At 45.8% G+C, this 72,089-nt stretch overlaps 1 long non-coding RNA gene across 1 annotated transcript; it reads right to left on the minus strand.

Annotated features, from left to right (window-relative positions):
* Positions 1 to 19,617: 19,617 nt before the first annotated feature.
* LOC143274542 (uncharacterized) lies at positions 19,618 to 28,736 on the minus strand. The gene is made up of 3 exons (XR_013053190.1): positions 28,453 to 28,736; positions 24,631 to 24,865; positions 19,618 to 19,859 (listed from the first exon to the last, which is right to left on the minus strand). It is a non-coding gene; the product is annotated as an uncharacterized LOC143274542 (long non-coding RNA).
* Positions 28,737 to 72,089: the final 43,353 nt, after the last annotated feature.

Consider the following 72,089-nt stretch of genomic DNA (forward strand, 5'->3'; position numbering starts at 1 on the left):
ACTGTCATAAAGCATTGTACTCATGTATGAAGCAGACAGACATGGCGTCCATTTGTCTGTTTGGGCTTTTGCTTTTGTTTCTTTATTTTTGAGATAGGCTCACTACACATAGCCCTGGCTGTTCTGGAACTCTCTCTGTAGACCAGACTGGCCTCAAACTCACAGAGATCCGCCTGCCTCTGCCTCCCGAGTGCTAGGATTAAAGGCGTGTGCCACTACCGCCTGGCAAAAGATTTTTTTTTTAAGAAAGAAAAGATGATGCCCACAAAAGAATTTTTACTGAATAGAAAAAGATATACACTATAATATGAGAAGGCAATAAAAACTAAATGACTCTACCTGAATAAAGGCTCTATCCCCCTATAATGAAGTTGAAACATTTCAGAAAACATGTTGGGCAGTGGGTTGGAAGAGCGGAAGGAGACGTCTGACCTTCAGGTGCTTGTTTTCTGTTCAGGGATTTCTTAGGGGAAGTACATACTATGGTTGTTAGTGGTGCTCTTCTAGGAGAGAGAGGAAGCGCCAAAATCTGAGAGCAAAGTAAGTTTAGAGAGTAACAAAGGTGGGGGGCTGGATCACAGAGTCAGGAGTGAGGCAGGGGTGGGCGGGGGGAGACACACCCTTTTTCTGACTGTATTAGACTATTGTCATTTTGTGCCAGATAGGGAAACTGAGGCTCCAAGATGTTAGGAGACCTATCAGCAGAATGCTTTACACAAGCTGGGGTTCACAGCAGCATCTGACCTGTTTCTGCTCAGAGACTGAGCAATGGAGGTTAGGAACAGGTGTGTGCAGAAACAGGTGTGTACTGGAGCAGGTGTGTGCAGGAGCAGGTGTGTACTGGAGCAGGTGTGTACTGAAGCAAGTGTATGCAGGAACAGGTGTGTGCAGGAACAGGTGGTACAGGAGCAGGTGTGTACTGGAGCAGGTATGTGCAGGAACAGGTATGTGCAGAAACAGTTGTGTACAGGAGCAGGTGTGTGTAGAAACAGGTGTGTACAGGAGCAGGTGTGTAATGGAGCAGGTGTGTGCAGAAGCAGGTGTGTGCAGGAGCAGGTGTATACTGGAACAGGTGTGTACTGAATCAAGTGTATGCAGGAAAAGGTATGTGCAGAAACAGGTGTGTGCAGGAGCAGGTGTGTACTGGAGCAGGTGTGTGCAGAAGCAGGTGTGTGCAGGAGCAGGTGTGTACTGGAGCAGGTGTGTGCAGAAGCAGGTGTGTGCAGGAGCAGGTATGTGCAGGAGCAGGTGTGTACTGGAGCAAGTGTGTGTAGAAGCAGGTGTGTACTTGTAACTAAACTTTTCTTGCCTTGCCCACAGTCAGGACATATCTTTGTCACCTGCCAGTCCCACAGCCGCTCAGACCCAACTAAGTAAACACAGAGACTTATATTGCTTACAAACTGTATGGCCGTGGCAGGCTTCTTGCTAACTGTTCTTATAGCTTAAATTAATCCATTTCCACAAATCTATACCCTGCCACGCAGCTCGTGGCTTACCGGCATCTTTTCATGCTGCTTGTCAGTGGCGGCTGGCAGTGACCCTTCTGCCTTCCTCTTCTTTTATTTCTCCTCTCTGTTAGTCCCACCTATACTTCCTGCCAAGCCACAGGCCAATCAATGTTTTATTTATTGACCAATCAGAGAAACTTGACATACAGACCATCCCACAGCACAGCCAAGTGCAGACCATCTCAGACACCTGCATTCAGGCCTGTGGTCCTAATCATCCTCTATGTGAACCTGCTGGATAAAGCCACGAAGAACCCAAGAACGGGCTCCCACAGGACATACAGAACATCCCACAGCATGTACTGGAGCAGGTGTGTGCAGAAGCAGGCATGTGCAAGAGCAGGCATGTGCAGGAACAGGTGTGTGCAGGAACAAGTGTGTACAGGAACAGGTTGTGCAGGAGCAGGTATGTGCAGGAGAAGATGTGTACTGGAGCAGGTGTGTGCAGGAGCAGGTGTGTGCAGGAACAGGTGTGTGCAGGAGCAGGTGTGTACTGGAGCAGGTGTGTGCAGGAGCAGGTGTGTACTGGAGCAGGTGTGTGCAGGAGCAGGTGTGTGCAGGAGCAGGTGTGTGCAGGAGCAGGTATGTGCAGGAGAAGATGTGTACTGGAGCAGGCGTGTGCAGGAACAGGTGTGTGCAGGAACAAGTTGTGCAGGAACAGGTGTGTGCAGAAGCAGATGTGGGCAGGAACAGGTTGTGCAGGAACAGGTTGTGCAGAGTCCATGGGGATGGGATGAGTGCAAGGTTAAATTGGCTGGAAGTATACAGATGACAGTATGTTCTTCAGGGCCTGGGCACATGTGGTCTGAAGGAGAGAGCATCCCTTTCGCTGTCAACAGAGCTGAGCTCTGTCTTCTATGAGCTTCATGACTTCAAGAAATTCAAACACACACACACACACACACACACACACACACACACACACACACACACACACAAAGCTAGGACAGATATTTGCATAGAGGAAAGGTGCCAACAGGAGGTTGGGGAATGTGTGAACATGTGTGAACATGGTCAGACCACACGATACATCCCTGTGAAAAGATAACGAAACCCATCACTTGTGAAAGGAGTATATGCTTTAAAACTCTTTGGGGAAAAAAATAGTGTTTTTTTTTTAATGCTTGCTATGTGCCCAATGAGGGTCACCCACACAGCAGCTGGACCCTTTCCAAGAAACCGCTGTTATTCTCCATCTTGCTTTATTAAAGAGGCAAGAACACAGAGGAAGGAAACCTGCTCATGGCCACAGCTAAGGGACATGGGTGCTTAGATTCTGGGACCCACTTTCCTAACTCCCATATTCCCAGTGGTAATGTGGGCAGCCAGGCCTTCCTCACCGATTCTGTCAGGACTGTCAGACAAAGATTTATCTCCAGAGACAAACCAACCCAAGATCCTAACATGGAGATTATAATTAGACGGTGAGCAGCTTTGGGCCACAAGGTATTGGCCTTAGAGGGTTTTTCCCCCTTTGGATTGTCAACACTCTAAAATTAAAATGCACGCATATACATAACATCTTTCCCTAGTATACCTTAAACTCAATCTGAAAGTCTGGCTAATGCATCCCCCTAGGTGGGCAGGAGCGATTGTCTGGTAGCAGTTCCCGGTAGGCTCCACTCATCCTTGGCCTCTTTCCGCCATCTCTCATGGCTTGCACGGTGGCATTTCTGAGCCTGGGTTTGCACTCAATGTTTGCCCGACTGCTGTGGGCATGCCGGTTTGTAGACAGAGCACAGCCAAATAGCTCAAGGGTGTGTTTGTATCATTTCCCGAAGGGTCATCTTCTGTCTGCGAGCTTCGAAGGTCAGAGTGTCCTGGAGAGAGTAAACGCACATACCAGCGTAGGATCTTCCGAAGGCTGCTTCTTGCCAGCATGGCCTCAGCAGCAGCTCTGTAGTGGATGGTGTTTGGATGAGCTCTGGGGCTGGGAGGTAGCCATCCACGCTTGATTCTTTTCTTTTTGTCCTTTTGGGCACGTACCTAAGTTGAACTGTAGTTTCTTCAAGTCCTAGAGATGCCTCTCCTCTGGCTACGTACCTTTCACATCCCATTGTCCAAGATTCAGATTCAAAGATGGGAGACAAAACATTAGTGGACTGTTTCTCCAACAAAGGGACATCCAAGAATTTTCAGCGATGAATCATTATATACTGTCTGTGTATCAAGTCTATGTTTTACGGAAGTCATCAACTAGGAGGAAGCTAAACTGAAACAAGTGTTTTAAAAAGTAATTGCAAGAGAAATCATGAGTAAATGCTTTTAAGTGAAAGCGGCTATCGAAGTCCACAGTGTTGATGATACAACTGAGTGGCATTTGAGGAAGGCTACACGGAGCCTACGCTGCATCCTCTAAAGAGGGTCAGGAGATGGGGTCCCCCTTTTATTCTTTGCTTCCCCTAGAGCCTTTCCTTCCCCTGAATATCGGGAACCTTGATCAGAATGTGATGTGCTGGAGGGGTGGGAGCTTGTTTCTCTTAGGTCCATTTTGCTGTCCTTACAGGCCTCGAGGGAACAAGGCTCTCGGAGCTCAAGGCAGGCAAAGAGTGCAGTGTGGATTTGGAGAACAGGATGCAGACATGAGTAGGGTGGCCATTACAGATGACAGGAGAGAGCAGGGACAGAGGGAGCCAGCGAGGTAAACCCTCAAGGGTGGAGGCTTTTGCAGGAGTAACCCAGAATGCGCCACGTGGAAACCACTCACGTTGCAGATGGTGGCGGGGCAGTGCTCTGAAAACGCAGCGCTAGGCAGCTTTGCCCTGTGGACACTGACCTCACACAGACACAGGGTGGCGGTCATCACTGCATGTAGCCTCTTGATGGATTCAGGAGGTACAGTAAACCCAAGATGGCCAATGCATTGCCAGAATGACACTTCACAGCATGCTGCACCAACCCTTTTAAAGTCATTCTTTTATTGATTAAATTCAAGCTTTGACAATTCCATGCATGTATATAACTCATTCTGATCATTCCCATTCCCCACTCTTTTATCTCCCTCCTCCGCACAGACTCCCTCCTCCCTACAAGTTCCTTTCTGTGTCCTTATGTCTTGTTTTGTGACTCGCTGGTGTTAACTGGAGCCATCTGCATGCTCTAGGTTTGGAACAGGCCATTGGAGCATGGTGGGGTCACAGCTGGATATACAACGGAAGACAATGACTGTCACTCTAGAATCTACCAATAGTTTGGCAGGGTGGGGCACGGTGACCCCTGACTGACAGTTGACAGGCCCATTCTTGTGAAGGCCCCAGGCTGGCAGCCACAGCTGCTGTGAGGTCATGTTTTCAGTGGCGTGCCCTGAAGATGACATTTCACAGTCCTTCTCCCTGTCTTCTGGCTCTCGTAGTATTTTTGCTTCCTCTTCCACGGCATTCGCTGAGTTTTAGAGGGATTGATTAAAACGCCCTGCTTAGGGCTGAGGCCTCAGCTGTTACTCTCAGTCCTTTGAACAGCCGTGAGTCACTGTATTCACTGATGTTCACTGTGTGGGACCACGATAAAGTTTCTAATAACCTGAAGTACACCCCAAAATAACCATTGCAAGTATAGGACCCGGATGCAATTGGTTGTTACTGTCAAGTGCTCTGTTGTGTTTGAAGTTGAATGTGCTATGCTTGCCTATGATTGGCAGTAAACTAGGTTTGTCTACCGGAGCATTGCCACAAACAAGTGAGAGACACATCACATGTTAGAGTGTCTGTGATGCCACCAGATCATAGAAGTCTTTAGCTGTTTTATAATCTAGTGGGACCCATTATCGCACATTCAGTCTGTCGTCAGCTGAATCCCCACTCAAGAACACCAGGACTTAGGGTGAATAGAATAAATGAGTTTGGCCAAATTACTCCATTTCTGAAGTGTTTTGTCATCTGTATGATGTAAATAAAACTAAAATTTAACTTGAAATTTGTTGCAAAGAATAAGAGACACTGTATATTAAGTGTCATGTTTTTAGTACTTAGGAGATGGTAGTCTAGGTGATGGTGGAAGGGAAGGATGAACAAGAGGAGGAAGAGGAAGAAGAAGAGGAGGCTGGAGAGGAAAAGAAAGAGGAGGAGGATGAGAGGAAGAGGAAGAAGAGGAGGGCAGAGAGGAGGAGGAAGAGGAGAAGGATGGAGAGGAGGAGGACAGAGAGGAAGAGGATTGAATCCTATTAGACAGGGTCTTTCTTTGGAACTGATCCTGAGTTGGGGAAAGAGCTGTCATGTCACAGAGTTTTGTGTTGGGATTTTTTTCTGTGAGAATATCTTGACAGGGTGCATGGATTGCTGGCTTCATAACAGCCATGCCCTAAGGCCACCATCTTCTTTGCCTTTATTTGGTCTGTGGGTACAGGGAACATTCTGTTCTGTTGGTCATAAGTCAAGACTGTGGGGGTAGGGAGCAGCTCTGGGCACTTGGCTGCTTGCTGGGTTGGGTACCAGCCAGTGAAGAGCAGCCACAGCCCATCAGTTCACGGGCAGCAGGAGCCCTCTCCCACTTGGCTCCATGCATGAATGCATCATGAGAATTTGCCCAGGCTCGGCCCAGGGTGCAGCGGAGGGAGGGAAGGAGCATGGGAGCTCACTACCTTGAATGGAGACCATCAGAACCCTTGTCATAAAATATTGGCATGAAGGACAGAAAAGGAGAGAAAAAACTAGCATGGCTTCTCTCAGGCAGAACTCCCCATTGGAGATGGAGTCTTCTCTTTGTGGGTTTTGATTTAGCTCACAGCTATTTTTATTGACTTTTGTAATAACCATTTTTTTCCAGCTTCTATATTTGATTCACTGACATCTGTGGTCTTGCTAAGGAGGTGAGTCAGGATAAAAAGGAGGGAAAATCTTGGGAGCCCAAGAAGAGGAAAGGCCCTCATTCTGGGGTCCAGTTGACACCCCTTGCCAGCAGGGTAGCAAGATCAGAGCACAGTTAGGAACTGCGCCCCCCCCCCCCAATCTCCCTTCCCAGATGAAAACTTGCAGTTTTCTAGGAATCTCACCAGAAACCCCATTTACAGGGCAAGGACATATATTATACTCTTGTGCAGCCCTGGTGGCCTCCGTTCCAGGCCTGGTGGCTCCTGGTGTAGCCCTCGTGGCTCCTAGTTTTATTTCACCAGATTATAAATCTATCCAAGGCATCTCACTTGTCAAAAGAAAACAGGAGTGTGGTGATATTGTGTTCCCCAATATATTGTGCACCCTAACAAACTTATCTGGGGTCAGAGAACAGAACAGCCACTACATATAGAGGCCAGAAAATGGTGGCACACACACCTTTAATCCTAGCATTCCGAAGGCAGAGATCCATCCAGATCTCTGTGAGTTCAAAGCTACACTGGAAATAGCCAGGCATGGTGACACACGCCTTTAATCCCAGGAAGTGATGGCAGGAAGCAGAAAGATATACAAGGCGTGAGGACCAGGAACTAAAGTCGTTTAAGCTTTTAGGCTTTTGAGCAGCAGTTCAGCTGATGAGGACACAGAGGCTTCCAGTTTGAGGAAATGAGATCAGCTGAGGAACTGGCGAGGTAAGGTGGCTGTGGCTGGTTCTGTTTCTCTGATCTTCCAGCGTTCACCCCAATACCTGGCTCCAGGTTTGTTTTTATTAACTAGAGTTTTTAAGATTCATGCTACACAGGAGGGGCCGTTAGCAACTTTGGAGCTGTAGCTTGAGAGCCACCATGTGATCCACACGCCTGGACCGCCGCCTGGGCCTCCTCCTGAGGAGCCCTGACCCACACCTGGGTATGTCTTATTCCCTGCAACTCTCTTTTGAGAAACCCACACCCACACTCTTGGGTGTACCTTACTTCCTTCTGAGTGTCCCTGTCTCTTAACCCTCATGCTCAAGACTATTTTAAAGCATTTTTTAAAATAAATCAGTCATGGCAGACCACTATGGACAAGCCGTCCACTCAGAGCTGCTAAAATAATCCCACTAGACATTCCTAGACCGATTTTCTTGCCTTGCCCCATTTGTGTTAAAAATACAGTTTAAAAAAAAATGCACCATTTCCTCTCTGTTCCTCCTCTAGTCTGAACCCAAAGGGCCCACCAGGGCATGCTGCCTATGTCCAGGAAACTTTGAGTAAAGACATATTCTTTCATGCCAACTGTTTGCATGTGTATCTCATTACCTGATCAAAAGATGTGCCAGCAATATTTATAATGAATTGGCTGATGGATGCTGTCTGGACAGTGAAAACACCAATAAATATGACCCAGGGATTAACATTAAACTGAACAGCCTTACAGTCCCCCTGGAAACAGTACATTTATACAGTGGTGACATTTTCTCTCTTAAGACTCAGATGAGCAGGTCCAAAGCCAGCTGGAGTGTTGCCAGTGTGAGGTCTGAGATCCCTCTTTACATCCTCTTATCCCAAGGGTCCCTGCAGTGTTTGCGACAGGGAAGGCTGCTCCACTTTGGATTGGCAGGCTCAGACCACAGGGACTTGGCCACAGACCAGTTCAGGTCAGCATAGGCTGGGCTCTGGAGCTCGGTCAGGACAAGGGTGGACTTGTGACGGGTGAATCAGGTAGAGAGAGAGACATCAAGATTAGTATAAAATGGGACATTGAGACATCAAGATGAACACAGAATGGGGTACTGGGATGGTAAAGTGTGGTGATACACTCTGGACCCTAATAAACTTGCCTGAGGATCATTGGACAGAGCCAGACACTAGATTAGACATAGAGGCCAAGCAGTGGTGGCACACACCTTTAATCCTAGCACTAGGGAGGCAGAGATCCGTCTGGATCTCTGTGAGTTCAATGCCACCCTGGACTTTGTGAGATTGACTCAGTCTAGGAGAGAAACAGAGCCAGGCAGTGGTGGCACACACCTTTAATCCCAGCACTTGAGATCTGATGCCTTTGCTTGGGAAGCACACACGCCTTTAATTCCAGGAAGTGATGGCTGAGCAGAGAAAAATATATAAGGCGTGAGGAGACAGGAACTAGAGGGTTTTTCAGACTGAGGAGTTGGTGAGGTAAGAGATGGTGGCTGTGGCTTGTTCCTTTGTCTCTCTGATCTGTCAGCATTTACCCCAATATCTAGCTCTGGGTTTTTTATTATAAGACCATTTAAGATTCGTGGTACAGTAAAGTGGTTAAGGTTTGAAATTAAAGTATAAAAGAAGCCAGCTGCCAGAAAGACCAGACATTCCTTCCATCAAAGCTTCATGTCACGGAACAGAGCACCTGTGATAAGGTGTGTGTGTGTGTGTATGTGTGTGTGTGTGTGTGTGTATAAATGCTGGAAAGGTTGGTGTCATGTAAATTTTTGGTTGTGAGCCTAGCCTTTAACGGCTGAGCCATCTCTCCAGCCCGGTGTCATGTAAATAACCTTTAAAGGTCATGACCCTGGGAGGAGGGTTGGGGGTCTCTGTCCTGTCGCAGCTCCATAGCTCACACCCACTCTCTCTTTCCTAATGAACTGTCCATTCCTCTCACAATTCATGTGTCCCTGGCCCGAGTCTGTGCTAGAACACATAGACCTAGAAATGTCATCGGGAGCCCTCTCCGCTCAGATCCATACACACGACAGACTTACTTCGGGTTCACTGGGCCTGTAAGTAACTTTTTCTTCTTCCTAATGTTCCCTTTGAACATATTTATTTGAAAATAATTGGAGATTGTTGATGCAAGAACACAGCTCTCACCTCAGAGGGGGGAAAGAGATCATTTGTTCTGGAGCCCAATATGAGTAACCATGGCCCAGGAACACAGATTCAGGTTGCCCCAAATTCCATTTCCAATGGTGAATTTCATGAAGCTTTAGAACAAAGAAGATCCAAGTGAAGACACTTTTCAAATACGTCGACGGAAACACCAGTCAGGCGCCTTCAGCAACGCAGGGACCAGGCGTGGGCCTCAGATGCTGTCTGACCACACTCTCAGCCCTATGGATGGTTGAAATTAGGAATCAATTAGAACATAAGGAAGGATTTACCCAAGAGTCACAAAGGCACTAAGTCACATACGTAGCTGGGTAATGGCCAATAGGGGTCAAGATAGCCCGAGACAATTAGAACTAGATCCTGGACTTGCAACCACCTCTCCACAATCACTGAAGTTCAATCAGCCTGTGTTCAGCCTCTTTCCAGGAATTTTCCTCCACAGCTTCCTCTGTTGACCAAGCATGATATTCTGTGCATGGGGAGGTTACATTATTTTATTAAATATTATTTAATGTCCCTCACTGCTAGGAAACCTCATGCCTAGGATCTGTAGATGAGGCTCCATAGTAGCAGGTGAGCACCTTTAGGAGAGGAATGGCCAGTAAAGACATTAAGGAAGAAAGTCCTGGGTCATCTATTAAAAATCTACAAGACATTATGATCCAGATCTGATTTTTTTAAATCCTCTGTATTGTACATAGCATGGCATATAGCAAAAGTAATATGCCTAAAATTAAAATAATCAAGATCATTGTCTGTCCTAACTAAGCAAGGTAGCAGATAAAGAAAATGGGCATTTTTAAATAATAAATTTAAACATTAAAAAAACAGACTGAATATAAGTTTCACTGTGTTTGCAGTTATTTTTATTCTATGACCTATTGTATTTTCTATTTGGGGTATTTAAACAAATCTACTATCTTTTAAGTCTGGTTTTTCTTTTGGCCTCATGTGGGGTGGCTGCCTCTACTTCTTAGGAAAGGTTGAGCTTTAGCATCATTTTTATTTGTGAATATTAACTTGATCTAGTTTATTATCTTGATATTATACCAGATTTAATTTGACGGTAAATGGAAAGTTACATTATAGAAGAAATTAGATAACAATATAGTATTTAAATTTTTTCTTTTAACATAACTATCTCTTACTATGTATTAAATGTTATTAACAGTGATAGAAATAAGAGTTCCGATTTGTTAGAAATTAGAACTTTATAGGCCTTGTAGGCATAGCTGAATCTTATTTGTTTGTTTTTATCTTAACAGAAATGAAATGGGTCTCTAGTGGGAGTCACTGTGACATTGTTCAATTTATTTTTAAAAATTCCATGTAGCTATAATACAGGACACCATTAGCTATGAAGGCACAGAAGATCACAAATGTTATTAGAGATAGGTGTGTCTTGTATAATTTGCATAGGGGAGTTTGCCCTAATCTCTGCCTAGAGTAAACGGAGTTAAAGTTATTTTAAGTTTGTCAGTCTTATGAGCGTAGTGCAGGGCCTTTAGAGTACCTCAAAATTTTTAGTATCATTAGAGTAATCCAGTTGAGTGGATAAAGCGAGAAATCCACGGAGTCTGTTTAAAAGGCAAAGAATTTAAGGGGAAAACCTCACTGTACAGAACAGAATTGACACAGGTCTGGAATGCTGTTCTGGCCACCTAGATCAATATCCCATCCAAGTCTCACAAGGTAGTGAAGGAGTGATGCCTCCATGCATCTCAGGTCTTAAGGGTCACCGAGAAGCTGAGCCCCAGGGGCAGGTACTTCAAGGTCATAGGCAGGTGGAGTAGTGACCTGCTGCATCTCTAGGGGCGGTGCTTCAAGGTCATAGCTAGAACCGTTACCCATTACATCTCCCCCTTTTGTCTAAATAAGAAAGTTCTAAGCTAATATAAAACTATACACAATAGGAACAATTATCAAGTATCCTCCAGGAGAGGAGAAAGGTAATAACCTAAAGAAAAATAGAAATATAACCAGCAAGGAAAACATCAAACAAGAGACATATATTAAAATCCAGAGATGTCCAGAACATAGATAAATGACATGTTACAGAGATTACTCCAATAGCTGTCCTATCCTGAAGAATCTGAATGTAGTATTTAATATCTTCTAGCTAGGATATTATAACTGTAACTATTTAGTCTTCAATCCCATCAAAGACCTGAGAAGGAACATAATAATACCTGAGAAAATGCAAGCAAGCCATTTCCAAAAATCTTGTGAGAACAGACAGAGGCAGCTGGCAGCCTGGACAGTCATCTGAAGTTTCTCAGCACCACCAGGGCATCCACATTGGCTACAGGCCTAGAATATCCAACAGACCATTTTCAGAAGCAGGAGTTTTGAAAGACCATCTTACCCTGTCTTGGCAAGGTTCAGTAGTTGCTTTTCCTTGTGTCCTGCTCATCCGGAAAGGACAGAGTTCATACTGCCAGCAGTCAAGGCAAAGGCAATTCTTTGCCCAGTAGGCCATTTTGTGCCAAGAAGAAGACAAACTTCCAAACGGAAATGTCTCAGAAGCCCAACATTCTCTCAGGATCAGATCAGTGCTGCCAGGAGCAATTGTGTCTCATGTCAACAGAATTCTAAGCTTTCAAAACACTTAAATGCCGTATTTTCAGGTCTATGAAGTGTTTGAAGATTACCTATCCACCTAACATATGTTTTTGTAAATCTGGGCAACCTAACTAACATAGCTATAGAGATGACAAGCATGGGTGACTATAAGCCTGAATGTCTTATCTACCTAAATAGCCTAAGGACTGAGGCTTCATATTAACAAGGTAAATAGTCATAAACAGATGTACAGCATAAGGACAATGACCTCAAAATTGTGACAATACACAAAATATCTTAAACAGAAGTAGAAATGTATAGTGCAATATGTGGTATGACAACAATGTCCTTAATATGTATCAATATACAAAATATCCTAAACAGAGATGGAACATAATATAGTATGATAAATATAATTTTACATTTGTATCAATATATAAAACATTTCAAACAGGTGTAGGAATATGTATATAATATGACAATTATAGTTTTGAATTTGTATCAATATACAAATTATCTTAAATATGAATATAAAAATGGTTTACATTTGTATCAATATATAAGAATCCATAACAGTGTTAATTATCTAAGGCTGATATTTTATTAAATTAGTATATATAATAATCTACCTTAGGTGGATACATTTAATATTATCTCCTTTTTTAATAGGAAAATTTGTCTAAGAGTTTTGAGTTTAAGACATAAGTACCTGGGGGCTGGAGAGATGGCTCAGTGGTTAAGCACACTTAATGCTCTTGCAGGGGACCTGAGTTCAGTTCCCAGCGCCCACATGGTGGCTCACAACCACTTGTAACTCTAGTTCTGGGGGATCCAATGCTCTCTTCTAGTCAGATCAAGCAAAGGCACACAGAAGGCACACACATACACACACACAAATAAATAAATAAATAAATAAATAAATAAATAAATAAATAAATAAATAAATAAATAAAAGTAAACCCCTATTAGAAAGGGGGACTCACTGAACACACACACACAGAAATATACACACACTAAAAATAAAAATAAGCCCCATTAGAAAGAGGGACTCACTGAACACAGCTCATAGGAGAACCAGGAGTTTGTAAAGACACAATGGTGGCATGTGTTGTAAACACTTTATCCTCCTCCCATCAAAAAACGAATCAAAAGAGATCTGGGCTGTTCAGGGTGAAATGGCCCTAGATAAACACTGCCTGTTTTTAAAGAGAAGCCTGTTTGGAAGATGTCTGAGTGTCACACAGAGGTGCTCATGCTGTTTTTAAAGCTCCATGCCTGAGCATGATGTATCAAAGGGAAGCTAGATAGCAACGCCCAAGTCGCCTTTGTGTGTGACAGCCAGAAGGTGTGTGGCTGAAAATGGTAGCGGCATAGTTTAGACCAGTGTAAGCCATGTCCTGCGATCCATGAGTGCTGCCATAACCAAGTGTCACAGCCCAGGTTATTTACAAACAGAAGGCTAGTTCTCACAGTTCTGAAGGCTGGAGAGTCCAATTTGGTGTCTGGGAAGGGCTGCTGTCTACATCCAAGATGGCACTTACAGGGTGTTCTCAGACGGCAAGTAGGAGGGCTACTTGTCCTGTGTTGTAAGATAATCTTTTCATACACTGTGAAGATGTGTCTCTGCCAAAGCACCTTCTGATAGGTTTAATCAAGAGCTGAACGGCCAATAGCTAGGCAGGAGAGAATAGGTGGGACTTCCTGGCAGAGATAAGAACTCTGGGAAGAAGAAAGGCAGAGTTCACCAGCGAGAAGAGGAGGTGCTGCCGGCCGCAGGAATCTATCATAAGAACTCAGCTGGTTATGGCAAAGTCACTACCTGGAAGGATCAGGGAATTCCTCCAGAGGAAGCCAAATCCCAAGGAGTTTTTGGTGTTACTTGGCTTGTTATATATCAGCTGTCTTCTGTTATGAAAATCATGTGTGCCTTCATAGTTTTCCCAATTGACTTTTCCCTAAGAAGGGCTAACAATGTGGACTGATCACTCTCTGGACATACACATTCCAGGTATTTGGAGAACAGCCTCAGGAAAGGCTTTCTCTGGAATCAGATTATCTCCCTTGGCCCAGGTGGACTAACAATGATAACAGCCCACATGCAAGTCTCCTGACTTATGGTAAATTCCACAAGGAGACACTGCCTAGGAGAGGTGGACATTAAGTAATAGCTTTACACAATTTAGCTCGGACCCTCCCTTTATATACCGGGACTTCCAGGGCACATAGGGGGAGAAGAGAAAAGAGAATGGAAAAACTAGATGGGTAAGAACTTGAGAGGAATGAACTGAGATGGGGAAGAACTAGATTGAAGGGCTAAAAGAGAGGACTAGAGGAACGAGATGGAAGATGAGGAAGAGCCAGATGGGGAAGAACAAGATGAGGAAGAGCCAGATGAGAGAGAAAGAGACGAGAGAGGAGCTGATAGGGGAAAGAACTAGATAGATGAGAACCTAGAAGGGACAGAACTAGATGAAGGAATTAAGATAGAACCTAGAGGGGACAGTAGATAAATATAGAAAAATCAGGCAAGAAAGGAGCTAGACATGAGAACAGAACTGAAGCTGTGTAAAAAAGGATGTTATGCCAGAGGAATTAAAGCAAGTGGACTATAAAGCTCGGTGTGCTGAGATTCTATTTCCTGAAAATAGTCCTCGCCATACTTTCTTTGGGCCCTCTGTCTCTGAGACACCGACCCCTGCTGAGCATGTGGCCTTCCTTTTTTTTTTTTTTTTTTTGGTTTTTCGAGACAGGGTTTCTCTGCGTAGTTTTGCGCCTTTCCTGGAGCTCACTTGGTAGCCCAGGCTGGCCTCGAACTCACAGCGATCCGCCTGGCTCTGCCTCCCGCGTGCTGGGATTAAAGGCGTGCGCCACCACCGCCCGGCTGTGGCCTTCCTTTTTTAATTGCCTCCTGAAACACTGCAAACACGCAGAGGTGCATCCAAGCCATAGCCAACTAAACACAAGGACTCATGCAGAGTCTGCATATCCAGACCCCTTCCTTCAGGAATGGCTAGCCTGGGGACTCCAGACTCCTGCTCTCCTTTCTACTACTTCCCATCAGCACAAGGGTAACCTGGGCAAAAGCAGGCAAAACAGGCCTATAGAAAAAGATAAAAGTCTTAATGATTTCAACAAAGCTTGTTGACCAGATTCCCATTGGCTTGCTTTGGGCTATATGACCGTCCTTAAGCTGGGCCATGTGGTCATCCTTAAGCCCTGTAAGAAGACTGTATGCTGCCTGTGTGGTAAGGTGCAGCCCCCCACCCCCAGCCTGGATGATCATAGAATGTCCACTGCAGTTGACAAACCGTGAGGCCGCACTGAAGTCAACCCTTCGCTCATTGGTTGCTTTCTGGTACATGCAAGGGGCATGGATGCTGTTTCCATCGCTGTGGGTTACAGAACAGATTCCACTAACCGTCAGGTCAGTGAGGAGTTTTTGGCAGGTCCTAAAAAGTGGAAAACAAATGGGGCCTCTTTAAGTGCATCTTTCCCAAATGATCATCAGGGACCAAACCAATGAAGAATGGTATTCACACTTACAAACACTCAGAAATTCCACCCACCAGGCAGCCCTCCCAATGCAAGCCTGGGAAAGTGCTGGGTTCCTGCTTACTCTGGGCTCGCCTGGTGCTTTTAATAATGAAGCAGTTCTGGCCAGTTCTTCTGGCCAGACTTCAATGATGCGTGCTGCATTCTGTCTCTCAAATTCCATTTCAATTTCCTGTGGAATTCCTTCACCCCCTTTCCTTTTATCTTTTTTAATTTTTAAAATTCCTTCCTCCCACCCCCACCTAAATCTACTTCTTGGCTATTTATAAGATCTGTGAGCCACCCAGAGGTGGATGAGTGTTTCAGACAGACAAACAGCCTGGTTTTGTCCTCAGTAGCTCTTCCTCACTTGAATGTGGAATGAAATGCACCCAGATCCAGAGTTTAGCTCCAGGGCCCATCCTCTAGAGGACGGCAGTAGTTGTTAGAATGCTTTGCAACAAGCAAACAAATGGGAAATTCACCAACTCAAACCGGCTCAGCTGTTGCAGGAATTTGTTGGCTTGTGTAACTCAAATGTCTAGAGTCGATAAGGCTTCAGGTATGGTTTGATCAAACTTCAGCACCGTGTGGCTTCTCTCCATAGGGGCAGGGATTTTCATCTTCTTTACAGGATGTACTAGGTACTTGTACTAGCATCTAGAAAAAATATTTTTGAATGAATACAATTATGTCTGCCCATCTCTGTGGGTTGATTTGGTCTCAAGCAGTACAGAGCAGTGATGAGGTAAGGTAAGTGGGGGGGGGATGTCGTCCCTCTCCCCTCCCCCACAGCTCCAATGGGCATCCACTGGCTTTATGTGGATATCCAGTGGCTTTATGTGGACATCCACTGGCTTTACATGGGAATCCACTGGCTTTACATAGGCATCCACTGGCTTTACTATCCAGTTAAATCCTTACCAAGTGAGCCAAGACCAAAACCTCTGTAACTTTAAAAGATAAAGTTGGTGTTAGTGTCTGTCTTTAGATATCCTTCCACTATCCCATACAGTGCTTCCAGACACCTTGACGATTCCACAAATGAGCAGCTTCTTCCCAGCCAGCAGGACCATGGGCTAAAGTCAACTGCTAGTCCTGCTACTCTGTGGATTTTCAAACTGAGAGCAAAACCCTTTCAAACTGTAACTGCTACCAGTCGGTGACCGAGGAGCCCACGCCAACCTGACCTTCTTTAAGAGAGTCCTGTGTGCTGCTCTGTGTTTAAGGAACATCAAGGTCACCCAAGGTCATACTCCAGCCCCACTCTCATGCTGATGGGCTCTTCCAATGCCAGCTGTTTGAATTCCAGTCCCTTCTGTCCACAGAGCACCCCAAATCTTCACATCACCTTTTCATAGACAGAAAGATGTGCCCAATGAAGAACTAGTGGGGTATCTGGCTATTTATTTCAAATGTTTAATTTTTTCTCCTTTTATTAAAAAAAAAAACACTGCATGTCTTTGGGATGAACCTCTCAGTGGAGAAACTGGTAGATTGTGGAAGAGGGAAATAGTCCCGAGGACTCTGCCAGGCCTGGACATACTCCTGAAGATTGACTGATGAATGAGCCCAAGGTTTGGAGGAAGCATGGGCAGAGTATGACAGGCTACAAAGCACAACAAGCAATCCCCAGTTTCCCTGATGGGGTGCAATGGTAGCCGGGCCAGTGGCTGCAGAACCCAGGCAAGGGCTGCTAAGGCGATGTATACCCATACCGTGTTTCCTAACTTTCTGTGAACCTGCACGAGACAGACAACAGCAGTCACTGGATGCTTAGTTTCTCTCCTTGTGCAGCCCCATAATCAACCATATCCTTCCACTTAAGTGGGGAGCTATGATGGACAAGAGGTGGGGGGCAGATATCTACTCAACCTTTTCTGTTTGTTTTGTGAGACAAGAACTCTGTAGCCTAGACTAGACCTGACTTTTTCTCCTTCCATAGGCTCCTGGGGGCTGAGTTTGTAGGCACATGTCATCACACATGGCTTGAGGATCTTGGGGACCCATTGGCAGAAGCTGACTGCTGGTGGGAGACAGGCAGCGTTTCCATGAAGGGTCTCCACAAGACACACAAGGCAGGCTTAATGTTTGCCTGAGAAACCAAGCCAGGATAGAAACATTGTTCTGTAGGAGACAAAGGAAGCTACAGGATCTTGGGGTCAACCAAGCAGGAAACAGAGCAGTATCAGTCTCACATTCAGAACTATAAGTTCAATCTGTGAATTGCTCTACATGGCTTCACCCCACAAGATAGGTCTGCCTTTCCATGTTGCCAACTCTTAGCATCCTCCTTTCCTCTCATACCACTCCCGAAGATCTGCAGACCTTCCTCACACCCCTGTCCTCTCTGGCATGGCTTGTGCAGCTGTATGACGATGCTACATGCTCACCTGAGCTCTGTCCTCCACCACCATACCTTCCTGCCCTCTGAGACCCACCTGCAGACACAGTGGGAACTGTCGTCCCAAGCACCACTAAGAGGTTAGGAAACTCCATGGATGGGGCCAGGCCAGCTCTGTCCACAAAAAGGAAGTGGTTGTTGTGCAATGCTAACTGGCTTCCTGGGTGTCTCTGCAGTGTCTATGGCCCTGGTCCAGGACTGGCTGCAGCCATTCATCTGTTCACAGCCCAGAATGCCTAGATCTACAGGGACCTCACCTCTCTGTCTCTCTGTCTCTGTCTCTCTGTCTCCCTCTCTGCCTTCTGTGAACATTGGATATGGAAGCAATTATATTAGGTTGCAGTAATTAGTTTTATATAACTATAGCTGGGGACATGGGAATCAATGCCATACCTAGTTCACGTGCTCTCTTTCTCCCCATCTCTCTCTCCCAACAGGACTGGAAAATGCTGAATCCTTGGGGGGCGGGGGTCAGCACATTTTTTTTAGAGCTGACAGCCACCCCTGAATGCTGCAGTGTAGAAGTAACGAAGGCACAAGTGTAAGGAAACTTCTAATTGAATCCAGCACGGAGCAAGCTGAGCTGAACACAGAGCACAACCAGCTGAAATCCCACGTGTTGGCTTCTCACCCTCCTGGACGGCCAGCACAAGAAAATATTTCTGGGCTGTGTCTCAGGCAGCCTGTACTATCCACGTGGCCAAAAGAGAACAAGAATGGCCCGTTTCCTGAGTAGAGGCACTGGGTTATCATGGATCCAAGATTGCCTTTGATAAAGCTGTTGTTGGGTTGACTAAAGGGCAGGCATAGGGGGAAAAAAAGAAAAAAGAAAGAACCCTGAGAAACAGAGGTGTTTGGCTGGGAGCTCTCTGCTTCGGTTCACGTCCATTACCAGTTTGTGTGTGTCAGCTCCGGTTGGCTGGAGGTGGGCAGCCCCTCCCCCGTCGCTCCAGGCAAGCTCTATCAATCCCCTACTTGGTCTTGTACATCCCTCGATGCGCAGATTCCCATGTGAGGCAGAGGGGGAGCACATCTTCCTTTCAGAATTCCTGGTTGGTGATTCATAGCATGATTATCCAGCTGCTCTGTCTCTTGGGGCCATCCCTGGGGACAGCCCCACCCCCACCCCCACTTCCCTGCCGCCCCCATGTTTGGTCCTTGGTGCTGTACGACTTTTCCTGGCTGGGGATGGAAATTGCTGAGTGGCCCACAACAGATCTGAACCTGAGATGACCAAAGGAATCCTGGGTATGTGCACCACTGGGGCCCTTCAGCCAGCTGCTGCTGGAGCTGTTGAGCGCAGGCTGGCTTGACTCCGATCCCCTTGGGTCATTTCCACAGCATTTCACATGCCTTGCGCCTCCCGCGTCACCAAACAATGCTCTTTAGTGGTTAAGGGTCTCCTCCTGGCACGCCAAGACTGTGGATGCCTCCTTTCCAGTCCCAGCTGCTGTGTCCCTTTGGAGACCCCGGCAGGTTTGTGCAGTGACACTGCCCTCGCGCCCGCCCGATCCCTCTGGGTTCCTCTTGGTTAAAGGCATGCAGCCGCATTGCTGCTTAATGCGTGGGCAGTGCTCTGCCTCTGCCCGTAGGAGGCGGTGGCCTGGCTCAGAGAACGGGGCCACCACGTGTGCAGCCCAGCTCTGCCCCGGAGCCGCCTCGGAAGCCCGCACCAGAGCTGCAGGGAAGCCCCTGGGTGTCTGCAGAGCAGGTGGCCTCCATCTGAACACCCAGCCCTGTCAGCTGTTGAGAGCCCTAGTTGGAAGAAGCATTCCAGGGACATTCCTTCTGTCTGGAGCAGGGACTTGGCCTGAACCTTGAACCAAAAAAACCAGAACAAGCTGCACCAATTTGCCCCACCTCAAAACAAATGCCTTTTTTTTTCTTTCTTTTCTTTTCTTTTTTTTTAAATATCGCTGAGAACAAAACCTGAGTTCTGGGGTTGTCATGCTTTGTTTTCCTACTGGGGAACAGTTAGGGAACAAGACTAAACTGGATCTTCTGACTGACTGAGGGGAGGAAGAGGGCCTCCCACGGGCCTTAGGTGTATTCAGTTACCTCCCATGCAGGCCGACACTAGCAGGCAGGACGAGGTCTGCAGAGATTGCGTGAGGGTGTCTGCAGGCTGGAGAGGCCGAGGTGACTGGGGAGGTCCTGGGGATGGTGTGGAGGGAGCCTGTGTGGAGGGAGAAATGGGTGGTGTTAGAAGCCTCCTGGCAGCCACAGGAGAGGGTGCGGAAGCCCCCAGATGAAACTGGCCCACGACACACCCTTCTTCTTTAAGAAAAGTGGTTGCTTCTTCTGTGTCACATGACCTTTTCACCCTGACATGCACAATGGCACCGAAGAAAACACCTTCCCACAATGCCACTCCTGACTCCAGGGACTTTTACCGCTCTGTGTATTCATCTCTTTCATGTCACTGGTGGTGTTTTTCTGTCTGCTTAGCAACCGCACCTGAATCGACTGATATTTTACCTATGTCTTCTCCCTGTGGCCCGAAGTCAGCACCCTGAGACCCAGACCGCAGCCTGGCAGGATTTCCACCCTGCTGGGGCCAGCTGCCAAGTGTTTTTTTAATCTAAGCTGTTCTGTTTAGCAATAAAGACTTGGGAGTCAGATGTTGGGGTGAAAACCTGCTAGATCAGAGAAGCTGAGAAGCAACCAGCTGACCTTCGTTTCTGGCCTGAGACCCAGCAAGAGATGCGTCTCTCCACTTGTCCCAAACCAAAAAGACATGAACCTCTAAGTCCCTCCCTCTCCTTACTGTGTCAATTGCTGGGTCCTCCATACTCTCTATGACTAATTATTGTCAACTAGTCATTGGCTCTGCCCCCTGATCCAGGGTTAATTTTATTAACACAGACTCAGCGTTTCACTGTGTGATCAAATATCCCAAAAGCACACTGTGAAAAGAAATACCTGATAGAAACTTACAGGAGGAATGACTTGTCTGAGCTCACAGTTTCAGAAGGATTTCAGTCCAGCAAGGCAGTTAGGCAGACTGGCAGGCTCAGCCCTGTCTTTGGTCAGGTGGGAGGAAGGGGGCCTGTGGTATCAGCTTGTTCACATGATATAGACCAAAAGCAGAGGCAGAAGGCCAGAGGCAGAAGGCCAGAGGCAGAGGTGAGCGCGCATGTCAAAGGCTATCCCCAGGCCAGCTACTTCTACCAGCCAGGTCCCACCTTCTATAGGTCCCACAGTTTCCACAACAGCACCAAGAGCAGAGCAAGCAAGGTTCATTACTGCTCTAAGAAGATGCCTCCCTAGAAATACTGTCAGATTCTTCTAGAAGCTTGAGTGTTGCTGGAGAATTTCTCTCCAGCTCCCACCAAGTCCCGCCAAGTCCTGCCAGTCCCGGAGCCCACTTATAAAATAAACACACAGACTCTTACATTATTTAAACTGCTTGGCCATTAGCTCAGGCCTATCATTGTCTAGCTCTTACTCTTATATTCAGCCCATTTCTATTAATCTTTACTTTGCCACGTGGCTCGTGGCTTACTGGTACTTTACATCTTCCTTGTCCTGGCGGAGGCTCCAGGAGGTCTCTCTTTCCTTCCTCCTTCCTCAATTCTCCTCTCTCCTTGTCCCGCCTATACTTCCTGCCTGGTCACTGGCCAATCAGTGCTTTATTTATATAGAGCGATATCCACAGCACTTGAGTCTGGAGACTGACTGAATTTGCTTCCTGACCGCCTTCACTTCCTCTGGATCCCCCCAGCTAGCCTGGGATCTGAACCAGTCTACCCAATACACACAACCTCAGCTGAGGCTGCCGGGGAAACTGTGTTTGCTTACCGTCATAATGGACCCAAAGCCAGTCCACAGAAAGGCCTTCTTGGCTCTGTTACCCTACACAGGTTGCTCAGCCTCTCTGAGTCCCGACACCCTTCTGTACTGAATGAAGTTAGTGCTCTCCTTCAGAAGGGTCATTGGGAATGAATGGGCCACGGTAACTCAAAACTCACGACCTTGCCTGGCACAGGGTCCCTTTTCTTCATCTGAAGACAGCAATTGCATGATGGGTGTGGGGGAGCTAGTGTCACAAGTCACATTTGGCTGAGTTCAATCAGGGTTCTGTAAAAAGGTTAAATTTAGTTCAGATGTAAATTTAGCGAATAAATGTGGTTTGGGGTCCAATCCCCGCCCCCTTTCTGTTTAATGGCTTGGTTCAGTCTCTGTCTCCCAGAGCAATCATCCACACAGCACTAATTAAGACATCTATGGAGCTCCCCAAAGCGAAATTCCAAAACCCAGATGCCTGCCAAAGCATTCTGGAACTTATCACATGTTTCTTTCATATGCTCGGTACCACTCAGTACAGCGCTGGCCCTTCACGGCAGTGGGCAGCCTGAGCATGGAGTGCCCCACCAGATGTATTCCCAGTGCCACGCCACTAACTCTGAGCCCCTCCCCAGTTTCTCGGTTCCTAAGGAGAAAAAGCCTAAGATTTAATCATTTTTTACCATGAGGAAAAGGCTTCGGAAAAATAAAGTTAAATAAAAAATAAACACGCTTCCCAGGACGACGGCCACCCTGCTAACCGCTGAGGTTAAGCTGACTCGGACTGGGGCATGAAGGAGAAAAGAGACAGCGGATAGGCACATGTGAAAAGTGATGGCTGAGGGGAAATGGGGCAGTGCACACAGGCAGGAGATGTCTGCTGTTACGATTCGAATCTGCGACATCCTCAGGCTCGCATCCAGCTTCTCAAGACTGTGGAGTCTGGAGAAGGGGAGGCCTGGCAGACAGAGGTGTGTCAGTAGATGGTCAGCCTATGAAGGTCAGACCTGTGTCTCTGGTTTGCTAGCTCTGCTTCCTAGTCCGCTGGCATGTTAACAAGTCCCTGTCCCATGTGTCTGCCACCGGGGACAGAGCACCTCTGTTCTGCCGTCCCACCATGGTGGACAAAAAGCTTTCTGAAAGCGTGAGCCCGGACACCTCTCCCCACCTCAGTTGTTTCTGTATTAGGTTTCAGTTGTTAGGTATTTTGTCACCTTGATGAAAGAAGGCTTCAAGGGATTCTGGAATGTTTTATAAAACCAATCTTCATAACAAAATGATGTATGGTGCCTGTGTCATAAGAATCAGGTACTTGAGAGGTTGCCAGATATGTGTGTTTGTAAGTTTGAAGTACCTTATTGGAAAGCTCTGTTTTGAAAGGACTTGGGGAAGAGAAAGAGGCTGAACTTAAAAAAAAAAAAAAAAAGATTGTGTCCTGTAAGTCTTTGCTAGCACAGGGAGCTTGTTCTATGTCATGGGATCATGGGTATTGAAATATGCCATGGATTTGAGTGGATGACTGAGTATACCACTGAGATAAAAGTTGTAACTGCTTTCCCCCACTTAAGGAGCTTACACATTTAACCCATGGACATCATATTGCCACAGGTGAAATCCAGCTGCTTGCCAGAGCATTCTGGAACGTGAAGTGTTAGACCCTGGTCAAGTTTTGGGACCCCTGCACTTCTTTGGGGGTGATAGTTTTTATTCACTCTTTCCAGCTTACTTCTCAAGATTGTCCCCAGGGGAGAAAAGTGTTTGTGCAGTGCTGTGCATTGTCTTTTTGTATGCTGTAACTATGTGTTACTCCCATTGACTAATAAATAATGCCTGCATAGGCCTATGGCAGGGAGCCAGGCAGGAAGATCCAAGAGAGATAGGAAAAGGAGAAAGGAGAGGCAGAGAAGAGACACCAGCCTGCCACCCAAGAACAACATGCCAGCACACCATAGAACATGTGGCAAAACATAGATTAATAGAAATGGGTGAATTAAAGTTATCAGAGCTAACTAGCAAGAAGCCAGAGCCATTAGGCCATTCAGTTTGTAAATAATATAAGCCTCTGTGTGCTTACTTGCTCGAGCGACTGCAGGATGGGCGGGACACAGGAAAACTTCTGACTACAGTGTATTTGCTGCCCACAGGCCGACTCTCTTTTGCAATCCATAGCCAACATAAAGCTCCCAGGTTCTAGAAGAACTCCATGTCACAAAAGTGGCCCTTCACACTTAGCCTTGTTTGTGAGGGTCATGTGAGTGTTCTCAGAACCTGGACCCAGGGTCCTCCATGGACTTCTGGTGATGGTCTGTGGGAACCAGGGTGGGGCAGGGTAGTGAGTTCATGTCCAGTGGCATAGGTGAGCTCTAATTCATATCCAAGGTGGTCAAGGACTAGGGGAGCACTATTTATGGAGCCTTGAACCCCTTCATTATGAGACAGTGCCATTCAGATGTCTTTTTTGGGTATGTGTTGAGGTATGTAATTAGCTTGCCCTTGGCTTTGAGCTTTCAGAACACAGAGAGGCTCGTGCATGAGGATCTCACACATCTAGCTGCCCTGTCTGATTATGGGAAAAGTGACAGGGTGACCTTAGCTAGTCTTTCCATACTTGTCCCAGACAAAACCAAGGGGTCCAAGTTCAGGTGACACTCAGAAGCCGGGAACATACTTCTTTGAAAGGACTGTCTTTTTAGTCTTCTATGAGTGGTGATGTGCCTGCTTCAAATGTTACTGAATAAATAGAAGAGCGCTCTGTGGTTAAAGCTGCAATGGTCAGAATGACAAAACAAAGACAGTCAGTGCTGTATGACTCAGGTTACAGAGGGGGTATATCCACAAGTCCTCATGGCTGTGAATAAATGATCAATAAGTTAATAAGTGGGAAGAAGAGGCCTAACTCCTAAAGAGAAAAATTCCAAGAATTCCTGTAGCTACCCACTTTAAAGGGGGTGAAATGTCACTCCCCTGTTCCTCAGATGTGAGTTATAGGGTTAGGTGACTTCATTGTGGTGTGAATGTCACATTGAAGGTTTATTTAAAAAAACCTAGGTGGTCTAGCCTATTAACAGACAACACACTTAAGCTACACAGTATACACCCTTGTGCAGGTAGGTTGTTGACAGAATGCCATTGTGTGACATGTGACTCCATTCAATACAGACCTCTCCATTCAAACATTCATTCGTGAATGAATTCACATCTTTCCTCAGAGGCTTCACACAGGTTCTGGGATGTCAACTTTCACAATCTCTTTGGGAGCTCTATGTGGGGAAGCTCCTGGCCATGAGTCTTCTTTTGGTCGGGGTCACATGAAGTGCGTGGTACCCAGGACCACAGGATACTATAGGGCTATGCTGTCCAAAGTGGTGGCCCTGCGAAGCCACTGAGAACTTGGTGCTGAAAGCAGAAAAAACACAGCAGATGTAGATACTCAGTGTTGCTCCTCACTAGTCCTTTATGCTGATCGTGTTGAATGGACAGTGTTTGAATATGCAGGACTAAATAAATACATTACTGAGTTTAAGTTACCCTACTTATTTTTCTTGTTGTTTCTTCTCATCCTCCTCCTTCTCCTTACACTGTTTTGGTTTATTGAGACAGGGTCTCTTGTAGCCGAGGATGGCCTCAAACTCATTATAAAGCTGAAGATGACTTGAGTTCTTAAGCCAGTTTGCCTAGTTTATGTGGTGCTAGAAACCAACCCCAGGCTTTGAGGATGCTAGAGCACATATGTCTTTCTATTTTAAAATATGGCTAAGGGCTGGGGTCATAGCCCAGTGGTAGAATGACTGCCCAGTATGCCCGAAGCCCCAAGTTCAATTACAAGTACTACAAAAACAAAGCAAATGATGTGGGATGCAATGAAGGCAGAGTGAAAAGATCATTTCATAGCTACATTGAAACAATCAGAAAGATGTCAAATAAATCACTAAACAATGTACCTTGGAGTCTTGTAAAAATGTGAGTAAGCCAAACTAAAAGTCAGTGAGTGGAAAGAAACAATGCAGGGCAAGAATTAATGAAATGAAAATAAAAAAACAATGTAAAGAATCAATGAAACCAAGAGTTGCGTCTTTGACCCAATAAGCAAGATTGACAAAACTTTAGTGAAATGAGCCAAAAGAAAGAGAAGATGCAAATAAACAAAATTGGAGGTGAAAAATGAGTCATCACAACAGATATCAATGAAATTCAGAAAATCATTAGGATTACTTTGCAACTAAAACTAGATGAAGACACGAGAAAGAAATTATAGATCAATATCCTTGATGAACACGGTTGCAAATGTTTTCAATAAAATACTTGTGTGGTGATATATTGTATACCCTAATAAAATTTACCTGAAGATCAGAGCCACTAGATTAAACATAGAGGTCAGGCAGTGATGGCACACAACTTTAATCCCAGCACTCAGGAGGCAGAGATCTGTCTGGATCTCTGTGAGTTCAAAGCCACCCTGAACTAAATTGACTCATTCTAGGAGAAAAAACAGAGCCAGGCAGTGGTGGCACACACTTTTAATCCTAGTACTGGGAAGCACACATGCCTTCAATCCTAGGAAGTAATGGCTGGGCAGAGAAAGGTATATATGGCATGAGGAGACAGGAACTACAGGCTTTTCAGCTGAGGAATCCCTTTCAGCTAAAGACCTTTCGGCTAGAAAGCCTTTTCAGGATGAGGAGTTGGTGAGAGAGTTGGTAAGAGGTGGTGGCTGTGGCTTGTTCCTTTGTCTCCCTGATCGTCAGGTAAATTTTAATAGGGTACACAATATATTACCACATACTTGCAAGTCAAATTCAAGGACACATCAAAAAGTTCATTTACTGGATCAAGTTAGCTTCATTCTAGAGATGTAGGGATGGTTCAAAATATGCAAATCAGGAAATGTAATATATCACATAAACTAAGCCAAAGATAGAATCACATGACTATTTCAGCAGCTGCCAAAAGGCTTTTGACAAAAATCCAACGCCACGTACAATAAAAGCCCTGAAGAGACTAGGAATAGAAGGGAAATTATCTCAACATAAAGTCTATATAGGACAAACCTGTAGCCAGCATCACACTAAATGGAAATATGGAAATACTTTGAGTATTTCCATTTAGGTCAAGAAGAAGATAAAGTGTATGCTTCCTCCACTCTTCTTCACTATGGTATTTGCAACCTCAGCTAGAGTAATAAAGCAAGAGAAGGAAATAAAAGGAACATGAACAGGAAAGGAGGACGGACACACACACACACACACACACACACACACACGTAATCTGTGTGTGTGTGTGTGTGTGTGTGTGTGTGTGTGTGTGTGTTTGTGTGTGTGTGTGTGTGTGTTGGACAGAGAACAGCCTTGAGTTGAGACAGAATCTTTCATTAGCCTACAACTTACCAACTAGGCTGGGCTGGTTGGCCAGCAAGTCCTAGGGATCTGCTTATCTCTACATCCCCAGCGCTGGAAACAAGGGTATCACCATGCCCTCCCTGCCATTCTTTTTAACATGGATTCAGGAGATCAAACTCAAGTTCTCTTGCAAGACAAACATTTTATCAACTGATCTGTCTCTTTAGCCCATCCCAGAAAATTCTTAGATTTGATAAACACCTTGAGCAAAGTGTCAGGATACAAAATTAACACAAAACATCAGTAGCTTTCTTACATATAAGAACAAACATGCTGAGAAAGAAATCAGGGAAACAACCTTATTGACAATTCCCTTAAAATTCCCTTAGAATAAACCCATGGAGTAAGTGAAAGATCTCTACAATGGACACGATACAACACCGAGGAAAGAAATCAAAGATCTTCAATCAGAAGATGGGAAGCCCCCACAGTCATGGACTGGATGAATTACCACTGTGAGAACATCCATCCTCCTAGAAGTGGTCTGCAGATTCACTCCCCACCCAAATCCCAATGCAGTTCATAAAAGAAGAGGAAGGATAAAAAAGGAGAGCATAGGGTGTGGATGGGCAGTGTGAGCACACAGTGTATAACATAGGGTGTGGATGGGCAGTGTGAGCACAGAGTGTGTAATAGGGTGTGGATGGGCAGTGTGAGCACACAGTGTATAACATATGGTGTGGATGGGCAGTGTGAGCACACAGTGTATAACATATGGTGTGGATGGGCAGTGTGAGCACACAGTGTGTAATAGGGTGTGGATGGGCAGTGTGAGCACACAGTGTGTACACCATGTGAGAGCATCCTCTTGTAACTCAGTGCTAGATCCAGTCAGTATAAGCAATCAAAGAATTTTAAATAATATGGCTGTGGGACTTTCGAGATTACAGTCATATGTATCAGGATTCCTAGAGGATTGGTCCCTAGAGGACCCCCAGCAGATAGTGAAATCCATGGTCACTTAAGTCCTTCATATAAAATGGCACTCTATGTGATTCCTGCACACCTTCCTGTCTGCTTTGCCATCTCTAGATTACACAGTGTCAAGTGACCTGTGAATGTAACTCCAATAGTTGCTAGGTCTGTTGGGGAATAATGACCCAGAAGTCCATACACCCTTGGTATGTTTAAAAACGATTTTCCTTCTGAGAGTGATAGAGTCCACACATGTGGGGTCTGTGGGGCAGAGGGGCAAACAAGGCTGCTGTCTAGGAAAGTGATGTGGGTGAGCATACATTTTGGGAAATGCTCCATAGTGACTCCCTCCCGGAAAGCAGGAAGACTCAGGAACACACTGGATATGAGCTCTGAAGGACGGGAGTCTGTCTGTGCAAGCCCTGGATGTGACCTGGATGGGGAGGACGAACAGAGGTACTTCTCGTCACTCAGTCCTGCCTGCTGTTTGGCGCCCGGGCAAACTGTTGCAATCCTCAGTGAGGCTTCCTCTCACCTAGCTCAGAGTCACCATCTGCCAGTTGATCTGGGTCACATCATGATGAAAGCCACAGCTGGTATCCCCTCCATTCCACAAATCTCACACCCTGTAGATTCCACCAAGCTCAAATGGAAAATATTTCCTAAACATACCAAACGTGTATGAACTTCCTCTTGGCTCTCCTACTGCTTAAGCTCTGCCGTATAGCAGCTATCTCCACTGCGTCTGCATGTTGTTAGACGTAGTTTTCTTCATAGAGCCTTCTTTTTTTCTGCCTGAAATTCATCTTGAGCATCTAGCTGGGTCCTGAGAGGAAACAAGGCACTGGAAATGTCTGCTTTGAGGGTTTTAATAAAGGTCTGCTTAAAAGGGGGGAACCAGCTACAATCCACAGCCCCAGAGAGGCTAAAAGGAGAGCCCAAAGAGGAACAGGGACACGTGGATTTCCCTGAGAAGGGGAAATAGAAGAGATCTACAGCATAGACTGGGGGCCAGCGGGGATGGGAACTTGAGGGATTGGGTTGGGGGTACTGGAGCGGGAGAGTAATGAAAGAGACGTCTTGACGCGGGGAGGGGCACATTTTGGGGTCAGATAAAAACCTTGTAAAAGGGAAACTCCCAGAAATCTACAAGAATGACCTCAACTAAGACTACTAGCAATAGTGGATACATAGCTTGAACTGGCCAACTCCTGTAATCAGATTGGTGACTATCCTAATTATCATCAGAGAGACTTCATCCAGTGACTGATGGAAACAGATGCAGAGATCCACAGCCAAGCACTGGGCTGAGCTCCGGGAATCCTGTTGAAGAGAGGGAGGAAGGATTGTACGAGCCAGTGGGTCAAGGTCATCACAAGAGAACCCACAGAAACAACTAACCTGGGCTCATAGGAGCTCACAGACTGTGGACTGACAGCTAGGGAGCTGAATGGGACTGACCTAGGCCCTCTACATATGTGTGACAGTTGTGTGACTTGATCTACTTGCAGGACTCCTACTGGTGGGAGCAGGGCCTGTCCCTAATGCTTTGGCTGACTTCCAGGAACCTACTCCTCATACTGGGTTGCCTTGCCCAACCTTAATACAAGGGGAGGAATTTAGTCCGACCTCAACTTGATAATCATGCTTTGTTGACACCCATGGGAGGCCTGCCCCTTTCTGAACAGAAACAGAGGAAGAGTGCATTAAGAGGGTGCAACGGGGAGAGAATGGAGGAGAGGAGGGAGGGGAAGCTGTGGTTGAGATGTAAAATGTCTATATTTAATTAATAAAAACGGGAGGGGGAACCAGGGTTTAGAGAGCAGTAGGGAGACATGAGACTCTGGTTGTGGCCCCTAGTGAGAGCCAACACTGGCCCTGGAATTAAAGACACAAACAGAGTGCCAGGCAGTCATCAGTTCCTGTAGCTGGAGAATTTCTCTCCAGCTCCCACCAAGACCCGCCAAGTCCTGCCAGTCCCGGAGCCCACTTATAAAATAAACATACAGACTCTTATATTATTTAAACTGCTTGGCCATTAGCTCCGGCCTATCATTGTCTAGCTCTTACTCTTATATTTAGCCCATTTTTATTAATCTATACTTTGCCACGTGGCTTGTGGCTTACTGGTCCCTTACATCTTTCTTGTCCTGGCGGTGGCTGCAGGCAGTCTCTCCCTTCCCTTCCTGTTCCCTCAATTTCCCTCTCTGTTAGTCCTGCCTATACTTCCTGTCTGGCTATTGGCCAATCAGTGTTTTATTTATATAGAGTGATATCCACAGCAAGTTCCCAGGAAGCAGAGCTGGACAGAGAAGGAAGGAACCAGCCTCTGCCCTGGAGGCACAACCCACCTGTCCTAATCCTGAGGGGAAGGAGATAAGGAAAACTAACACTCCTCACTCCTGGCTTGGGAACCCCTGCTAGGCCTCCCAGGGACCAAGTCTTCTAGAAGTCAGAGGTCAAGCAGTCCATTGACCTAACCTATCCATTGCCAGTCTCCTCCAATTGAATATCAAAACCGCAAGGCCAGGGGTAGTGTGGCCTTGCTCACCCCACAGGCGCTGAGTCTTTCCTGAAGAGGTGAACGGGTACAGAAGCAGCAGCGACTGCTGTGGCTTGTACAGGCTTCGGGTGTGTTCCCGTGCACCGGAAGTTTATTCCTCCACGTGGCCATGCTGGGAAGTAGTGGGACGGACGTTTGGGGAGTGGAGCTTAGTGGGAGGTGGTTAGGAATGCTGTCCCTAGTGGGGAGTCACACAGTTGTTTCAGGAGCCTTGTTAATTCCCAGAGGAGAATCCGTGTTCTTGACTCCCTCTCTCACCATGTGGCTTCTCTCTTACATTTTCTATTTATAAAGTTATAATGTAACCAAGAAGAGCCACGTTAAGAGACCGAACAAGCGGGACTACCAAACTTGAACTTTCTGCTTCCAAAATTGCATGTTCAATAAACAATTTTTTTTCCTTGTTCAGTCCTGGATGTTTTGTTATAGCAATGAAAAATGGACCAAGACAGTTGTTTATGTTTTTTTTTTAAAAAAAAAAAAAAAACAAAAGCAGCTTTGGCTATTTAAGCCTTCAATGACAGGAGTCCTGTTCCCCTTTTATTTTTCAGTGAACATTTAATGGCATTGTGCGCACACACACACCTACACACACACACACACACACACACACACACACACACCATATGAGTATGGGTCAGTGAATTTCCACAAACTGAACACAACCATGTAAGGAGTACCCAGACCAAAGCAGAGACCTTTGTGGCACCTGAGAAGCCCCTGCACTTCTTGTTGGTCACGGCCCTCATGGCCACTCTCTTGGGGTGTATTATGAGTTAGTTTCTCTGGCTTTGAACTTTGTACCTGTAGAATAATGCACTGTATGCAATTTTGTGTTTAAATTCTTTAACTCCAAGGTGGTCCAAGGTGGTGTGTGAAGTGTAAGGTAGTGTTGCTGTATTTTTAAAGCAGTATAGTATTCAAATGTTTTAACATGCAGAGAGTTATCCACTCTATTCACATGCACATGTGTGTGTTTTATAGGGGAGGAAACTCAGGGTTTTGCACACAATAAGCAGTTGATATTCCATTGAGCCCCATCCCAAGCCTGTCTATTCTGCTCTGATGGGCACAGGCATGGACATGAGTATGGACAAAGCCAGTTTTATTTATTCCTAGATGTCTTCCTCAATAGTTTCAAGTTTTCACTAGATTCATTCACACATACAAAAAAAAAATCTACAGGTCCAGTGTTGTGTTCACTAGGTTTATTCCAAATGGTATGTTTGTGTTAATAAAAATGATGACCCTGGCTTTTAGATTATTATGAACAATGTGCTTCTGGATATATTTCTGTAGGAGGCTTTTGGGGACATATATGTGTATATAGATATGTGCATTGAAATGGCATTTCCATTGCATAAAATAAATATTTAGCTTTGGCAGTGTGAGTTTTCTGAAACAGTTGTATTCCCAAGGCAGCCGGCAAGAGCTCCAACTGTGCCATGTCTCTATATCTGTTATCCAGTTTTCCATTGCCGTGTGGGTGCTGGTGTCCCATTGTGCTGCATTCCTCTGGTGACTAAAAAGGTTGTCACCTCTTCAAACTGGCACACAGGAAAGATGGCAGGAAGTATGGCGTGGACATGTGCACTCTCCTGGGACTCTCAGATTTGGAAGTGGCAGTTCAACTTGCTCATCGACATCCGAACACTGATGTGGACATCAGCCACTTGTATCTGATCCTAGGGAAGAGGCTAGAGGCAGAGGTGGACATCCAGGAGTCAGCAGCCTATCGAAAGCCTCAAGGACAGATGAGGTCATGTGAAGAGTGTGTCAAAGAGAAAAGGCTGTGAGGACCCAGCAGGAGAACTCTGGGGAGAGAAAGACCCAGCAAAGAGCACCAGGGTGAGGAGCAACCAGGGAAGCAGGAGGGACAACTAGATAGAGGAGGATGAAGAAGGAAGAGGAAGGAGACTGATGCAGTCTCCTTTGTGGAAACAGAAAAGCATGAGGGTCAATAGAAGTCCAATGTACCCATTATCAGAGTCAGTATGAATGGATTAAGTAAAGGCTATGGTTATCGAACTAGATTACAAAACAAAATAACAGGTTTTGAGTGATGGTGTAAATTAGCTGTAAGAATACAGGATAAATTAAAATTAAAAGATGAGAAAAGATATGCCATGCCAAACATTGTCCCCCAAAGCAAGCTGCTAAAGTCGACCAAAAGCCAGGTAGACTCAGGACGAAAGGCCCCTTAAGATGATGTCTTCAAAATGAAGACATCCAACAAGACATCTCCAAGAAGACGGCCAATTATCAATGTATGTGTGCATAAAAACCAGTTTCAAAATATGTTAAACAAAAACCGACAACTAGAAAGAAATGGAGGCATGTCCACTTGCAACGGGAGACTTTATCATATGCATCTCAAGAAAGCATATAAATGTGGAGGTGGGGGACTCAGGAAATGCATCTAAGATCTGCACAGCACAGAAGACAAATGTGATACCATCCTGTCACCAAACAGTGTGCACACAAGGATTTCTATTCTCTCCAGATATGTGTGGAACATTTATGCTGGCCAGAAGAGAAGTCAAAACAAATTTCAAAAGATTGATATTACTCAGAATCTGTTCTCTGACCACAGAAGAATGAAGCTGGAAATCAATGACGAAAGAACTAGAAATTCCGAAAATGCCTGAAAATTAAGCAATATACTTTTAAATAGGTCAAAGAAAAAAATTCTCAGTGGAAACTGAAAAATATCTTTAAATGATAGTGAAAATTTGACATCAAAATATGGGAATGTGATTAAGTCTCTGTTTAAAGAAAATTTATAGTCTTAAATTTTTAGATATTTTAAAATATCTAAAAGAACAAAGCAGGAAAAAACAGCAGGAAGTCCATCTAAAGCAACTAGAGAAAAAATGATAAAGGTGAAGTTAGTGAAATATAAATATTTTAAGAAAGCCAGCCTGCCTTAAATATCTCTTAAAAAGTTTAAGAAAGTCAACCCTTATACAAGAATTGGTTCTCTCACGTTAGATTTGAGGAAGGCATGGGCACCTGGCACTGTCAATGCACTGAGAATCCCATCCTTGGAGGTTATGGGTTCTGGCAGGGGAACTCACTACTGCCATTTAGCTGAACTGATTCGAGTCCAGCCTGTATCTAAATACTGGTGTTTATAGTCACAGACAAACGCTGCTCTCAGCCTCAGAGAAGCTTCTCTTTGCAGGAGATGATAGTGACTGCAGACCGGTGGCTTCTCAAGATGCTGAGAATAAGTGACAGACAGCCAAGTAGCACCCCTTCTAACCATCAGGAAATGTCAAGGAAGAAGGAATGGAAAGAGTGTTAGAGCCGGAAGAAAGAGAGAGACTGAGTCCCACTCTCTTCAGGGCATAGCACCAACACTGCAATCAGGGATGCTCAGCAGTTGAGTTGGCTGTACTGGGTCCATGCAAAGTAGGGGCTGTTAACTGTCAATCACAAGATCAGGTCAGGACTCATGGGGCCCATCCTTCTGCCAGATTCTGGGAGAGGGGCAGCCATTGCTGTCAGTTGTGTGCCGAGGAGCCCACGAGGCTCCAGTGGACAGTTCCCAACCTGTGGCCACACAGATGAGCATGGTTAAAATCCGTCACAAAACAGAAAGGTATGAATGCAGGAAAGGGGCCTGTAGGGGGGAGGGGGAATGAAAGGGGTGGGAGGAAGATACAAGAAAGTGAGGAGGGAGGTGGAAACAGAATCAACTACATACATGCATGAAATCGTCAAAGAACAAATAAAGGATAGTGCAAAGGGGAAATACTCGGGAGTCTGATAAGGAGGGAGAATGGGGGAGGGAGAGAAGAAGGGCAGGAGAAAGGGAGGGGCAAATTGGCCAATCAAAATGAAAAAGAGGATATCAGACCATATTCTGCAAATGTTGAAAGATAATTATAGCATATTATGAACAATTTACTGTTCAAAGGTTTAAAATTTATAAAAGCTGACATAAGAAGAAATAGAAAACCTTGAAATAGTCTTATACCTGTTAATGATGTTGTAGTTAACAATATCCACACAAAACAATCTCCAGGCACAGGGTACTTTCTCCCAAGTGAATTGTCCCCAACTTTTTTTTGGGGGGGGGCGGTGATAACACCATTTTATATAATCATTTGTATACATTAGGAAAGAGAAAATATTTGCTCACTTTTTAAAAATGAAGTGATTGTAACTGACACCAAAAACTAATCTACACAGGAAAGAAAATTACAAATTACCCCGTCTCATGGACACAGAGGCAAAAATAACAAACTAGCTATTTGGATTCAGTGAAAATGTAAAAGGACAATGACTCGTGAGCAATTGGATCTGTTCCAGGAATGAAACAGTAGCTTCACATCAAAAATCACTGCAGTCCATCATGTTGCCAGAATGAAGGAGAAGACCATTGCTTCACCTAAGCTGACGCAGAAGCCATTTTAATGAGAGTCAATAGACATTCATGATTCCTAAAAGTGCCCTTTATAGATGGGCAAGCCTGGCAGCCAGTCTGTAATCTAAGCTCCTGGGAAGGGTAACAGAGTCCCTGGAACAAAGCTGGCTAGACATACTCACCAATCAGTGAGGTCTGGACTCAAGTGAGAGACCCTGCCTCAACACAGAAGATGGAGAGCTGTCAGGGAAGACACCTGATGTCAAACTCTGTCACACACACACACACACACACACACACACACACACACACACACACACACAGAGAGAGAGAGAGAGAGAGAGAGAGAGAGAGAGAGAGAGAGAGAGAAAGAGAGATACACGCATGTGCAAAAACTACTCTATTAGTAATAGAAAAAAATGTCCTTAATTAGATAGTGTTTTAATTTTTAAAAAGAAACCTCATCAAGTAGTATACATAATAGTAAAATATTGAAAATTTTCTTCCTAAGAAGTGGGTATGGGCAAAGTTGTCTATCTTCACACTTCTAGGTATTGTGCTGTATGTTTTAAACAGTGTAGAAAGGTTAGCAAATAAAGTTAACATTTTCAAAAGAAGGAAAATCATTACTATCTGCAAAAAATAAAAAAAGAAGGAAAAAAGCCTTTGCCCATGGTAAACATGGAGTCTGCAGACAAACTATTATCATCTGTATAAAAATTCCAAAGGTCACTGAATAGACCACCTGTACATAAAAATATGCATAACAGCAAAAAGCACAAAGTGAACAAAGCTTTGGAAGAATATTGTTTACATTTGTATAAAATTATAAAATTCATGAGAGAAACAAAGGCCTAAATATATGGAGGATCATACCATATCCATGGATTAGAAGACTCAGGGTTGTTGTTTCTAATTTTATTAATTTGGATGTTCTCTTTCTTTTGTTAATTTGTTGAGGTGTTGATCTTATTTTTTTTTAAGAAGTCTTTTGATTGGTTCTATGTGTTGTTATTTTAGTCTCTGTTTTATCAATTTCTGGCTCAATATTTATTATATTTTGTCACCTACTACTTCAGGGTTTGGGTTGTTTTCAGCTTTATAATGACATCAGGTGCATCATTAAGTTGTTTGAGATCATTATTTTTTTCTCTGTGTGGCCCTGGCTGTCCTAGAACTCACTTTGTAAGCCAGGCTGGCCTCAAACTCAGAGATCTGCCTGTCTCTGCCTTAATGCTCTGTTGAGTGCTGGGATTAAAGGCATGTACCACCACACTTGGCTTCCTCCCAGTTTTCTTAACACAAGCTCTTATCACTGTAAGCTTTCTTCTTAGAAGTGTCTTGGCTGTTTCCCAAATGTTCTGATTATTTTCATTTGATTCCAGGGGTTTTAAATTCCCTTCCTGATTTCTTCAATGAAGAAGCCTATATTGTTCAGTCTCCAAGCTTTCACACAGTTTTTGGAGTTTTTTTATTGCTATGTCAATAGCATAAGATACAAAAGTTTGCTTAAATTCTTTTGGTTTGGGTCAGACTTGCTTTGTGGCCTAGAATATGGGGTATTTGAGAGATGGTTGTCTGAAGGTGCTGAGAAGAATGTGTAGTCTACTTTTGGATGGAATAATCTGTAGATATCGGTTAAATCCATTTGACTTATGGTGTATGGTTTAACTCTGAGACCTACTTGCTGGTTTTCAGTTTGGATAATCCATCTAAAGTGACAGCAGGTGTTGACGTCACCCACTATTTGTTTATCAGGATATATCTGACTTTTTGTGCTCATTGACATTTGGCTATTGAAATTTGGAGCCCCAACATTCGATGGATGTTTTAGATAGTTATATCCACATTCGCTGGATATTTTAGATTATTATATCCACATTCAGTAGCTATATAAGATTGTTATATCCTCTTGATGAATTCTTCCATTTAGTGACATGTGCTGGTCTTTCTTATCTCTTCTGATTGATTTTTGCTTGAATTCTCCATTATCAAATACCAGAATATCCATATCAGCTTTCCTTTTGCTTCTATTTGCCTGATAGATGACCTTCCTTCCTTTGACTTTCTGATAGTGTCTTCGTGAGTAAAGTGCATTTCTTGGAGTACCTATTATTTTGAACTACTCACCAGTCTGAACTTCCTTATTGACGAGTTTAGGCCACTCATATTTAATGTAATTTTGAGAGGAGTTTGCCCATCCTCATCATCTTGCTGATTGTTTTTCTGGCTGGCTGGATTGGCTTTGTTTGGTTCATTGCATTGAGCATGATGAATTCCTTCTTCCCTCACCTGGTTGGAATGTTCTCCCACTGACTATGTCCTTCCCTGTGGTCTCACGACTGAGACTGTTCACCTTCCCCTGATGCAGTGTTCCTGTAAGTATCTTCTGCAATGCTGGCATGGTCACTGAACTGCCTTAGTTTCTGCTTATCTTGAAATGTCCTTATCTCTCCATCAATTTTAAACCCTCAGCTGGGGTCACTTACCTCAGGATCTGAAATATCTCTTCCTTGGCTTTACTGGTTTTCAAGGTTGCTGGCAAGAGATTTGTGTGGAGGTCAGAGGACAACTTGCAAGAGCTGGTTGTCTCCTATCACCATGTGGGTTCATGGGACCAGCCTGGGGCTGTCAGGCTTGGAAGCATCTCGCCGGCTGCTGGAATTACTCCCCATAGGTGTGTGGCCTTCTTCCACATTCCCCAGGTATCCTTGTATGATCTGTGTTCTTCAGAAAGTTCTGCCTCTTTTTCTGTCTTTGGAATAGATTCTAATTTCTTTTTTCCTTGTTCTGATTCCCTTCACAAGGTTACAAGAAGGAAGCCTCTGACCCATCATTGTATGCAGAAACTGTCCCAAGAGACCAGAAGGGGCATCTGCTTCCCCTGGGCTGTAGTTACAGGTGGTTGTGAGCGGCCCTGTGTGGGTGCTGGGAATCGAACTCTGGTTTTCTGCAAGAGCAATGCACGCTCTTAATTGTGAGCTATTTTCCCAACCCCCATTTCTTTTTTTTTTTTTTCTTTTTTTTTTTTTTCTTTTTTTTTATTTTTTATTTTTTATTTTTTTTTCCCCATCACAGGCAATTTATTTTGTTCTATTCATTCACAGTTAATACAGAAAATACTTGGAAACATTTCCATATAATGTTTGACACAGAAATCATCAAATAGAAGTATACAATGTTGACAGGAGGCAGTACATTTATAATTTATAACCCCAAATGTATTTATAAATTAGAAATGGAAAGATCTACAAATGAAATTATGAAGGTTCACCAAAGTCATTTAATCTGTCAGTTTCTCATTCATTTTTATGTCTTAATAATATTCTATTGTATGAATAAGCCACATTTTATTTCTCTCCAGTATTTGATAGCTATTTGAGTTGTTTTAACTTTTATACTATTAGCAACACACTGCTGTAAACCTTCATGTACATGTTTCATAGGTGCACATTTTCAGTAGTTTGAGGTTATATTCCTAAGGGTAGAATTGTTGAGTAACAGAGTAACAATGTTTTGCATTTTGACCAACCACCAGACTGTTTTGCCAAAGTGGCACACCATTTTACAATCTCACCAAATCCTTGTTTTTAAGGCTCTGATTTTTGTACAAAAGCATTCAATCATTCTGTCAGACCAAACCAGGAAAAGTAAGCTATAGTTCAGAGCTGTTCTATTCCATTTACTATGCAAAGCCAATCTTGGCGTTTGCAACTCTCAGCCCTTTTGAGTATTCTTGCAGTGTTCACCTTTTCCTCCACCACTTTTTTTTTCTTCTTTTTTTCTGGTTTATTTCTATCTATTACAAATGTATAAAAAATCCTCCATCAACCCTGCTGATAGCAGCAGAACCTTGAGAAATATACCTTTGGTTTGCCTCAGAAAAGGAACACATATTGCACTGTAAAGTTTATAAAATTGGTGCAAAACATTGTAATAATGTTACAATACCAGTTTTAAGAGTTCAGTGACTAATGGGGAGCCGATGGGATACATGCAGAACTGTGAAAGCGATCTCACTTAGCCAGCTGTACACGTAGACTGTAAATCTACATTCAGATCATTTCTGAACTAAGACTATCATCTCAGTTTATCTGTTGAGGTCAACCAGGAAACCCTAGAATATACCTTGAGTTTTGCAAAAAAACAAAATAGGGGGAGGAGTTTCTTCAGCATTTCAGTCCACGAGTAACAGTATCCTAACAGGTAAAGTGTTCTCTCACTGTCAACATAGAATGAACGGCTGCTGGAGGTCAACTTGGGCTTTAATTTGCATTAGCACTTACATGCATAGTAGTCCAAGTTGTTGACCTCATGACTTTAAAAAGTAACTCTAAAAAAGTAAAATGGCCCTTCTTGGAAGACTAAAGAAAGACATCCAGCCACAGTTGTAAAAAGTCTCATCAAAACAATATACCCTTTTATGAATTACGCCTCAAAAAAAAAAAAAGTAGCCCCAAATAAGAAGCAGCTCTGAAAAAGAAAATATAACTTAAGATATTTGAAAAAAACAAGGTGAATACAGGTTCAAAAGTAATTAAGATATATTTTCTTAAGGCTATCTAGAATTAGGCTTTAAAGAATTCTACCATTTCAAGTTTACCACTAGTTACTAGATACCTATTTACAAACAAGATGTTCACCTTTTTTGTTCCTTTATCAAGAGAAAAATCTACCTTCAGACTCTGAGGGTGGTGATGGGGAGGGACTAGAAAACAAGATTCAAACAATCCCATGCAAATATCACATTTTTCAAATGGAAGAACTCCAAACTGCACTAGAAGTTCCAATCACTAAGACACTTTCCATTGAAATGATTTAAGTACAACTACATGGCACCAAGGTTTAGGCCTAATATAGGCCTGACAACCAAGTCCTTGTTTTCTGGAAGAAAGGCCTCAAAAGTCCCACTCAATTCCATATAACAATACTTCAAAGATCAATTAGGTTTTCCTTTCCTTAATATTTTTGTTTTTGACTTCTAATCCTAAAGACTAGATTAAAACTTAGCTCATTTCCCAGAAGGCATTGCTTCCCTTTGCTCTATGAAAGAGTCCACCAAGACCTCTTCCTCAAAACCATCTAGCCCCCAGCCTCCAGCCTTTGCTTGTGATGCATCTTTCTCAACATCCTGAAAAGGTAATGTAGGTAAAATATGCTCATAAACATTAAAACTAGTTGTTAGAAAGACGTAACTAGCTTTATAATTTAAGTTTTAAAGCATAAATACTTGCAGCTTAATCTGCCCTGACAATGATTGTCGAAGCCTAGAATTCAACATTTACAAATTCTCATTCACACACACAAAACACACTATTATCACACAACTTGTGTCTTGAGAGAATCTTCTGCTTTTTAAATCTTTGGCCTCCCAGTCAATCCCAAGTTCAACCAACTTTTCCGAGTTCTGGTAGTTACCTGGACCACTGAGGCATTGCCATGAGACTTCTTCTCTTTTGAAACATCCTTTTTCTCTAGATATTAGGATATCTACACCAGCTTGTTTCTTCTGTGGTGTATGTTGGTGTGGGATTATCTATTGCTTGATTTTTCATGGATGTGTTTAGATTCTTTGGGTTGAATTTTCCCTTCTAGTGCTTTCTGTAGGGCTGGGTTTGTAGACAGGTATTGATTAAATCTGGTTTTATCCTGGAATATTTTGTTTACTCCGCCTATGGTGATTAAGAGTTTTGCTGGGTATAATAGTCTGGGTTGGCATCCATGGTCTCTTAGTGTCTGCATGAGATTTGTCCATGATCTTCTAGCTTTCATAGTCTCTATTGAGTAGTCTGGTGTTATTCTGATGGGTTTACCTTTATATGTTACTTGGTCTTTTTCCTTTGCGGCTCTTAATATTTTTTCTTTGTTCTGTGTGTTTAGTGTTTTGATTATTATGTGGCGAGGGGACCTTTTTTTTGGATCCAGCCTATTCGGTGTTCTGTAAGCTTCTTGTATCTTCATATGTATTTCTTTCTTTAGGTTAGGAAAGTTTTCTTCTATGATTTTGTTGAATATATTTTCTGTGCCTTTGAGTTGGTATTCTTCTCCTTCTTCTATCCCTATTATTCTTAGGTTTGGTCTTTTCATTGTGTCCCAAATTTCCTGGACGTTTTGTGTTATGACTTTTTTGTCTTTAGTGTTTTCTTTGACTGACGAATCTATTTTCTCTATCATATCTTCAGTGTCAGAGATTCTCTGTTCCATCTCTTGCAATCGTTTGGTTATGCTCGTTTCTGTAGTTCCTGTTCGTTTAGTCAGGATTTCTATTTCCAGCATTCCCTCAGCATGTGTTTTCTTTATTGTCTCAAATTCATTTTTCAGATCTTGGAATGTTTCTTTCATCTGTTTAATTGCTTTTTCTTGGCTTGATTTGATTTCTTCCCATTTTTTGTTCGTTTTTTCTTCCATTTCTTTAAGGGAGTTTCTCATTTCCTCTTTAAGGGAAGTTTTTATTTCCTCTTTAATAGAGTTTTTCATTTCCTCTTTAAGGAAAGTTTTTATTTCCTCTTTAAGGTAGTTTTTCATTTCCTCTTTAAGGAAAGTTTTTATTTCCTCAATGAGGGAATGTTTTATTTCTTCTTTAAGGGCCTCTATCATCTTCTTAAAGTCATTTTTAGGGTTGATCTCTTCTGTTTCTTCTGTCATGGTATGTTTAGGTCTTGCAGGTGTAGAATCACTAGGTTCTGATGTTGCCATATAGGTCTTTATGTTGTTGCCTGTATTTTTGCACTGGCGTCTACTCATCTTTTCCTCTGTGCAGTGCAGGTGGTGTCTGTGTCTGAGAGTGCCTCTCTTGTTCTAATTTTTAGTCTTGGTTTAGTAGGGGTTCTTGGTTAAATTGGTGCTATTGGGCTATTTCTTCAGGGACAGCTGATTTCAGTCGGTGAATTATATACTTATGATTCTCGTGATCTGCTTTGGTGACTGGGTAGCGCCTTCTTCTGTGTTCCCAGGTCACGTTTTGTTCATTTGTTAACTCCTCTGCTGATCTTGTTTCTTCAGACTTCAAACTGTAGGCATCTGAATCCTCTCCCAGATGGGTGTCAGCTGAGCAGGGTAGTCTCACCAACACCTCCAAGTTGTTGGGTTTCACAGGATCAGCAGTTGGACCCTGGGTTGTCCCCAGACGTAGTGTCCAGACTCGCCCTGGTTCCGACCCACGGAGATAGCCTCTTCCCCAGGTGTTGGGGCTAGGGGCGTCCCCGCTCCAAGCTCTGTCTGCCCCTCTCCGTCCCCGGGCCTGTTCACCCCTGTGGCCCGCCACCACAGGCCCACCTGCGTCCACTTGTCTCCACCGCTGGGCCTGTATGTCCCTGTCAGCTGCCACTGGGTCTGTCTGCCTCTGCGGGCAGCCAATGGGCCTGTATGTCTCTGACGGCTGCCGCCGTGGGCCTACCCACCTCTGCTTGTCACTGCTGCCGGGCCCATCCACCCCTGCGAACTGCCACCGGGCCTGTATGTCTCTGCTGGTTGTCGCTGGGCCTGTATGTCCCTGTCGGCCGCTGCCACCGGGCCCTCCACCTCCGCAAGTTGCAAGTTGCCGACCTGCGTCCGCCTGTCTCCACTGCGTGGCCCGTTCACCTCTGTGGGCCGCCGCCAGGCCTGAATGTCTCTGTCGGCCGCCGCCGCCAGTCCTGTCCACCTCCGTCTGTTTATCTCTGCCGCAGGGCCTGTCCACCTCTGTGGGCCGCCGCTGGGCCTGAATGTCTCTGCCAGCTGCCGCTGGGCCTAAATGTCCCTGTCAGCCACTGCCGCCGGACCTGTCTCCCCATTTCTTAATGTACTTTTTTTCTCTGTGTTTTCACATGAAATGGCTTCTGTTGTGACATCTTTATTATCTGATCTTCTCTCCAGCCAGGAATCCCATCCACTGCATTTCTCATTTGGGGCTTTAGGGATTGTTTGTTTGTTTTTATAAGTGTTTGTTGTCTCTTTTACATCGTCCATGATTTTGACTCAACATTTTTTAAAATATTGAACTATAGTTATATTAGCTGATTTTTAAGTATTAACTCTGAAGTCTGTGCACTTGTACAAGTCTCATTTCTCTGCTCTTCTGTATAGTTGGTGATTTTTAAGTTGAAGCCAAATTCTATTGGTTTTACTTTCCTCATTGTTAGATACTTCTGCACTCCTATCAATATTTTGAACTTTATTCTGGGACCAAATTATTTGGACATAGTCTAATTATTTGGACATAGTCTAATGCCTGGAGGTCTTGCTTTTAAGTGTTAGATTTATACTAGAATAGAACAACATTTGTCCATAATCGATTCTTCTGAATCTACAGTAAGACCCTTCTTAGTACACTAGCCAATGCTGTATACTATGTGAGTTTTCTATTCTGACTGATAGTTGCAGTTCTCTAATCCTTCCGCGTGAGTCTTTCTTTAGCCATGTAGAGCTTCTTCACACACACTCACCCACTATCAGTATCCTGCTGGGACACCAAAGGCCCCTCTGCCAGTCTCTGGGATTCTGTACACCTCTCTCTGATATTATATCATGTTTTGCAAACTCTAGCCCCCTGTAGCTCCCCTGACTCCCCACTTTACCTCCTCAACTGGGGGTCTGCCTGGTTCCTCTCTTTGTACCTGAACATGCTACTGAGGCAACAAGCTGAGCAAGTCACAGAGCTCATCTGCTGCCTTCCCATCCTGGAAGGCTGGCCACTGTCTGTGTAAGCTGCCTGCAGGAGCGGCCACAGGGGTGGGGTGGGGCAGGCTTTCAAGCCGCCTGCCGTGGTTTGAATGTTTGTGTCCCTCCAATGTTCATTTGGGCACTTAATCCTCAGTGCAATAGCATTATGATCATGATCATGTCTGAAGGGCTCCATCTTCATGAATGAGATTAATGTCCTTGTAAAATAGTCTGAGGGAGCCTGTTTAGCCTGTGGTGCCCAGATCTCAAGACCCCCAAACAAGACCACCACAGAGCTGATAGTCAATGCAAGCACACAGAGGTTTTTAATAACAAAGCAAGCCCCGGCTCTGTCTGGGTCCAACACTCGACACAGCAGGTGGAGAAGGATGGTCCTGAGCACTCACTTCAAGGGGCTTATATAGGAAAGGTTTACATGCAGAGGGTTACATATCTTGGGATTGGATGGGGGGCTGGGATGAGGTAGTTCTTTGAAGTTACTGGCTGAACTATAAGCATGTGGCTACTGATGGCTAAAGGATTCAGGGTATCTGCAGAGACATAAATTTTTCACTCCCTATGTCCTGCTTTTGCCGAGCCCAGGATATATACATTCAGATTTATTGTTCCAGTCCTATTTTCCCATAAGTTCATAATTTCTGGTCAGTTGAGTCCATTACTCCCCATATCCTGTTTTATCAAGTCCAGGATACATAGATTTATTGTTCCAGCCTTATCTTCCCATGAGTTCAACTTCTGGTCAGTTCTAAAACAACTGGTCAGCAAATACCTTTAGAGGAAGAGGGGGGACGGGAGCGTCTCTCAAGATAACTACTGATGTCTCCCTTTCAAGCCTTTTCTGTGCCCCTACAGCATGAGGACTCAGGGTGTGTCCCTCTGCCTCATGAAGAGGAAACAAGGGACACCTTCACACATGCTTTCACTAGACACCAAGTCTACTGGCACTTCTGTCTTGGGCTTTTCCGGTTCTGGAACTGTGAGAGCAAGCTTCCGTGTATAAATTACCTAGTCTAAGGCATTACGTGACACAGTAGCAACTAACTTCCAAAGCCTGGAGACCATCGTTGGAAGCCTTCTGTCCAGGACGGCATTATTTCCGGTAGGAAGGAACACAGGTCTGTATAGCACTCCTTCTCTGGGGTCCTGTTACAGAGCCCCCAGTGGTGAGAATTTGAGTTTACAGCACCCAAAACCTTTGAAATGTAAGCAAGCAGTATGCCCCGGGTTAATGGAGTTTCCTTTAACTACCTGCTATAATCGCTTTCTTCAAAGCAATTTTTAAAGCTCTTTCAAGGTACAGTGATTGAGGCCTGAAGGAGATATGGTTCCAGACCAGTGAACACTCAAAAGCATTTTTATTATGAGAAATTGATTTCTGGCATTACAGCTTATTTTCTGTGAGTTGAAGCAGGTTAAGTGTTTAAAGGTCCAGGGACCAGTCTTCTTCCTAGCCCCCTTCCCCCAATCTTACTGCTCCAACGCCATTTGTGATATCTTTAAGAAGTTTCTCACCACTGAATCAGCTGTAAAATCAGTCTGGTGGATAAGAAAGAGCTTGTCCTCTGTCGCCTCCACCAGTCCGCTCGCATTGCCCTCCAAAGAAGTAATGGCTTAGGCACCAGATTCCTCCTCGGGTAGGAAGGCTGGGAAGTGTCTTAGTTAACATTCCTATTGCTGTGAAGAGACACCATGACCATGGCAACTCTATAAAGGAAGACATTTAATTGGGGTGGCTTACAGTTTTAGAAGTTTAGTCCATTATCACCATGGTGTGACATGGTGGCGTGCAGGCAGACATGGTGCCGGAGAAGGAGCTGAGAGTCCTACATCTTGATCCAGAGGCAACAGGAAGCAAACTGAGACACTGGGCATATCTTGAGCAAAGGAAACCTCATAGCCCACCCCCACTTCACCTTCCTCTGTCGTGTTTTCTCCACCCAGAGCTCTGTGCCTTCCGCCCTGCACAGGCAGCGCCATCTGTCTTTCTTTTTCATCATCCTCTTCCTCACACTGCAGCCCCAGAGGCTAGCACAGTGATTGGCAGCTTACAGGCACTTAGTAAACAAACGTGGGGTGAATTAAAATACACAATCAACTGGATGAGTGAACTTTAGAAGAGATAACTTCCACATAGGGCATGTCCCAACATGAATAATACTCATCCAGTCACAGCGATCTAGATGTACATTCATCTATTGGATTCTGTCTATCAACAAGCAAAAGAAACCAATGTTAGGTGTGAAAGGAAGACAGATGGGCAGAAAGGAAGAGTGTCAGAGTTCAAACTTGCAAAGGATGAGGTTAACAAAATGAAAACTGATGGAGCAGGAGACTGAGGTCTAGGCGAGTTATTTACAGCTGGGAAGGTGGATGGATGAGACGGATATAGAGTCGGGCAGGATGGTGCATGCCTTTAATCCCAGCACTCGGGGGGCAGAGACAGGCAGATCTCTGTGAGTTCAAGGGCATCCTGTTCTGTACAGAGTTCCAGGTCAGCCAGAGTTACACAGTGAGACCCTGACTCAGGGACTGGAGATATGGCTCAGAGGTTAAGAGTATTGGCTGCTCTTCCAGAGGTCCTGAGTTCAAATCCCAGCAACCACATGGTGGCTCACAACCATCTATAATGAGATGCGGTGCCCTCTTCTACTGTGCAGGCAGAAAACTATATACGTAATAAATAAATAAAATCTTAAAAAAAACTTTAAAGGTGTCATACAATAAATTGTAACATTCCAGTTACATTTAAAAAACAAACACAGAAACAGCTAGAAACAACACTCAACATCAGAGTTTGGAAAGCATAGGAAGAGCAAAGGGTGGTAGACTTGAGTTCCGTATTAATCCTTAATGAGAGACTCAAGAAATGTTATATAAAGAGAGGGTAACAGCCGGGCGGTGGTGGCACACGCCTTTAATCCCAGCACTTGGGAGGCAGAGCCAGGCGGATCTCTGTGAGTTCGAGGCCAGCCTGGACTACCAAGTAAGTTTCAGGAAAGGCACAAAGCTACACAGAGAAACCCTGTCTTGAAAAAACCAAAAAGAGAGAGAGAGACAGAGAGACAGACAGAGAGACAGAGACAGAGAGATGGTAACAAAGGCAACAGATGTTTGAACAGTGGAGGTCATAGCTAAGCAAGTTTAAATAAAGACGGTAACGATAACTCTATTGGCGTACAGGCTGCCGCTTTCTTCCATTCTGTGGCAAAGTACCCTGGGTTTTGGCTTCTTTTTCTCTGTTCCATTTCCTTGATCCTCTATCCAACAAAGTCCAAAGCCCACTTTCTCTTTCCAGGGTCTTGTGTACTGTGAACTCTCTATGTAATGAGGATGACGTTTAATTGTTGCTCTTCTGCCTCCATTTTCGCAGCAGGTCCCACCATGCCTGTTCCTGCAGGTCTCTCCTGAGCACCCGCCACGCTCTGGAACGGCTTTGGTCAAGTTCACCTACAGTCTCTGTGCCGCCACCCCACAGACTCACTCTGCTGTTTCTTTCTCCTTCAAAGGCCTCGGACTCCTGGTTTTAGCACTTCATTGATCCCACCCCCCTTTCCAGGCTCGTGAAGAATGTCCCATGAGCTGTTTCTCCTTTCAGTTTAACTCATGGTTTGGGTTTCTCCTTTCCCTTCAGAGCTGTAATGCTATTTATAGCTCGTCTCCTGGACTCAGGGCTTCTACAGACAGCTGCTTACCTGATATTTCTCCTCAGTATATCAAAAGCTGACGCTCCAGTTTTCTGCCTGGTCCTCTTCCCAGGGCCATTATCACCTCCATAAATGCATCTTCATCCTTTCACCGATGCAGACCAGACCATCATTCTTGACTCCTCTTTTTTTTCCAAACTCGCTAATGCCCTGACTCTAAATTCTGGTAGCCATACTTGTGTGTCCAATTTGACCAATTTTCTCCATCCCTATCACTCTCATCTATGTCAATACATTTAAGGTCACCAAAGATCCTCTTCCCCTGGCACCCTCGCATTCGGATAATCTCTTCTCAGACCAGGTCTGAACTGGTCTGCAGTGCCGCAAAGTATAGAAAAAAATGCTGGGCACTATAACCCACCCCTTCTGCTTTTTTAGACCCGGAGTTGTTACTCACTCTGAGGGAAGGCAGCCACCTTGTGAGGACACTCAGGCATCTCGGGAGACAGATCTCCAAGAAACTGAGGCATCCTGATGTCACCCAGCACCAACCTGCCAGCGAGTGGTGCAACCCTGGGAAAGCCTTCAGATGACATCTAGATGGGCAGCATCCTGCTTCAAGACTCAGGAAAGACTCAAGCCATTAAGCCACTGCCCAGTTTATAACCCACAGAAACTCAGAAGACAGAAATATTCACACAGTTTAAACAGCCTACTGTTGGGAAAATTTGACCCAGCAGCAGACACTGTTACTGATGGTTCTCCACTCATCTTCCTGTGGTTTGTTTTGTATTCAACATCCAAAGTGAGACTCTCAGAACTTAAGACGGTGGGAGTCAGAAGAGTGTACGGTGTGGGATCGTCAGGAGATTAGATGTTGTAGGTGGACGCCATGAACTTGAAGCATGGCTATGGGGCAATCCTAAGAGAAACACAACAAAATGAAACTGAAGAAAAATCAACAGAGCACAGCACCAGAATGCTGAACAGCTTCAACTGGAGTCACTGGAAGAGGAGAGACAAGGAGGGCTTGGGAACGTGGTGGCCGCTTTGGTTTTTCTTCGAAGAACTATACAAACCTGCAGATCTGAACATGAAGCACAGAGAAAACTACACCAAGCTACTTAATTTGCTTAATAGCTGTTAAAAAGAGAAAACAAACCAACAGAAGCCAGATCTGATGGAATAGGCCTGTAAGCTCTGCTATCCGGCCGATGAGGTAGGCAGATCATAAGTTCAAGACCTTCCTGATGACGTGGTGAGTTTGAGGCCAGCCAGAGTAATTCTGTGATCCCCCATCTCACAATAAAAACAGAAAAAGTTGCCCGGTGATAGTGGTGCATAGCTTTAATCCCAGCACCCAGGAGGCAGAGGCAGGTGGATCTCTGTGAGCTCGAGGCCAGCCTGGTCTGTGGAGCTAGTTCCAGGACAGCTAGAGCTACACAGAGAAACCCTGTCTCGAAAAATAAAACAACAAAACAAACAAAAACAGTTGCAGCTGTTACTCAGTGACTCAGTAGTGGAGCTCTTGTCTAGAGCATGGAAGATGCTGGGTTCAATTCCCAGTGTAGAAAAAAAAAGTCAGAACAAGAAATGTTACATAGAGTAATATTTCTCTACGTACCAAATATTACCAATGAGAAAATAAGCTAAAGGATTTCCCAGGCATTCAAAATGTGAAAGAATCAATTACAAGCAAATCTACGCTGTAAAAAAGGTGTGAAAGCAGTGAGTGGCACAAGATGGAAATGTAGATCAGCTGAAAAGACCCGAGTGCCATTGGCTGTGGAAACTGTGTGAGAAGAAAGACCACTTTCCTTACTCAGAGAATCTCTTTAGAGGCGGGTGGGTTTTAAGAGGTTGTTTGGTTTACGGCACACAGAAGGATAGAACTGTTGACTCTTTTAATGCAGAGGCCAAGACAGAAGAAATGGAGTACACTGTCTTAAAGCTGTATCATATACCATAAAATCATTTTAAACTAGACTGGAATGGATTTACTGCAAATGCTAAATAAAATTATTTTAATCTTAGGGATAACAAATATACTACGGCAATACAGAAAAAAGGATCATAAAGCTTATTAATTTGAAGAAAGACAGGGAAAGAAGAAAATGAGAAGAAAGAATGGATGAGAAAAATAAGCAAGATTTTAAAACTCGATCACATTAAAAACTCTGCCAGATCAATGAAGTATAAATGTCTAAGCACTCACACCCAAAGCTGTGATGAATGCTCGCAACAGGTTAAAGCAAGAACAGCGCTGGATGAAAGGAAACCTGAAAGGCCAGCTTAACACAGTAAACAGATTTCAGAGAGGATAACAGCCCCCAAAATGGGACAGGTCACTTCCTAATGATACAAGTGCTGCCCATTGGTCAGAGGGACGTAAGAATCTTGACTGTTCATGAAAAGCTGGAAGAAGATACACAAGGCAAAAACAGGGATGCAGAGCATGGAGCAGATGTACCATGCCAGCCAGAGAACTGAGCACCTCTGCAGTGAGGGATGGACATATTTCCAAATTTCCAAAAATTAAAAAGTGGAAAATTATGGAGTGAATTCCCTAACATCAATAGGATTGTTAGTAATTGATATCAAAAAGACACATAGGAGAGCCATAAATATTTTTGTTAAGGATATTCTTTCAAATAACTCATGAAGTAAAGGAGTGTTTGCAATATTGAAAATGTTCTGACAAGGGGAAAAATGTAAGAAATTTGTGGGAAGCAGCTGAAGCAGTTTTAGAGGAAAATCATAACACTAAAGTGTGGATCTTTAAAAAGCAAGAAAGGTTAGTGGGGTGTGCGGGTACACACCTACAAGCTCAAGATTCTGGGGCCAGGGCAGGAACCCTGCATGTTTGAGGCCAGAGTGGGCTGCCAAAGACTGGGCATACAGCTTATAGCTTAGCGTAGAGCACATTTGCAGCATATTTGAGGCTTGATTCTCAGCACTGTGACAATAAGTCGATTGAAAGATCGATGGCCCGTGTTTCCACCTTCAGACGCTAGCAAATGCACACAAACACACATCACACAAAAGGAATGAGAGCAGGTCGGAATCCTTCTTGCTCCTCTGGCATTTCTCATTATTGCAAACCTTGTGCTCATTCCCAAGGGGAATTCATTGTCTCTTTGCAGACCGAATACTGTGGCTTTTTTTCCAAATCACCTGTTTTTCTTTCTTTCTTACCTCCCTCCTTTTTCTTTCTTTCTTTCTTTCTTTCTTTCTTTCTTTCTTTCTTTCTTTCTTTCTTTCTTTCTTTCTTTCTTTCTTTCTTTCTTTCTTTCTTTCTTCCTTCCTTCCTTCCTTCCTTCCTTCCTTCCTTCCTTCCTTCCTCTCTCTCTCTCTCTCTCTCTCTCTCTCTCTCTCTCTCTCTCTCTCTCTCTCTTTCTTTCTTTCTCCCAGCTAACTAGACAGGAACCCTGAGGCCAGGATGTCCAGCTGTGGGAAGCACATGGTATCCCTTCTGTCACTCTTTCTCTGTCAAAGTCCAGTCAGATTCAGCCAGAGGAGGCAACTGTGTTTCTCTGTGTAGCCCTGACTGCCCTGGACCTTACTCTGTAGACCAGGCCGGCCTCGAACTCACAGAGATCCACCTGCCTCTGCCTCCCTAGTGCTGAAAGTAAAGGCGTGCACCACCACCTCCTGGCAGATTTGGGAGGTTTTAAGTCAGAATGCCAGATGTTGGCTTTCAGTTGATCTCTCCTGGCTTCATCCACGAGCTCAGAAACTCATAAATGACATCTACCTGAGACTTTAAACAAGCCTGGTCTTTAGTGATTGCCCTCAAAAGTGTCCCTATCAGAACTTTAATTTCCATTTAACACAGCTGGTCACTAGTTCACTCATTCACTAAGACACTAAATGTGTTTCTCCTGTGTGCTGGTCACAAGCAAAGTGCGAAGTGTGCATATCCAGCTCCTTATTGGACCAATCTAATTCTTTACATGAAGATCTAAGGGGGAAGGGAGCTTAGTTGAAGCTGCAGGCTAGAGAGTGGAAAAAGGAGTGGATACAGCTCTCCTTTGCCAAATTTGGAGTTCTCTCTCTCCCCATCAGTCACTTCTCCACATCCTGCATGGGATCAGAACCACTGTTTCGGGCTTTTGCCTGGTTCTTTTGGCACCTGGTCTCACACTGACAAGGACCATCCCTGACCCACAGGCCCTGTTGCAGAGAATTCTCTGCTTTGTGCACACAAATGGGAATTTATAAAACTTACCACAAACCCTGGCTAGCACCCTGTCTCTCCACTGGAGTGCCGGTATCCGGAGCAGCAAAGAGCCATGCTGACCACGTCCGGCTCTGCACCTCCTGCCAGGGACCCTGGCCACTACCTCTGAAGGCAGCGCCCTGCTCATCTAGTTCAATGTTCTCATGAACATTTCCCCACCAAACCTTTCTGCCCACCTCCGTGTGCTGTTTGCGCTGTGGACAATACACGCTGTACTTTTCTGGTGCCCAAAGCCCGGGTGGGAGCTCTTGCCTGTTTGAAGTGGGTAGGAACGCTTGGACCACTTCTCCTCAAAGCCTGTTTGTGTTGGCCTGGGAAAATGACTCAGGATATTTTCTGATGGAGACCTCAGAACTTGAAATTCCGAGCCACACAGGCATAGTTAGCGCAGGCCCATGTGTCTTGTTGTTTCTGAACCCTTGACAACATCAGGAGCAGCTGCCGTGCCAAGCAGGGATGCTTTATGATGTGCTGACACCTCCAGGAGGTACCGCGGGGAGTGCTGGGTGCCTGCTCAAGAGGACCCAAGTTTACGACGTTCCCCTCTGCCCGGGAATGCAGCTGCCCATGTGCTTGCTGGCCAGGGCAGAAAGGGACGCCGAGAGTCACCTTTACTCAGGGCCTGGCCCACCCAGACCCCGTTCCTCGAGGTTTGGCCTCCAAAGGAAAGAGCAGATCTTCTGGCAGTACACACTGCTCTCCCGTGTTGCCGCTGCCAAGAGAGAAGGTCCGGTTCACTTGCTATTGAAGAACCATGAGCTTGGGCATAGACAGAGCCAATGTGAGGTGTGGTTACCCTTCAGGCTCTGTTGCTTTTGAGCTCTGTGGTCTGGACAAACCACCTTGATTTTCTTTACACTTGAACTAATAACATTTGGCGATCCAAGAGCTGGTTGATCATGAACTTAAGTTACTCTAGGCAGTGGACTAAGCTCTTTGTGTGGAGAATTTTATTAAGTGTTCTCAGGAAACCCATGACAGGGACTAGAGAGATGGCTCAGTGGTTAAGAGCTCTTGCTGCTCCTTCAAAGGCCCGGGTTCAGTTCCCAGCCCCCACACTGTGGCTCACAACCATCCTTAGCTCTAGCTCCAGGGGATCCCAGTCCCTCTTCTGGCCCTCTGTGGGCATCAAGAATGTGTGTGGTGTACATATTTACATGCAGGCAAGGTAGTCGTACACATAAAATGAAAACACATAAATCTCTTTGAAAAAGGAAAAGAAGTTCATGGCATAGAGTTGATTTAGAGAAGAGGAAAAGAGACAGTAAGGAACTGGAACACTGGCCCCAGGCGAGGCTTTGGGCAAGGTCAAAACCCAGCAGACTGCAGGACTAACACGACGCGACAGTCTTAGAATTGCACTGCTCTGGTGCTGCTGGTGCTAGGCGCCCGGCAAAGGCTCGAAGCACAGCTACAGTCTCACTAGCTACCTTGCCGTATGCTTATTTTCAAAACACAGGAGATGGATAAGCTGAGCAGAGCCCTGGGACATCAGGTCAGATCTGGTAGCAGAGCAGTGGACTCAGCTCCAGCCTCAAACTCATGCCGACAAGTGGGCTGCCCTCAGGCTTTCCACACTACTCGACAGAGTTCATTCTCTTAAACTTACAGAGCAGCTTGCAGGATCTGAGTGGCAGGAGGGTGAGGCATCTCCATGAGATATTCTTGGATGAGTTAACATGTCTGTGGGAGCCTTAGCTTTTTTATCCACAGAATGGAGTAATGAGGGTTCTCATTCTCCAGAGCAGTTGTGAGGCTCCATGAAGCATAAACAGCACTTCACAACAGGCTTATTGTCCTTTTCCAGAGCCCATGGGTAGAGGTGAGGGTAAGGATGGAAACCAGACCTTCATTATGAAAATACCTTAGGAAACAAAAGGACAGAACCCCACACAGTATAACACAACTGTATTTTGCACCAGCTGGATCTCCTTGGTCTTGGTGTTCTTCTCTGTGTATCTATTTTGAAACTTCCTTTGACATAGCCTCAGCTTTTCTTGAATGAAACAAGCAGTCCTATCCCCACCCCTCCTCCTGGGAAATATGAGAGATGCTAAGGATGCTGCCGGTGCCCCACTTCTTAGAAAGGCAGAGTGCTACACCCTCAACAGCACAGGCTGTCCTGTACTCCAAGTGTTCTTGTTGGAGTTTGCTGTGTGTTATGTTTAAGGCACATAATAAGTTATGTTGTTTTTTTTTTTTTTACTGGAGCCTTAAAAATATCCTTAAATTACCACAGAGTCTATTGAAATGACTATCTAAACAGTAAAATTCTTCCTGTATCATATGTAATGGAAATGAGTTGCTTGCAGAAGTTTCTGAAAAACAATAATTTTATGGGAGCTGAATTCTGTCTTCAGGGCTGTATCGTGGAGAATTCCACCCAAATAGGGAGCAGAAATATACTGCCCATGGATGGCAGACACTGTGTTTGACTGATTGCAGTCACCATGTCCTTCTTCCTTGATGCCAACACCCTGATTTTGTTCAGAGAGGCAATACACTCAATTTCTGGTGATGTAACACTTTCCCAAGATGTCTTTGCAATAAGTGTGCTCACATGACACACTTTAGACACTATATACATGAGAGAGCTTTGGGAATTTTCACCCTGATTTCTACCCTGAGCATAGACATAATGGATGGATCCATAGCTGACATCTTGTGAAGAAGAGGGAAAGGGAGAGAATCTTGACTCTATTGATCTTCTAAACTAGCTAGTTTCAGCTATATGCTAATGTGAGGAAAACTTCCTCCCATAGGGATAAGAGTATAGTAGAGGTTGGGTTGACCAGATAGCTAAATTCTTTAGTGTAGGTAATATGGACTAAGGGTCATGTGAGTCAAGTAGAAACCTTCAGATGTGATCATTCCTCCCTCACTCTGGACCATTTCTGTTCCAAGGGGGTAAAATTCTTGTTTTAGCTGGACTTTACAATTACTAGCAGCCTAAAGATTTACCAACCAAAAAAATAGAGTGCCAAGAGAATTTTTGAAACTTGGGTTTTAAAAAAAGATGAAAACTGAAGGGTAAATGGAGAGGGCTGGATTGTCCTCTTTGACCACAGTCTTTCACACTTTTTAGTTAGCACTTGGCTAAGCAGCCTCTTGTAGAGTAGGGGAGCATGCCTGGAAAGTGCAGGTCATAGAGTTTAAATGTGGCATATATAAGAAGGAAGAACTGGGAGAGAGTCCTCATGTCAGAAACTCATGGCCTTTAGGGAAGGGTGATCTCTGAGATAGCATGAGATCCACGTTTTTCCCCTGCTCCTGGTTCCCACTCAGCTTTGACAAGTTGCTACCATTTTCTGTGCCTTGGTTAAGCCATACCTTTGACTTCAAAGTTTTCAGCTTCTTCTGTCAGCTCTTCCTGTTCACTACCATGCCTCTGACCTTGGGTGTACTGTGAACCCCAAATCTCTACCCCAACATTCTCTCCAGGCCTTACCCCCTTGAATACATTCTTGCTCCACAAGGCTAAGAGCTTGGCATGGTTCATTTAAGACAGTGTAGAGCTTACCTGTCAGATTCCTTTGGGGGCAGGATTCATTTAACTTAGCCACCTCACCCCCAGAATTCGGTATGGTACATGAATGACAGCAATCAGGCCTTGAAATTCCAATCTAGTGCTTTTCATTACGTGCCTTGAAACACTAGTGTCCTGGGATAATCTCGGGAAATTTACATCAAAGATTCCATGGCCATATTGGTGTGGAGAATTCCAGACTGTGGGAGGTTAAACAGATCTCCAATGCCAGATTTCAGAAGCTTAACCACCGGAAGGAAGATTGAGACCGAGTGTACAGATTTGACCACAGGCACACTTTCTTGTGGGGAACCAGCGGAAACTAAAGGGTCAAAGACTGCCTTTTTGAAAACCCCAAATCAAACAACTACTTTATTAAAAAAAAAAAAAAAAAAAAAAAAAAAAAAAAAAGGTAATCCGGGCTGGAGAGATGGCTCAGAGGTTAAGAACAGTGGCTGTTCTTCCAGAGGTCCTGAGTTCAATTCCCAGCACCCACATGGTGGCTCACAACCATCTGTAATGAGATCTGGCTCCCTCTTCTGGTGTGCAGGGACATATGCAAACAGAACACTGTGTACGTAATAAATAAATAAATGAATCTTTAAAAAAAAAAAAAAAAAAGGTAATCCAAGGCCTTTCTTTAAAATCTCCCAGCTGGTTGGATGTACAGATGAGGCCCTAGCTAGACCAACTGTGAACTGTGATTAAAAAGACGACGATGATCCAGTCGGTCAAGAAGACCTGAGTTCAGTTCTGGAACTTCCAAAACTCTGAGTCATAAGCAAGCATTCTAGCCTTTCTCAGCTGCAGGCCTCATCTTGAAACTGTGGCTAAAGATGCCTATCTTTCTCTATGCTTGTGATGCCTGTAGGCTCTAACATGTATCAAAGACAATAAATAAATGGTCGCTATGGAAACCGACAATTCTCCAAGCTCCTTGGCATGTGAGGAAAGACCCTGCAGGTAGTAGACGTAACCACTGAAGGAAAATTAGTATTACACGCCTAAGATGTGTAGTGATATGAGCAGAAGAGACTTCCTGGGAGACAGAACCCTCCAGCACACATTACGGAGCCTCGGCAAGGAAACCACAGCTATATCCAGCTGTGTCTCCCGATGGTCAGACCACCTGTCTGCAGTTAAACCTCCTTAAAGATGTGTCCCCACTATCTTCAGAAGCCCAGGCACCAGGGAACATTCCCATTTGCTACATGTGCACAGCGATGGGGGGGGGGCTGTATCCTCAAAAGGTGTGTGCCGTGGTTCTGACCTCCTGTCCTATAGGCTTCCCAAGAGGATCAAAGGTGGAGATCTTCTGATCTACAGTGATTTGGGAGGATAAAGGACCACTTTACTCCCGTGAATACACCACCCACATCATGAATACTAACAAAAACTTAAATCTTCACAAAATCTCAAAGAACCACTAACTCTCTTTGGATCAGCCCACCCTAATGTCCCTTTGTGGAGTACTATCGTTGATTTCTTCCACTAAATAAACTTTTGCTTGAACCATTTTGGTCTCTTAGCTGAATTATTTCCTTCAAGAAGAAGAAAACTGAATAGAAATCTTCATCCAGGAACATTACCACTAAAATAGTGGCTTGGTTTCCATTCTGGAATCTTCCTTCCTGTGGCTGGGGACTGATGCATGAACTAACATTCAGTTCTCAAAGGCAGCCTCCATTTCTGTCCTGATGGCCATCTGTCTGAGATCATCATCCCCTGACTGAGTAGAGTGCAGCTGGGCCTTCACATTCCGCTCTTCATCCTTGGTGGTTCTGAGCCTTTTCATCTGGGGGCTTTGTCCTACTTCTCTCTCTGTCACCATCTCAACGCCATTGGCTCTACAGTTCCTGGCACCTTGATGGGGGTGGGAGGTCCCCCTTCTCTGTGGATGTCTTTTCTCTCCTTTGTTAGACTAACTATCTCATATCAAATGTCCTGATTTTTTTTTTTTATTTGTTTGTTTTTGTTTTTCGAGACAGGGTTTCTCTGTGTAGCTTTGCGCCTTTCCTGGAACTCACTTGGTAGCCCAGGCTGGCCTCGAACTCTGCCTCCCGAGTGCTGGGATTAAAGGCGTGCACCACCACCGCCCGGCTTAAATGTCCTGATCTTAAGAGAAGCCTTCCCCTAGGGCTGGAGAGAGGACTGAGCAGTTAAGAATGTATACTGCTCTTACAGAGGGAACCCAAATTCAGTTCCTAGAACCCATATTGGATAGCTCGCAGATGCCTGGAACTCCAGCTCCAGAGGATCTGACTTCCTCTCCTAGCCTCTGTAGGCATTTCATTCATGTGCACAAACCAAAACACACACACACACACACACACACACACAAAAAAAAAAAAAAAAAAAAAAATCTTAAAAAAGAGTCACTTTGCTCCAACTGCCACTGTGACTGGTCATTTATTCACTGTTGCCGATGCATATGACCCCCTTTGCTTTTTCATCCATCATCTACTGTTAGCAACAATATGTTTTTGTAATTGAAAAATGTCTCTCTCCCCTTCTAGGTGTTCAGCTTCATGAGGGTCACTTAGTTGACACTGTGTCCTTAGGACCCATGTGGGGAAATAGATGGCCATGAACTGTTAGGTAAAGGGGTGGCTGTATGATGAATTGTTTAGACATCTCTAGTTTGTTTTGGAAGCTTGTGAACACCACACTTTTCTGAATGGGATTGTTTCTTCATGGTCCTGGAAGCAGAGGCCTGGGAGATTTGCCAATCTGCTGCTTTCCAGAGAGGCTGATGTTTAATACTGTGTGCACAGCCAGGCAGAGAAGCCCTGCAGGAGACCTCACCATCCCACATTCCACAGAGGGCACCAAGAGACCCCGGGGGGGGGGGGGGGGAGGGGGGGAATGCTTCCAGCCTTCAGCAGCACTTCCAGAACACCAGTACATGCCATCTCTGAACATGTGCATTCTGGAGCAGCTCGGCCGTTGGCTCTTCTCAAGCTGCTGCGACTCTCACGTTGGATCTGGAGCTGCTTCTTCCAACCAAATCAGCGCCGAGGGACCCCAGCACAGACGTTCACCATGTCTAGGACTCCTCGCCCTGTTCACCACACCTTCCCTCTGGCTTGGATTTCTCCTGCACTTCTTCTTCTACATCTTGAAGTGTGAAGGGAGCACAGTCAGTCGTCTCAATTAAGTTCCTCTCTGGTGTTTTGTTTGTTTATTTGTTTTTGAGAGTGGGGTAAAAGTTAATCAACACAATCCAGGGGGTGGTCAGTATACCCACAACATGGTCAAGCTACCACCTCCATCTAATTTCAAATGTTTCCCTTGTTCCAAAAGAAAGCTTCCCGCTCTTTACGCCGTGCTGTGGTTTGAATTGGGGCTTCTTGCTCTTTCTGAAATTCGCGCTGAAATACGATTAGCGTTATGGTTGTGTTGGGAGCTGGGGTAGGAGTGAAGAGGTCATTGAGAGAGAGGAATGCCTTTCTTGTGGGAGTGGGTTTGTTCTCGTGATAGCCCATCATAAAGCAAACCTGATCCCTGTGTCCTGGATCTTCTGCACTCCCCTTTCTTCTAGCATAAGCCCCTCACCAGATGTGGCCCTCTGATAGATGCATCCAGCCCCTAGAACCGCGAGTAAATAAACTCTCCTTTGTGAATGATCTGGTCTCTGGTGTCATGTATAACAACAGAAAAGGACTAAGGTAGGCAGTCACCCACACTGCTACCCCCTGGGTCCCATCAGCCCTTGCTCTTCTGTCTTTCTCTACAGATTTGATAATCTGGATATTTTAGGGAATCACATGATATGTAACCTTTTGCGTCTGGCTTCTTCCATCTCAAATAGTGTTTCAAGTTTCCTCCATACTGTAGCATTCATTTTGAGTTTGATGGATTGACTGGTTTAAAAATGTGGGTCTGCTGAAGCTGGGAACACCGAGGTTCCTCTGACATGTGCAGGGAGAAATGTCCTGGGTCTCTGCAGAGTACCCAATGGACGGCAAAGCCCCCACCCAGAAAGCCAACATGCTGTGGACCAACACTACGTTCCAGAGGCCCTGGGACCTGGGCACAGGCTGCTTCTCCCCAGAGACGCTCTCCCAGAATAGGCAGGGGTGTCAGTGAGTATGAAAATAGCCTTGGCAAAGAGCCCCATGCCAGAGAGAGCCACAAAACACAAGCGCCAAGGTACATGGAGGCAGGGAGGGGGCCCTAAATTAAGTCTTGGGCTTTGAGCTCTATTGACCTGGGTCTGGCTGACCTGCCACTTCTGGCCCTTTGGATGCGTAACTCTGGCTTGGCAGGTGATGGGTGAGAAGGGCCTTGGAAAGGGCAAGGTAAAGATGCCGCCAAAGAAAAGGAGGTGTGATTGCCTGCTCCTCGGTGCAGCGTCTAAGCCGGAGATCAACTGAAAGGGCAGAAGCGGAGAAGCAAATGGGTGGATTTCAGATTCCAGAACTTAGAAGTGACGTTTGGCCGTTTGCCTCAAGGGATGGGCTCCGTCGAGGCAATGTGTTCATTGATTATTGACAACAGAGGTGATCAGAGCCAGGAGAGGGTGTCAAGCTAGATGGACATCACTGTCAAACCACTGTCAGCCCAGCCCAGCTTTCCTCTCTTCAGAGGAGAGATGTGATGTTCTAAAGTCTCCCCGGTGTGGCCATGGTGCTTTGGGCAGTTGTGGGAGGATTGGAGTTAGGCAGTTGCAGAATCTCTGTGACGCCTGTTCTTTTGGTGGCTTGGGAATGGCTCATCTGGTTAGGTGTTTGCTGAACAACAACAAAGACCTGAGTTCAATCCCCAGAACAGATGTTATAAAAAAAAAAAAATCTGGGTGTGATGATACAACACGTGTAATCTCAGTATCAGGGAAGACAGGTGGATCTGGAACTTGCTGACCAAGCAGCCTAGCTGAGTAGGTGATCCAGGCCAGCAAGAGACTATCTCAGGACAAACAAACAGTAAACAACCAAGGCTGACTTCCTGCCTCCACAAGCACACACACACACACACACACACACACACACACACACACACACACGCGCGCGCGCGTGCGCGTGCGTGTTCTTTTCTTCCTTCTTCCTAATACAAATATGAACAAAGAAACAGATCTTTGTCTGAACCCATCAAGCGTCCCCAGCAGTGACAGAGTGGCAGCCCTGAGGATGAGATGATGTAAGGGAAAGCAAAGGACTAGGACACATGAATGCCTTGTGGTGGAGAAGAAGACTTCATGACTTCCTAGCTCATGTCATCTGAAGCTGCTTCTGCCATCTTTGGGGAGTCTCACCTATAGCCATGATTGATAAATGCCACTCTATCCAGAGCCTTCTAGCTTGGCAGTGATGTGCCATGGCAAAATGATGTACCTGTAAGTCTTGTCCTCTCTTTGCCACCCTATGGTGTGGACTGCCTTTACACTCTCATTTGAGTACTGTAACGTGGCATCTGGTGGAGACTCGCTTTCTCGGGGGCTGTGCTAAGATTTTTGCATTGAAATTCTCCCTTTTCATAACCCTGAGAAACAGTTTATGTGAGCGTCCTAACAGGTGGACGAGAGAAGCTAACCTCGGGGAGAGAACACGCTTGCCCAAGGTTTCAGGAGAATAAGGACAGGGCTTCTGCCAGGAGTCAGGCTCATGGGTCACTACTCGGAATCTCATGCTCTTTGCAAATCGGGCATGGGAGGAGCATTTGCACTGAGAACCTACAAGGAACTCAGACAAGTCAGCAGAAAGAAAATAATCAAGGGGCTGAAGATAAGGTTCAGCAGTTAAGAGCACCAGCTGTTCTTTAGAGGACCCGAGTTCCAATCCCAGCACCCACATGGCAGCTCACACCTGTCTGTAACTCCAGTTCCAGGGTTTCTGATACCCTCACACAGATATACATGTAGGCAAAATGTTAATGCACATAAAAATAAAATTTAGAAAAAAGAAAAGAATCAAGCTGATTAAATATGGGCAGAGGACCTAAATAGACATTTCTCTGAGGAAAATATACAAATAGCCAACAGACTGCTGGGCACCAGTAATCATCATGAGAATTCAAGTTAGAGTTGCAATGAGGTGTCACTCACAACTATAACAATCACACACACACACACACACACACACACACACACACACACACACACACATCAGCAGCAGAGAAGATGTGGAGGAAAAGGAAAGGATGTAAATCAATATAGCCATTCTGGGAAATCATGGGAGTGCCTCAGAAAATTAAAAATAAGCCTGCCATGTGAACCAGAAGCCCTACCCTTATAATGCACCCAAAGAAAAATCAGTATGGAGAAGAGGCCCACACACACCCATGTTCATGCAGCACTCAAGGCAGGAACCTGGAGACACACTGTAAAGCAGAGGCCATGGAGGGATGCTGCTCCTGCTCTGACAGTTTGAATAGACTTGCCCTCCCATATACTACTTGCCCAGGAATGGCGCTTACACACAGTGGACTGGGCCCTCCCATATCAGTCAATCATCAGTCAAGAAAATGTCTCCACAGCCTTGCTTACAGGCCAATACTAGGGAGGCAATTCCTCGACTGGCATTCCCGATACGATAGCCTCTATCAAGTTGACAAAATGCGAACTTGCGCAGCTCAATACACATAGGAGCATGCACTGCTGAAATCCAGCCTGTCTTTATCACCCAGGAACTGCCGACATTCAACAGTCACTCCTTTTCATTTTCACATGTTTTAGACTGAAGGGCATAGGAAAGCAAGCGCAAGTGTGTGTGCATGCATGCGTGCGTGTTGGAGCAGCAATTAATCGGTAACAAGACTGAAGAATACAAGAAGTGCTCTGTAACACGTGCAGCTCAAAGAATGATTAACTTTGTTTTTAAGTCCTTTAGGTGACTCGACATCTGCATTTAGCTCTTGACAAAAGGGAAGGACTCACCCAGGTAAAAGACAGAGCAAGAGAGCAGAGTCCCGGCAGAGCTTGGCTAGTTCAATAAGTGGGTTCAGAGCCAGAATGTGACCCCTGGTGCCCCTTGTGTTTGGCCCTTTCTCCCACGTTCTAGCCAGTTCACCCAAACAGTCTCCAAGTGCTCCAGGCCGTGCATCAGCCCAAGAGCCTTGGGAGGGAAACACATGGGCGAACGAACCCAGAAGCCAGGCAAGGACTTATGGGAGGGAGTGGAGAATATGGAGATTTTTAGAGATTCCGGACCTCCAAGGGCTGCATAGTCTGCTCCGCGAGCCTGCCAGGGTGACCGCGCACATCTCCAACGTTTCAGTGGCCCCACGCCATGGAATTGAGGGTGGAGAAGGTTCTTGGCAAAAAACACCATGGTCTGGTACATCTCATAATTTCCCTCCGAGGCCTCCCTGGGTGTGCTGTCTGTCACAGGCAAAGATGTCCATGGGGTCCCCATCGGCACAGCCTGCCTATGACTTGTTTTCCCAAAAGTGCGGCTGGGATTGCTCAGCGCCGTCTGCACTGTTTCACGGGCCACCCCGCCCGCCATCTGTTTATAGGCTGTCAGACAGCTGGCTACGGCCAGGGGGACACTGTGTGACTATAGAATGTACAACAGCCACAGGCTCCAATGAGAGGGACCCTGGGGCTTTTACCTCACTTGCCCCGGGATCCCAGTTGAACATCCCAAATAAGCTTGGCCCAGGGGGACAGCCACGCCTGTGACGCCACTGATGTGGTGAGGATCGGTGGCTTCATCTTGCGACAGGCCTGCAGGTGAAGTTATCTGTCTGTTTTGATGATTGAAGAGGCGGAGGTTCCAAGCTGTGTTGTTGTAAAATGGCCAAGGGTCACAGCCAAGTGACAGCTGGCAAGGAAGTTTCCATCCCTCTGATTCCAGAAGCACAGGGTCCTCCAGCAGAAAAGAGCCTCCTCCTCCCTCCCTGGGGCTCAAGGCCCTTTGGGGTCCTCTACGGACCTATCTATCTGGCCTGGGGTCCTGCCTTCCCTCATGCCCAGAGCACATGTGCTGTCTCCATGTGGCCTCTCCGGCTTCCAGGTCATGACTTCTGCCTTCTCCCCACCCAGTTCTTGGAGCCTTTTGCAGGGACAGGACTGTTGTCTGGCAGAGTCAGCAAAGACGCCATCTTGGCATTTCCAGGGCCTAGGACTACAGAACTGATGAGGACACTTTTTGGTTGTTGTTCAGTGTCCCTTAGCTGAGTTTAGATCACACTCTCGCCTGATCCTGTTTCTCTAACACCATCCACTCATCATCCAACCTGTTAGGAAAAAACATTCAAGGTTGTTCCTCTGGCTGTTCACGTCCTTCTGAAGCCCCTGGGACCACAGTTCTTGTTATTAAGGTGCCTGCTCACTACTCGAGTCCCAGATGCCCCAGGGTGCAATGTAGAGTCCTCTAACCCTGACACTCTGCCCTCCACCACTGTGGGGGAAGACGTTGAGGTAGGCACCTTGCTTCAGATGTGTTTGCGGACAGGGACCGTCTACATGTACGCAGTATTTGCATCGACGGGATCGAGCCACACTTCTGATGGCCTCTGCCTGTCCCCTCTCTGCTGGCCTTAAGCTAGTCTGTTTCCTTGCCTGCTCTGTGTCCAGGAGGCCAGTCCCCTCAGGTGGCAGCACCCCTGTGCCTATGGTTTCAGGAGGTGGAAGGGCAGGAAGGGAAAAGGGCCAAACCGTTGGGTGTTTCTTCTCAGGGCTGGCTCAGCGTCACCTCCCCAAAGAACCCTGACCTGCTTGAGGACATAAGCCTTTCCTGGCTGGCCCTTCTCTAACTCGGTTCTTGCTACAACCTAGTAATGTTGTCCCCTTCCTGGTCCTTGAGGTCTAAGTGTGACAGTTCCTGGTTGTCACCATCTCATGGTACTTCACAGGCCCTGTTTCTTTCCTGTCAGTGTCCTGGTACCCTGCCTGTCTACACCTGACAAGGTCGTTATGCCTTTCTGCACTTTTGAGGGTGCCTTTGGCTTGCTCCAAGAAGCCAAACTGTCCAGGGACATCTCTGTCCCTCAGCGCTGCCATCAGCATCTCTTAATATTGGTACTATGGATCTGTGCCCGGAGTGCAAGGTGGCCTCAGGAGGATTGTCAGCCAGGGTTAGAGCGACAAGAGGCTAATGCTGGGGTGGTAAGGGCTGCAGCGGGTGGGAGAGGGAGGCAAGGACAGGCTGACCTGCTCACCCCCAGGAGTGCGCCTACACTTCGCAAAGGCTGCTGGTCCCTGGTCCCACGGTAGACTGCAACCATTTGTGCCTGTGTCCCGTTGCCACGCTCTCAGAACCTCACTACTACAGACAATGCTGTGCAGACCTTCTCCCTTCCTCTTTGTCCTCACAGAGGAAGCTCCTAGTGTGGAAGGCAGAGCACAGTCCATGGATTTGCAATTGATTGACTCAGTGCTGAGGGAGTCAAATGGCCCCAGGCCATCCAGGCAGGGAGCATCCCATTTGCCCTCTGAGGATCTAAGGAGAACGCAGAGAGGGCTCAGCTTGGACTGAGTGCTTCCTGGAACTGCAGCCTTCTCACGGGCCTTCTTGTTTTATTGAAATTGGCAATAACAGGGTGTGCCCACCATCACCTCCCATGCCCACCTTTACCATCTTTCTCCCAAAGAACCTTGGAAGATGTACAAGAATGTTGCATCAAATGCCAGGGAGAATTTTTAAGGTTTGATCCAAGACAAAAGCCTGAAAGCCATTACTCCTTCCTCCTTCCTGGTGACTCTGTTTGAGGGAGAAAACATTGAGAGAGCACATACTCTGGCTAGGTTTAGGCTGGCACCAGGGGAACAGGAAATAGTTGGACGCCGCCCTCACCCGAGGTGCTTGGAGTCTCCTGGGGGGCGGGAAGGAGAAAGGGGCTTCCAGGTCTGTGAAGGGACCTGTCCGTTCAGAACCCCCTGGAAGAATTTCAGGACCTCAAGCTCTCTGAGCCTCCCTGGGACTCTGTTCAACAGGTCTGGGTAGGATCTGAGACTCTAGAGTATTCGAAGCCCCTCAGAGAGATTGTCCCCCAGGGCTGGAGCCGTAACAGGTGTTTATCCCAGCCTCTAGCATGACCCCGGAGCAACGGAAGGGGTCAAGTCTGCAAGGCCCAGGGCTGGACTTGGCGTTCTGCCTGGTCCACAGTGTGGGCTTGTACTGTGAAGGGCTGGAGTGGGGGCTTAGCCAGAAAATCAAGAACTCTGATCAAATCCAGCTTTCTTCTTTGCTGTGATTTGAATGTGCCCCTAAAAGTCACACAATTGAGTTTCCTTGGTGGTGGATTAAGAGGGTGGTTTTATTTGGAGATGGGACCTGGGAGGTGACCGAGGTTAAACGAGACCGTAAGGAAGAGGACCTAATCTGGTGGGGCGGTGGCTTTATGAGATGACTAGGAGGGGCTGGCTGGGACATCCTGTTACCACTTGGTGCCCTGCTCTGCCTGGGGACTTTGTGGGGCATCCCCACCAGCAAAAGGGACCTCAGTGTGTACAGCTTCCCCATCCTGATCGGGAGGCTGCCAGGCCTTCCGAACAGAAAGCTTCATCAACCCACCCTATAGCTGTCTCCATCTGGGATGATGAGTCATGGACACAAAAAACAGACTGAGGCCGTCTCCTTTTGAAGACCTCTGACTCGCTGCAAGGCGGGGTGGGCAGATGGGGCAGGTATTCTCCAGTTGTGTGCAGTCCTCTGCCTTCCCAGGAGTCTCTCTCCCCTAACAGTTTCCATCACCTGACACCAGTGTGTTTGCGACGCCTTTTGCTTACAGACCTGCAGGACAACAAAATACTTCCTTTTACCCACAGTTAAATAGAAGGCAGACAGAGAAGTCTGTTGTTTGTAATAAGGGAGCATGTCATTTAATCGATGGGTTGATCAGCCTGTCATTTTTGTGTCCAGTCTGGTTTCCACACACCAGCACTCAGGGCACAGAGGATAGATAGGGTGCCTGCCGGACCTGGATGCACCAAGTCCTTTCTGTCACTAATTCATTGTGTAAATTCTGGTTTTCAACTAAGGAACATCTTACCTTCCTACCACAAGGACAGTCGCGTCCCCACACATTGTTGATTGCCAATCAGTGGTGGAAAGAACACTGATCCCTAGTGTGATGTCAGGGTGCTGCTAATCTGCAATATCCCGGGCCACCCCCGAGGGCAGACAGTTCCTGCTGTCAATGTCAGTGATACTGAGCTGAAGAACCAAGAGGGTTGTCACTTCAGCTCTGCCATCTACACAACATCCTTAGTGGACGAACACACACACACACACACACACACACACACACACACACACACACACGATTTCAATCTGCAGGGCTGGCAAAGCCATAGGAACAGGTATGTTCTTGAAGGGTTAGTAGAATAGGAGGCCGAGAAAGGGCATTGAAGTCTTGGGAGTGGAAGAAAGAGCAGAGCGCAGAGCCAGATCACAGGAATGGGTCCCGGGCTCGGGTAGAAGCCTAGAATGCCTAGGTGTCTGATGTAATCTAAAGCCTGGGGAGGTTAGGCTCCAACTATTTTGAGAGGTATTCTCACTGTATACAGTAGAGTGGAGATGAGTGTGACTGTTCATAACTGTCACAACCCTGTGTCCTTTCAAGGCATGGCAAGCTTGCCAAGCCCTACTCAGGTACAGGCAGGGCTGACCAAGTGACTCACTTTAGTCATGGAGTATCGAATGAGCAGACAATGAGCAGTCACTGTGGGGTGGAAGTGTCACAAGTCAGTGCATATCCTGTCATTCTGTCCCTTCTGACACACGGACCCCATGTCTATCTGAGCCACATGAACAAACTGAGACTTGCCAATCCATGGCATATATGAACATAAAATAACCTCTGCTGTAAGATGCTGTGGGACTATTTGTCACCACAGCAGAACCTGGTTGTCCTGACTGATGTAGATGGAAATCACTAGCGGCATTAGTGCAGATAGTACAAGGGGACATTGAATTGTATCCTCTCCCTTTGGAAAACACTCTTCTCTTTCTTCATTATCCAGATTGCCCCAGGGAATCTGTGTGAAGCTAGAGTGATTTCACCCCTCGCCCAGGAGGTCCTGTGCCGAGTAGGAACAGGCCCAAGTTTCTGTAGTTAGCTAAAAATTCACAGGGTAATTTAGAAACTGAATTTAATTTTAGGGTTGCCTTCTATTTATGGAAAAATGATTATAGTTTTCCATTTGTGGGAGTGATACAAAATGTAAAAAAAAATTGTAACTAAAGAAAGAGTCATTTTGAAAACTTACATGAAGCCAGTACAACACAGGGGTGCCTGCTCCCAGCAAAAATCACAAAGATGGTTTCCAAATGGCTGACGTGGGAGACAGAGCTCAAATCTACTGAAGAAGTAGAAAGTTCCTGCCAGGACAGCCGGAGCCATGACCGTAGCCGCGCACGCAGCACTAGTGAGGTTTCTGGAAATCGTCCTAGTGACAGGTGACAGCAACAGTCGCGTGGTGTCACTCAGAGAGGCCTGGAGTACAACTGTCTGTCTTTGAACCACCCTGTGCCTGGAGCGGCGTGGGAGCCGAATCAGTGCGCGGCAGATAAGGGATCTGCTTGAGGACTTGGTAAGCTTGCTGCCCACTCAGGTGCTGGGCTGCACACAGGGTGCTCCGTGTACTGACAGACAGGCTTCTATGACTCTAACCAACTCTGTAAGAGTCATGTGGTGATTGAGGAAATGGAGGGGGAAATCTCTAGAGGTTGTGTGTGTGTGTGTGTGTGTGTGTGTGTGTGTGTGTGTGTGTGTGTGTGTGTACATGCAAGTGTGCCTGTATGTTTTACACACACGTGTATTTTGGTAGGGCAGTTGGAAAGGGCAATAGAAGACAGACATATTTGATTGTTAAGCTGATCTCATGAGGTATGCAGAGTAAATCGCCCCTACCTCCACACGCACGACAGAGTCCCACGCCTGTACAGTACAGCTCAGTGTGGAAATGTTGATGAGGCATGGGCTTTCCAGAGCACGGCATTGTGGGTAAGAGGTAGTGACATCAGAATGCCAAGAACTGATGGAGTCTAACCACTGGTGACAGAATAAATAGAGGGATGATGGCGCAGAAGTATAACATCCACGTCACCTTTCACTGTGTCTGGGAACAGCTAGGGAGTGGATTCCTTCAGAGGCTAGGGAATCTTATTCCAGAAGGGGGCTGCGCCAAGACATCCCACTACACACGCCCTTGGAGGTGACCTCGACTTTCCTCTGCAGGGGCAGTGTCTATACTCTCTCCCTCGTATCTATTTGTGGGCTTCTGGTGATTTTGACCAACAAGATGGTGAAGCAAGGCCATGTTGTGGCTAAGGCTGAATCCCACTGATAGACACTGCACTGTCCTCCTGGTTTACCTCAACACTCAAACGTTAAGCTCCAGGCTGCCGTGCGGCTCCGATGTGAACGTGGTTTCTTCCCCTCCAAAATTCACGTTGAAAGTTGGCTGTCATTGTGGGGCTTCAGATGGTCAGCTAGGCCAGCAAGCGTGGCCAATGCCTTTCTTACAGGATTGGGGTCTCCCTTGTGGAATTAGTGTGGAAACACTCAGGAGAAAACAAGGGAAACCTTCAAGTTCTGTCTCCTCCATAGGTCCCACTTGCTCCTCCTCCTTTTCTTCTTCTTTTAAATTGTTATTTATTATTCTGTGTGTGTGTGTGTGTGTGTGTGTGTGTGTGTGTGTGTGTGTGTGACTATGGTACACATTTACTGTGAGCACGTGGAGATTAAAAATTAGTCCTTTCCTTCCACCACGGCTTCTGGGTACCCATCTCAGGTCATCCGGCTTACTCACTAAGCTCTACCATCCCCTCCACGCCCCAACCCTTCCCCTTGTCACAGAGTTGAAGCAACTTGCTTCAAGCATTGGTATCATGCTCTTGAAACCTGTGGGCCGAAAGGAAATGATTTTCATATAAATCACACAGATATTTTTTATAGCAATCAAAGATGGACTGAGACACGTATGAAGGACAGAGGGGCTCTGGTGCTGCTGTGTCGTGAGAAAGCCAAGTCACAGGAGTGACAGTGGGCAGGTGTTTGGTCCACTGAGCCCACCAGGGAGCCCCGACTCCTGCGAGAAATGCCTGGTTGTCACGTAACCCCAGTGCTGACAGGGAGCCCCTACTCCTGTGAGAAATGCCTGGTTGTCACGTGACCCCAGTGCTGACAGGGAGCCCCTACCCCTGCAAGAAATGCCTGGTTGTCACGTAACCCCAGTGCTGACAGGGAGCCCCTACTCCTGCAAGAAATGCCTGGTCGTCACGTAACCCCAGTGCTGACAGGGAGCCCCTACTCCTGTGAGAAATGCCTGGTTGTCACGTAACCCCAGTGCTGACCTCTGAAGGAATCCACTCTCTAGCTATCAAGTGACCTTCTGGCTTTGGGTCTCCACGGGTGGATCACAGCCATCCAGAAGCCAGCCCTGAGTATCTCATCCAACTTCCTGATCCCAAGTCTCAAAGGCAGATGGGGAAATGGCTGCCTGAAGCTGCTAAGCGTCACGGTAGTTTGCTGTGAGCGCAAGATCTAACGGCCGCTGAAGGCAGGCAGGGGTTAGATTAGAGAGGCAGAGAAGATGAAAGAATAAGGAGACATGAGGATGGCCACACGTCCCAGCTTGGGCTCCCTTCAGGTCCTTCATCGTCTCCAGCACATCCATGTGAATAGAGAGCATCAGTGTTTTCTTGGTGTCTACATCCTCTAGAACTAAGAATTGGTACCCGCTTTTGAGAGCCCCTGATGTGATTTCCTCTCTGACAAACTATTCTAGTTCCGCTGGCAAATTCATTAGGAATGGGAAGCAAGTGAGAAGGTGGGAGGGGGTGTGTGTGCAGGAAGGAAACACGCATGCTCGAGCTTCTGCCATTCACTAAACTACCACTCATTTTCCACCGAGACAATATCCTGCATGGGAACCTCAAGAGGCCACTTCTGAAAGTGTCCTGCAAAGGCCATCAGCAAACCCTCTAACTCACCAGCTCCGTGTCTTGCCCAGCTGCAAATGCTGGGGAAAACTCCCGATGAAGTCCCCCTCAATTAGGTGCTGATCATCGGTGGAGGCAATGTTGGCCAAAGTGGTTTCCCAAGTACCATCGAACACCACTTCCTTTTGATTCTGAACCGCTTGAGAATGGATGCTAAAAGATTCTGTCTGTGAAAGGAGGATTTATAAGAAGGCGGGGTTTGCCTGCCTGGACAGCACTAGTGGGCAATGCCCATCCAGCTTATGCAGTTATCTCCTAGTTGAGAAGGAACCACACTGCATCCTGAGGTAGGGTGCCAAGCTCTTTCAAGGGAAGATGCACTTGCCTCTGAAGAAGGAGGAGGAGGAGAAGAGCGGAGGAGGAGGAGAAAAGTGTTGCATCTGGGGGTCTCAATGCTCTCGAGGTTTTCCTCATGTGTCACCCAAGCTGGGCATGCTTACTCACTACAGCCTGGCAGCAATAAGAAGAGGCTAAATTATACTATTATACTGTGGACAACAGGATTTTCGAGAACTCCTTGTTGTAAATCAACTTTGAGAGAGCTTTGCCAACTAAAGCATCGGAAAAGGCAGTCCAGCTCAGTGATTCCCTTCTTCTGAAAGGCTATTTGCAAATTTTTGAGCATCTCCAAGCCAGGAGTATGCAGTTAATTCCTTCCACACCGCCGAAAACAATCTCAAGTTCTAACAAGCTTATCAAAGTGTGTGAGTTGGTGCCACCTATGGGGCATTTGTGGTACTGCAGCCTAGCTCTATTAGATGTGAATGTCCAGACCTAAAGCATCATGGAGTCATGAGACACATTATGTAAAGGAAAAATTCTTAAATATAAACTTTTTGGCATTTATTTTGCAGGGAGAGAACAGAGGCTCTTGTTCTGGAGACAGGAATCATGAAGCTGTGCAAGGAGAAGAGAAGACGATATAGAAATGTCTTGGAAAAATTCTCTGTGTAGAAGAAACAGATCCAGTCCTAAGTCTTTCAGCTGAGGAGTCAGACCCCAGGTGTGATGCTTTGGGAAGGGTTTGTAAACTCTAAACTATCCATGGGCAAGGAGGAGCCTTGCCCGCTGGGAGGTGCGAACTGTCTTGTTCATATGCAACCAGGATAAAGGGCTCGCTCCTTCAGAGTGCAGACAGGCCAGTGAGAATCGATGCATGCTTAACTCAGAGGAACAGGGAAGCATCCACACTTCACAGTGGGGAGTCGGGAGGGGCAGTGATAAAGTGAAAGCAGCTACTCCCTGTTCTTCCTGAGTGGGCAGGTACACCCGTTGTCCTACGGGTGCCTCGTGGGAAGGTTGTTCCTTCAGCTTGGGGTAAAGAAAGCACTCCAGGCCACAGTTAATTGTCTGAATTCACACAGCTTGTCGGAGGAAGGGGTGGAGTCAGGACTTGAACTCAGGCCTCTCTGAGGTTCTGACTCTACCTGTTTCTTCTCTGTTGTTGTCACCAAGAGCTCTGAGGACACTCGTGAGAAGAAAGACCCATGTCCTGCAGAGCCATGAGTGACGTGCTGTGTCTAACCGACACCTTAGCTTTGTATCAGAAAGAAGCGCAGGGGCTTCTGGGGATGGAGTGTTTGCAAAGGAAGCAGAGAACAAATGATCCCAGGAGAAGCTGAAATCCACTTGAGTGACGTCAGCTGGGGGAAGGCTGGTTATGTAATGGGTCTTCAGGTTTGTCGGAGATTCTTGCTAGATGGTGGCCCCAGCTGCTCCTCATCTCATCTGGATGAGAGAGGAGGAAATTTGGCTCCGCAGCAGCCTGAGGGCGTCTGTATGGGAAGATTTCCTGGTCTTGGAATGGGTCGGGGCAGAAAAAAATGAAAACACAAAACAAAGGCGTGCCAATGGAGAGCCCCATTGTCTTAGGTGTAGGCTTTGAGAGGCCAATGTCTGCATTGCTAATGGAGCTCGCTGGCTGTGGCCCTCTGGACTGTGTCTCTGACACAGGCAGGGCTGCAAGGAAAAGGACTTAGGACCCCTGGAGAATCAGCCCTGACCACAATGCTGGGGAGGCAATACCTCCATATTAGCCCTTCACCACTAAATGATGACAGGTCTCATCAAGCACCAGGCACTGTGTATGGGTAGGGGCTAGGGCCCAGTGTCTCCAACTCTGCCCCTGGTTGGGCAAATTGTCTAACTTCTCTGAGGTTCAGTTTCCTGTCTATAGAGCTGAGCTAACAGTGTGCTTGCCTAGCCTGCCTGAAGCCAGGGCATCCATCCTCAGGGCCTCAAAGAACCAAGTCAACAAAACGCTGGGGTAACTCTGAATCAGAGGCAGGGTTCTGTAGAGAAGGCCTTGGCATCCACTCCATGGTTCTCGAAGAATGCCTGGCATACACTTGATGACTGACAGGCGGTCATCACTCCCCAGTCTCCAGAGTCCATACACGTCTCAACAGGCTT

This window comes from Peromyscus maniculatus, chromosome 8, assembly GCF_049852395.1.
Source record: "Peromyscus maniculatus bairdii isolate BWxNUB_F1_BW_parent chromosome 8, HU_Pman_BW_mat_3.1, whole genome shotgun sequence".
Classification (NCBI taxonomy): domain Eukaryota; kingdom Metazoa; phylum Chordata; class Mammalia; order Rodentia; family Cricetidae; genus Peromyscus; species Peromyscus maniculatus.